The 69601-nt window shown below is 31.9% G+C and overlaps 8 protein-coding genes across 12 annotated transcripts in view; 6 read left to right on the top strand and 2 right to left on the bottom strand.

Moving 5' to 3' along the window:
- The first annotated feature begins 1550 nt into the window (after nt 1–1550).
- Nucleotides 1551–5502, top strand: LOC118060691 (protein TPX2). 3 transcript variants are annotated; one of them, XM_035073949.2, is made up of 14 exons: nt 1551–2254; nt 2371–2454; nt 2558–2720; nt 2838–2946; nt 3084–3134; nt 3293–3381; nt 3493–3574; nt 3664–3726; nt 3860–3934; nt 4063–4121; nt 4279–4390; nt 4595–4654; nt 4745–4810; nt 4913–5502. In XM_035073949.2, exons 1-14 carry the CDS (start codon nt 2050–2052, stop codon nt 4949–4951), a joined length of 1257 nt encoding a protein of 418 aa, XP_034929840.1. In that variant the 5' UTR covers nt 1551–2049; the 3' UTR covers nt 4952–5502. The 3 variants fall into 3 exon arrangements, with proteins under 3 accessions (XP_034929840.1, XP_034929841.1, XP_034929842.1); XM_035073950.2 differs by having other exon boundaries at nt 4315–4390; XM_035073951.2 differs by lacking the exon at nt 2371–2454.
- Nucleotides 5503–5583: 81 nt separating this feature from the next.
- LOC118060690 (LRR receptor-like serine/threonine-protein kinase ERL1) lies at nt 5584–12034 on the bottom strand. The gene is made up of 27 exons (XM_035073948.2): nt 11761–12034; nt 11256–11394; nt 11072–11143; nt 10887–10958; nt 10723–10794; nt 10565–10636; nt 10392–10463; nt 10153–10224; nt 9983–10054; nt 9835–9903; nt 9631–9702; nt 9477–9548; nt 9280–9351; nt 9113–9184; nt 8969–9040; nt 8797–8868; nt 8630–8701; nt 8455–8526; nt 8295–8366; nt 8118–8189; nt 7951–8022; nt 7806–7877; nt 7624–7697; nt 7368–7499; nt 6936–7274; nt 6408–6778; nt 5584–6246 (listed from the first exon to the last, which is right to left on the bottom strand). The coding sequence occupies exons 1-27, from the start codon at nt 11861–11863 to the stop codon at nt 5884–5886; spliced, it is 2958 nt and encodes a 985-aa protein (XP_034929839.1). The 5' UTR covers nt 11864–12034; the 3' UTR covers nt 5584–5883.
- Nucleotides 12035–23220: 11186 nt separating this feature from the next.
- On the bottom strand, nt 23221–31756 carry LOC118060689 (K(+) efflux antiporter 5). 3 transcript variants are annotated; one of them, XM_035073946.2, is made up of 20 exons: nt 31445–31756; nt 29440–29483; nt 28915–28982; nt 28700–28784; nt 28523–28584; nt 28251–28326; nt 28019–28093; nt 27557–27628; nt 27353–27436; nt 27191–27259; nt 27019–27096; nt 26807–26895; nt 26491–26587; nt 26316–26369; nt 25358–25453; nt 24873–25061; nt 24688–24765; nt 24391–24435; nt 24169–24297; nt 23221–23614 (listed from the first exon to the last, which is right to left on the bottom strand). In XM_035073946.2, exons 1-20 carry the CDS (start codon nt 31662–31664, stop codon nt 23573–23575), a joined length of 1752 nt encoding a protein of 583 aa, XP_034929837.1. In that variant the 5' UTR covers nt 31665–31756; the 3' UTR covers nt 23221–23572. The 3 variants fall into 3 exon arrangements, with proteins under 3 accessions (XP_034929837.1, XP_073268916.1, XP_073268915.1); XM_073412815.1 differs by having other exon boundaries at nt 24183–24297; nt 28903–28982; XM_073412814.1 differs by having other exon boundaries at nt 28903–28982.
- A 3410-nt stretch (nt 31757–35166) lies between these two features.
- Nucleotides 35167–36091, top strand: LOC118060688 (CDGSH iron-sulfur domain-containing protein NEET). The gene is made up of 2 exons (XM_035073945.2): nt 35167–35549; nt 35800–36091. The coding sequence occupies exons 1-2, from the start codon at nt 35335–35337 to the stop codon at nt 35906–35908; spliced, it is 324 nt and encodes a 107-aa protein (XP_034929836.1). The 5' UTR covers nt 35167–35334; the 3' UTR covers nt 35909–36091.
- Nucleotides 36092–43311: 7220 nt separating this feature from the next.
- Nucleotides 43312–45267, top strand: LOC118060686 (xyloglucan galactosyltransferase XLT2). Its single transcript, XM_035073944.2, has one exon. It carries the CDS (start codon nt 43531–43533, stop codon nt 45067–45069), a length of 1539 nt encoding a protein of 512 aa, XP_034929835.1. The 5' UTR covers nt 43312–43530; the 3' UTR covers nt 45070–45267.
- A 4210-nt stretch (nt 45268–49477) lies between these two features.
- Nucleotides 49478–50667, top strand: LOC118060685 (embryo-specific protein ATS3B-like). The gene is made up of 4 exons (XM_073403530.1): nt 49478–49523; nt 49693–49760; nt 49884–49991; nt 50486–50667. Exons 1-4 carry the CDS (start codon nt 49478–49480, stop codon nt 50651–50653), a joined length of 390 nt encoding a protein of 129 aa, XP_073259631.1. The 3' UTR covers nt 50654–50667.
- Nucleotides 50668–58121: 7454 nt separating this feature from the next.
- Nucleotides 58122–60113, top strand: LOC118060684 (embryo-specific protein ATS3B). The gene is made up of 3 exons (XM_035073943.2): nt 58122–58330; nt 58438–58545; nt 59433–60113. The coding sequence occupies exons 1-3, from the start codon at nt 58196–58198 to the stop codon at nt 59787–59789; spliced, it is 600 nt and encodes a 199-aa protein (XP_034929834.1). The 5' UTR covers nt 58122–58195; the 3' UTR covers nt 59790–60113.
- A 4003-nt stretch (nt 60114–64116) lies between these two features.
- LOC118060683 (DEAD-box ATP-dependent RNA helicase 7) overlaps nt 64117–69601 on the top strand; it is a 5517-nt gene continuing 32 nt past the window's right edge. Inside the window, exons 1-14 of the mRNA XM_035073942.2 lie at nt 64117–64670; nt 65334–65468; nt 65553–65693; nt 65806–65917; nt 66283–66353; nt 66427–66581; nt 66659–66770; nt 67221–67322; nt 67416–67476; nt 67555–67723; nt 67799–67895; nt 67988–68082; nt 68757–68890; nt 69039–69601. The exon at nt 69039–69601 is cut by the window's right edge and continues 32 nt beyond it. Of these exons, the coding sequence (XP_034929833.1) occupies nt 64233–64670; nt 65334–65468; nt 65553–65693; nt 65806–65917; nt 66283–66353; nt 66427–66581; nt 66659–66770; nt 67221–67322; nt 67416–67476; nt 67555–67723; nt 67799–67895; nt 67988–68082; nt 68757–68890; nt 69039–69283 (2067 nt within the window). The 5' untranslated portion in view covers nt 64117–64232 and the 3' untranslated portion in view covers nt 69284–69601. The remainder of the gene's footprint in view (nt 64671–65333; nt 65469–65552; nt 65694–65805; nt 65918–66282; nt 66354–66426; nt 66582–66658; nt 66771–67220; nt 67323–67415; nt 67477–67554; nt 67724–67798; nt 67896–67987; nt 68083–68756; nt 68891–69038) is intronic.

Consider the following 69601-nt stretch of genomic DNA (forward strand, 5'->3'; position numbering starts at 1 on the left):
ATATTCAGATTATATTTCACTTTTTTGGTTTTTTTTTTTCATGAAAAAATAAACCCCGCCCCTCCTCTAACATGGTTACAACTAATAAATTAGATGGTGTTTTGTATTGTGATACTAGTTGTTTTTCACAATGTTTTTTTTCTTATAAATGCATCAAAATAATATATTTTTTATTTTTTAAAAATTATTTTTAATATCAACATATTAAAACGATTCAAAAATATAAAAAAATAATTTTAAATAAAAATTAATTAATTTTTTTTTACGAGACAGTGTTCTCAAACCATCACTTAAACATCAATCAAATCCTTTCCTTTATTATAAATCAGCCTCTCCTCTTCTTCTTTTTTTTAACATAATTTCCTTGATGAAAGTAGATTTGCAATTGTGATGGGATATGATCTTGCCAACCAAAATGTCGTGGAGGCTCCTTCCACTCAATACTTGCAATCAATCAAAGTTTGAATTCTTACAAGGAATTACATTTGCTCTGTTCACATCAATGTTTTTTGGTAGCAAGCTTCACAAGTGCAAAAGAACAAGATGTTCTTCAACTTTACCATGGAAAAAGATTCTCTAAAGAATAGAGTTAAATAAATCTGAACAAGGAGCACTGAACTAACCAGGTACAAGGTAGCGTCCTCTTATGGGGAAGCTTCAATTCCAGACAAAAACATGGCCAAAATTGTAAGAAAAAAGACCAACACCTGCACTTTTTGCCTCGCCAAGATCACTTCCTTTTTCTTTGTATATAATATTCTTTCTTTATTTAAATTTCAAATTACTTTGTTTGTATTATTAATGCTTTTTTCTGTGTGTTGTCATTCAGCAACTAAGCAAGCAGCGACACAATTTGGTGTTGACAAATCATGTACGAGCAGATGTGTTTTCAACTCCTCAGGCCCCATAATTTAACTTAATCAGACAAAAAACCAGCTGGTGATGCTCTATAATGCTATCTATTGAATCTATGTTTTTATTTTTTTATTTCAAAATAATAATCAAACATCATATAAAAGCTATGGCTGGACTGGATTATTTAGGGTTCAATATATTTTTAAATACCAGAATTTAAACCAAAATAAAAATAAAAATACATTTATGATCTCATGCATTATATATTGTAATATGATAAAAATTAATCAAGCATGAATGACTGATCATATAAACCTCATCTATTTCCCCCAATAAAACTGAATTAATATTATGGTGATTTCATAACAATTTCTCCCTTTTTTTCAATATTTCTAAAATTTAAGATGAATTTCTCACATGATATTTGTCATTGTCGTCATACTAGAATTCGATGTTTAAATAGATTCTATCATTTATATATCATAATTAAGACTTTTTAAAAACAAATCTATAAAATTTATATTACTCGAACATAAATACGCTATTATCATTTACAACTCAGCGTATAACGTATACGGGTGTATTTACCAATGAGGGGGTAAAATCGTCATAATGGAAGGATTGGGGCCACATGTTCAAAATTTAGAATCCCTCCTCCTCTCTAAGTTGTGTCTTGCCTAGTTGCCTATCATGCGCCTGCCTTCCTTACATGTCTCATTACGTGATCACAGCATAATTATCGCCGTTTACTTCGATAAAATCATCTCCTTCACTCTGAAAAATAATTTCCTTTGCTTGAACTCTCTCTCATTTTCTCTCCTTAGTTCATTTTCCCGGAAAGTTTGAGATCATACCAAACAGAGAACAATACATAAATGAAATCTTGAACATGCCATTACACCTTTCTCTCTCATTTTCCGGGAAAAAATATGAAGGAAAGAGAGAGAAAGTGAGAGATGATCATACTACATTCACACCCATCTCGTGAGTTTACCATAAAAGAACAAAAAAATTAACCTCCCTTCTGTCATTCTTGAAAAACTCAGCAGAGCGAAGGAAGAAATTTTTTAAGCCATAAACATCATCAATGCTGTCCTGTTGCTCTGTCTTTTGAAGCCGTAAAACAAGAGTTTGAACGTGGAAACCTTTATGGGATCTCTTGTTTCTGTACGTGGAATGTGATTCTGAAGAGATATGGATATAGAAATGGAAACGGAAGAAGAATTCGTTGCTGTTGAACCCATCTGGGTCCGAGACGTTGATGGTGATGATGCTGATTTCGATATTGATTACGAGTTTGATGCTTCAAAATATTATGAATTTTCGAGGCAAGAAACAGAATTGGAGGCTCAAGAATCTGAATTTTGGTTTGAAATTGCACCAAGTTATCCTCCTTCACGTAAGTAATTGTCCTATATTTGTTTGCTAATTAATCAATAATTTTTAGTCAAATTTTATTTGATTATTATTGTTTTTTAAAAAAAAATTCTGTGGATTTTTTTTTTTTTTTTTTAGCTTTTGCTATAAAGGCTAAACGGAGACCAAGTTTTGCTTCCTTGGAACCTGCAGAAATTTCAACAGATCATAATAATTATATAGGTAGCGGAAAATAATATGAAATCCATGCTAATTATTATATTTTTTGTTCTTTTATGAAGGTTAATAATTTTGTAGGTTGTGAATAATTTTTTTTTCCAAGCAGGATTAGAATCTGATAATCAGATAGTTCAAGTTATTGCAAAAGCCGAAGCCAAGTCCCCAGTGAAGTCACCACGATCGAAAAATTCTTTTATGAATCCCACAGCAAGTCAGCTGGCCAAGAAAAATTGCTGGCCGGAAAATCATTGCGCTCGATTGATCAGAAGGTTCTAGCTATTTCTTAAGTAATGATGTTTTTGAAGTTGCCATGAGTACTTCTAATTTATGTTCTGGTGTATTTTCTCTACTTTCTGTTTCATGTTATTTGCTTTAATTTGCTGCAGGTTTACCAAGTTCTCAGTGGAAAATGAAGAGAAAAATTCAAAGGGCTCTTCTGTTATTGGAAACCAAGCTACCAAAAGGCAAAAGCTCGAGTCTGGTTACTTGCGCAAGGTGCAGAAATGTCATCGTTTTTCGGAATCATTCTGGCTTTGATTTGCTTATTGTACTCGCTTTTCGAATTGCAGTTGGGCACACAACTTGTGAGTGTTCGATGTTTCATAAGATTACTTCTTTAATTTTCTATGCAGGTTGCTTGTTTGAAGCATCAAGCACTCTTTCAGCACAAGGAACCGAAAAAGGTTAGCCATAGATTCAAACTGAATTGTTAATTTTGGCTCATGATCGCTTAAGAATATCCACTGGATTTGGATTTGAGATTGTTTTTGCTGCATTATAGTCTAATTTTAGTTTCCTGTTCATCTACTGATTTTTTAGACAATTATGGATTGTGTTACAGGTTGATGAAAGACCCACATTTGGCAGAACAAAAGCCACAATTCCCAGAGAACCTATACTTAGAACATCTTATAGGGCAGAAAGACACAGGTATCAATCACTTCTGTGGCATCTTGTTTGATAATTTTTATTTAGGATCCTCATAACATGGAGCTTTGCCTGATTTCTTCCATCTTTTTATTACTTGTTCTGAATTTTCAGGTCTAAGCTTAATTTAGAGTCTGATGAAAATGCGAAACCAAATGCTTCTTGTGCTTTTAAAGCAAGGCCATTGAACAGAAAAGTAGGTTCTTTCAGTAACTGTCTTGTGTTTTTTCTTGTCTTCCATTTCACAAGTTTTCATCTTTGTACTTATGTTCTGTGTGTTTGAAGATTTTCAGGGCTCCTACATTCCCTCTTCCTAGAAAAAGCACTCCACAACGGCCAGACTTTCAAGTAATCAGTAAAACTGGTGTTAATTTGCTTTATTAGCTCTTGCTCTTTCCCTGGAGTTTCTGGAGACATTGATTTGAATGATTATGATGATCACATAATTTTTCTTTTAATATGCCTTTTCCATGGTCTTCAGGTTTTTCACCTGAGGACGTTGGAGAGAGCAAGGACATCGGAGAGGGCTGCTACGCAACGTTCATCTATTAATAATGTAGGTGATCAATAATCATATTGATGCTAAATTTCATTTTGCCTCTTATACTTCTTGACTGGTAGAGATTTCTGCGTTGATTTTCTACATGTTCTGCATTGCTCAAGGAAATGATTTTCTCATTTCAGGCAGCAAATGTATCTAATTCTAACCCTATTTCACAAAATGGAACCACAGACCCCAGAAGGTAACATTGTCAGCAATGACAACTTTCTCATTTTTTTAAGACAGGCATCCCTTTTCACTTTTCCTCTCTGCATTCATTCGTCCTAAATAGGACTTAATTTCAGTATGTTCCGTTGTGTAATCTCTCCACGTATTCTTGTCAAACCCTTGTGTTTCAGTATGATACTTGTTAAGAAGCTACATCCCTCTCACAGAGAAAAGTCCAATTCTACCTTGAAGGAGAAATCAGAAGCCATTGATAAATTTAAACCGCGCTGCCTTAATAGAAAGGTTAGGTGCATTTCTTACTTTTCCATTTGTAATTTGTAATGCAAATGATTCTCTTGCTTATTAAGCCATATCTGTCTCCTAAGGATATTTCAAGAGATTATTGGCTAATGGTAGTATACAGTCGTAAGTCCTGCCCTGCTATTCTGCCTTTATGTTTGATTGTTTAGTGCTTACAGCAGTCCTGTGTTTTTTACTTCTATGTAGGAACCAAATTCTCCGACTAAGAGGTTTCGGATGAACCTCACGATAGAATCATTTAGTAAGGTTTGTTTCGTTTGAATGATGTCTTGTGTGGTCTCTTTATAACCAGTCATCAGGATGGATTCTTATGTTTTCTCTTGGCATGGTATTCAGCTCTCCCTGGCATCTGAAGTCCATTCTAATGCAAATGCTCAGACAAAATTGCTATTGCAGTATAGGGTTGGTTCCTTAAAACTCTCCATTTGTGATTTTATTTGTTCTTTATACTTGCAATGCAACGCATTCTTATTATATATGAAAACTTCCATTGTTTGAATGTAGGGCTCAAAAGAGAATGCACCAGGCTGTTTGAACCTATAAAATGAGGATCTATATATTATCTTCCCTTCTACGTGTATTGACATGGCATTCACATGGTTTCTCAGTTGATGAAGGCCTCTCTTTTTTTTTCTTTCAAAAACCTTACATATCATAGACGATGAGCGTGATCAAATTAACTAAGCTAGGAGGGAGTAATAACCGGTGTCCAGGGGTTTGTTGCGTTGTCTCGAACCAGACTTAACATTAGCAGATAGCTTGGATGCTAACCTGGAGTTTGCAAGTTTATTGCCCATCACTTGATGGTTAATTTCTACAGGAGTTTGTGGATATATGCAGAGAGCCGCAGTGTTTTTTCGTGGATTAAATCCTTGAAATGGCATGATGTTGGTTAAGGTTTCAGCACATCTACATAAAGGCTTTGGTATCTAGAATCCCATATATGTAGGGAAAGGGAAATGCCCGTCAGCGGGGGCTTCCAAAGGGAAAATATGTTCGATTTATGAGAAAGAATGCTTACCAAGCAAAGTTTTGAGATTACAAATGTACAGTTTCCAGGTCGAGTAGTTTCAAGCTTTTCCCTTTTTCCCTTTGTTTTTGAGTTCTGCCAACTCTTATCAAGCAAAGCAGCAAGAGCAAGAGACAGTAGATGCATTCAAAGACCGCATTTTCCATTCATGAAAAGCATCAAGGTGATCACAGAACCACAGAGTTGCTAAAAACCCAATTCTTACATCGAAAGGTCTTGAATGATATACCAAAATAAATTACGAGATAATAGAAATACTTGTATAAGAAGTTTGACAACAGCAGCTATCCGAAGGGGATTTAACCCCCCGTGTTCTGTAAAAGCAGTTAAGCTTAATATGTGCAAAAACATGATGAAACATATTACCAGATGTGCTTTAAACAACCCATTTGGAGCAAAAATTTGGGATTTTCTATCACTGAATTTTTCTGGGGTGCAAGGCAAATTAAAGAGTGTTCTTTGATACAACTTCCTTGAACCTCACGAACCACTGTGCATCAGAAGAGTTGTTTTCCTGCGAAGGTTGCTGCTGGTTACCTATTGGCTGCTGCTGCTGTCCTTTGTCGATGACAAATTTGGCATAGTCAATAGGCTTTGGAAGCAGAGAAGCTTTTGTAGGAAGAGCTGGAAGAAATGAAACCAAGACCCTGGACACATCCTGCATGGTTGGTCTCTCTGAAGGATGGCGCTTGGTGCACAGTAATGCAAGTTGGAAACTCTTTTTTACATGCGTCAAATCCATGCATGTAACGGAAACCTCTGGGTCAACAGCCTCCATTACAGTGTTGTCATCAGCCCTGGATAAAATCTGATAGAAACAATGGGCAAAGGATAGAGTTGACGTCAGCAAAAATAACAAGTCAGAACGTTTAAAACAACTAAATTGGACATTATGTAGCCACCTATCCATGTTGAGAACTACCATTAGCAATCATATGTGTTTATGAGCACATTTATTGAGATACATACCAGTTGCTGCAAATTAGACTCATTATCCACAGCCTTTTTCCCAGTTAGAAGCTCCAAGAGAACAATGCCAAAACTATAAACATCTGATTTTTCAGTTAGCCGCGATGTCCGGGCATACTCTGGATCAATGTAGCCAATGGTCCCCAGGACAAAAGTTGAGGCATGAGTTTTTGTAGTTGGGATGCATTTAGCTATTCCAAAATCAGACAAGTGAGCTTCAAAATCCTCATCCAGCAAGATATTTGAGGACTTCACATCCCTGTGGATAATCCTAGGGTTGCAATCATGATGAAGATAAGCAAGTCCTTGAGCAGCACCAACTGCTACTTTCAATCTTGTTTCCCAGTCAAGCTTAACCTTTTTGGATGATCCTTCCATTGATAGCAACAGAGAAGCATTAGCAAAATAACATAACATACAACTACCAGTTTTGACAAAGGGAGAAATAAGAATATACAAGAAACTAAATTGAACAAGTGAACCAGAGGGAAGACTAACAGAACAGAAGGGAAAGTTTAGTTCACTGACCATGAAGAAGATCCCACAGAGAACCATTCTTCATATAGTCATAGAAGAGAAGGTTCCCACGAGGAGATAGTGCATAACCATGTAAGCTGACTATATTCCGGTGTCTGATGCTTCCAATGGTCTCAAGTTCAGTTTCAAACTCATGCAAGTTGTATGGGTACTGATTGTAGAGTCGCTTAATTGCAAGTGGTCGGGAATTTTTCAACACACACTTGTATACTGTGCTAGAAGCACCATAACCTATAATATACTTCTCACTTAAATTCTCAGTGTTCCTCATTATGTCATCGAAGGTGTGAATAGCCATGTCCATGTGAAGGACTACAAGCTTGGGAGGACCTGGCAAGATATTAACCAACCATGAGGATTTGGGAAAGTGAAGCAAAACCATAAACATAACAAGAACAAACAAATATCAAGAAAAACACATGCCTTGAAGGGTTTTGTCAGATCCCATTGTCAATTGTTTCCGTTGATTGGATTTGTAAATCACAACAACAATCATGGACAATAATGTTACGAATCCCAACGTGATACAGACAACTGCAGCTCTAGAGAAGATCACTGAACAGCATAAAATAGATTGATAAGTTCCCGATAAAACTCCAAAGCCTTCTTCAATTAGAGTGGACTATGCCAAAAACGAAATCAAGCATTCAAAAAGAAAACATATTGGACAAGGTGTTACCTTTAGACTTCAGGACATAAGGGCCACATACTGATCCCAACCAGTTGCCACACAACAAAGGATTTCCAATAAAACTGGTGAGGGAATACAAATAATCAATACATGGGAGTTTCTACAGGAAACTAATTCTGCAATTTTCATTTTTAGTGCTTTCAAAGAAAAAAGTGTAAACCACTCCATACCTGTCTGGCGGAAACCTTGTCAGGTTTCTAATAGGTGGCACAATTCCTGACAAATTGTTGTATGAGAAATTCCTAACACAAAAAGTCATTTTCAGCAGGCAGCATTAAAAATGAACTTTGAAGAGAAACAAGTAAAATAGCTTACAAATTGGCAAGGCTGAAACAATTGGTAAGTTGATTGGGGATTTCTCCTTGTAAGTCATTGTTGTTCAGGATCCTGCCATCCATCAGCAAATTAGAACTACATTGTAGAAATGCATCACAATTAAAAAAGAACTTACAGTAGTGACCTCATCCGAGCCTTGAACTTACAGAGTAACAATGTTTTGCAACTGCCCCAATTCCACTGGAATGCTACCAGTCACATTGTTGAAAGACACGTCTCTGGGGCAAAAAAACCACAATTTGTATTACACTCAGGAAAGGGGAAATTGCATACCCTAATAAAGTTCATCCAAGAATTAATAGTAGCGTTTGTAAGACTCTTACATAGCTTGTATGCTTCTTAGGTTCCCAAATTCAGCTGGCAACCTTCCATGAAGATGATTCCTGCTCAAATTCCTGGAGAAGTGAACATCAGAAATTAGATCAGCAAGTTCCAACAAAGAACTAAAATTTAAACAAACATTGCACTCCAGAGAAGACATACAACATGAGAAGGTGCTCCAGATCACCAATAGAAGCTGGAATGGGCCCCGAAAAGTTATTGCTGGAGAGATCCCTGAAAAAATTGATTCATGAGACCAGTGAATTGCAGTTTGAATGAGCTCCAAAGCCAAGTGTTAACAATTAATCAAAAAAGTCTGCAGTATTAGGGAACTTACAATGTATCCAAATTGATAATGTGTCCCAGCTCAATAGGAATACTGCCTTTGAAATCGTTTGAAGAAAGATTTCTGAAAATTCAAGACAAATCAGTTAATTGACAGGAAATAGTGCAAGTGCAACTACAAATATGATAAAACTTCCAAGTATGGTATCGAGAACTCACAGGTAAGTCAGACTTTCAAGACCCTTGAAACCTGAAGCTATGATTCCACTCAAGTGATTACCATATACATTTCTACATATGGAAGTCATACCAATTAGTTGCTGTCAAGCTCACATCATAAACACAAGACACTACAAATAGTTGCAAACAGCTAGGATATTAAAATTCCTACAATTGGTTCAAAGCCCTGCAGGAACTGATATTGTTCGGAATGGGGCCTTCAAGATGGTTGTTAGCAAGATTCCTGTTCCACAAAAAAAATAATAAGTAAAGGATAGAGGAGAAAGCAGAAAGCTTTTAATCACAGGAGACTCACAATTCAAACAACTGTTCAAGCATCCCAAGTTCAGGAGGAATTGTTCCAACCAGCTGGTTGTCATTCAATTGCCTAAAATAATTTTGTTCAGTCACTAAATAAAATAAAGTATGTGTTGATATACATCAATGCATCTGGAAACCTCCAAATCAGGAGAGGAATCTTACAAGTAGCTTAGCTTTGACATGTTTCCAAGCTCGGGTGGAATTGGTCCTGTAAGCTTGTTGCCATGAAGATACCTGGTGCGCATTAAAGAAAAAAAATCACATAACCATTGGAAGAGCCAGTAGCAATTTTATATGTTACCAAATAGAACTCACAGTTTCCATCGTTAAAAACAGTGATTGTAACAAAATGAACTCACAGTTTCCCGGTGTAGGACAAATTGCCAAGTATAGGGGGAATTGGTCCAACTAGCTCATTGTCACTCAAATCCCTTTAAAAAGAAAAGAAATAAGTACACACTACAGATCACCATGCTGTAAATAAAAACATTGATGATTTTAAATCATACTTACAGAACAGCCAAGGCCTGCATTAAACCAATCACTTCTGGAATCTTCCCGGTGAGACTATTACCTTGAAGGGACCTAAAAAAGAGGAACAGCAATTACTTGTGGTATGTCATATACATGGTAGGACACTCTATCATCTTGCTTTATGATAACTTAAAATAGCATGCTCCATATGGCAAAGAATAATGTAGAAAATAGAAGACGTACAGAGTAGCAACTTGCAAGAAGCCAATGTTGTATGGTATCTCCCCACTGATCTGATTGTATGATATATCCCTGTAATTATCAAACTAAAAGTAAACACATCAAGAAATCTCATAAACAACTCAAAATCAGTCTGTAGCAGAAAACATACAGTATCTCAAAACTGGTACAGTTGCCGATGCTACTAGGAATTGTGCCAGATAGGTTATTTCCTCTCACATCACTGGCAAAAAAAAAAAAAAAATCAAGTCCAGGAAAATTAGAAATTAAAAGCGAAAACAACTCAACAGGAATACATAAGCAGGCAGGTTGACTACTTACAAATACCACAAGCCAGTCAACTGACACATATCTTCTGACAGTGTTCCAGTCAACAAATTGCCACGTAATCCGCTGGGGGCACAAATGAAACATGTTAACGAAAATAATCAGACTCCAGGTTAAAAAATGCTTTGGCTTACAACACCGAATCCAGAAAATCCTATAAAGGTTCAATCAACGGGTCAAAAGAATAAATAATCTTACAAGTGCTTAACTATGCCAAAAACTGAAATACTCACAGGTACTGTAAGACTTCATTCCAGTAGATCAGTCTTGGTATCTCACCGGTCAGCTGGTTTTTAGCAAGGTCACTAAAAAGGATCACAAGCAACATTTCAATAATATCAGTACCAATTGGAAGAATCTGGTGATTCATAAACACCATATCAAAACGTTAATCACTAGGACTCACAGTGTCTTCAGATTTGGAATTTGGGTTAAAGTTGAAGGAATAGGACCAGTAAGCTGGTTGTTCTTCAGATTTCTACATTGGAGGACAAATTACTCCATTAAACTAGAAAACCCAAGCTGAAACATAGACTGAAAGAAACTCAAAAAAAGGATTCTTACAGGGTATCAAGTTGCTTCAACTTGGAAATAGAAAAGGGAATGTCACCATAAAGCAAGTTATCAGAAAGATCCCTAGATTCCACAATGCAAACCACGAGTTAACCAGAAATCACTAAAAACCAGCAGATAATCAAATTTTTATCACACAGACTGCAGAATATTACAGATTGAATAATGAAGCACAATTGCCGATCTCTTCTGGGATTTGACCAGTCAACTTATTCCCTTGAAAGTCTCTGCCATTTTCAAAAAATCAGAAAAAAGTACTATCAAGAAGACCAAACAGGAAGAAACAAGGACAGATTCCAAACAACTACTCGTATGCTTGATGAAAAGAGACGCAGCTCACATGGATTGCAAGTTCCTCAAGTCTCCAATGGCAGGAGAAATTTCACCACCAAGGTTCAAATTGGAAAGGTTACTACACAGAACACACAACGGCAAGATTTTAAAACCCAAATTTGCAAAACAATGCGAAAGGCCGAAATAAAATAAAAGGAGTGAAAGAAAGTGACCATCTTTCAAGGGCTTACAGAGAAACAACGGAGAAGCTGACATTTTCACAAAACACACCACGCCAAGAACAAAAATCTTCATTGTGCACATCATCCCAGTCAAGAAGCACATTCACCACATTGCTAAATGATTCCTTAATAGACATCAATGCTTTCCCTGCATCAAGACAATATCTTAATTAAAAATACAAGAATCCAAAAGGCTATACATAAAAAAACTATAACTTTCCAAGCTCTTCTATCAAGCGGTTTGATTTATTAAACAAAAGTCAAACAAAACAAATCTTTTAAACCCCACCACTTTTGGGAGTCTCTCACTAAATTCCTCCTCTCTCACAGTCACAAACACAAAAGGAAATAGAATCCTTGATCCATTTTACAGCTAAAATCACCATCTTTAAGGAGCCCGCGTCAAGAAAAGGGAAATAAAGATGCTGCAACATTTCAAAAACTGATAGCAAACACAAGGAAAAACCTGATGAAGCTAACAAACAAGAAAAGGTACACAAGGAGAGAGCAGTACCCTCGTCGTTAAGTGGGGAAACAAGAGGAGACATGAGAAGCAGAACCAGCACCGCCATTGCTAAACAGTGCTTGAAAACCACTACTAGCTTCATTTTTTTCATTTTTTTTCATACACGAACAGGAAAACAAGACACGAGTGAATGTATAAGACGAAGAACAGGAGGAAGAAACGTAAATTATGAGGTCTTGAGGTTATCTGCAGTCATTGGTAGAGAGAGAACGCGGAGCATTCGTTTGGCGTGAACTGTAAGGTAGAGAGTTATAACATGGCACAGAATTTATTTATGAAGTGAGAGAGAGAATGAGAGGACAGAAACATAGTACAGTAGAGAGAGAAGGAGAGGGGCAGTGTAATAAACGGCGGTGAAGAGACGTTTGTGGCTGACTTGCTTTGTTTGCTAGTTAAAGCAGTCAAATAGTAATTCAAATAAAATTTTTACAGTACTTTGATTCTTGTAGGGAGCCAATTTTGGTTATTCGCATAGTTACTAAATTCTCAAGTTAAGTTGGGTTTTATTTTAAATCAGTTTTGTTATTGAGGTTATCGGATTTAGACCTGGTTTAGAAACGCTATATAAATTATATTTTAAAAAAATAAATTACTGTAAATTTATTTATATATATATATATAGTTATATATTTTTTTAATGTTTTTATATTAAAAATAATATTATTCTGATTTATTTTTAATAAAAAATAACTATCATCATACTCTCAAACATCCTTTTAAATAATTTCATGAGTTGATTTATAATTTGATCATGACTATATTAAAATCAAAAAATATTTATAAAAAAAAAATATTATTTTGATAAAAAAATTATTTACCACAATTGATCAAATTATATATGAGTTTATCTACTGATTTAGTAATTCAAATCCATTAAATATTGATTATTTAGAAGTGTGTTAGTTTTTGCTTATAAGTACATTTTAAAAGTGTTTTTAACTTTTAAAAAATATAAAATTGATGGTTTTTTAGTAGTTTTTAATAATTTTAATATGTTTGTATCAAAAATAAAAAGAAATTATTAAAATTTTAATATATTTCCAATCAAGAATTATTTTTAAAAAACATAATATAAATTATAGTGCACCCATAGTTGTAAAATAATTAGATAAATTAGAGTTATTATAATTCAGAATTCTCTTTGCTAAAAATAGAAAGTTTATTAAGATAAGATTATTTGATTTTGATTAGACTATATTTGCTAAGATTTTGATTATTTGATTTAAATGGTAATTTTTATCCACAAATTAGGAGGTGGTGTTGAGAAAAAAGATTCAACTTAATTGCTGGGTTCAAGCTGTCCATTCTCTTAAACCAAATGCATGCACATGCTTGTGCATAAATTTATGAAATTGATTTTTTATATTTTTTTTAAATTATTTTAAAATAAAAAAAATTAAAAAAATTACAAAAAATATTTTAAAAATATAAATTTATGATTATATTCTCATTATAATCATATGAGAATATTTTATTAAAACTACTTAAAAGTATAAATTTATTCAGGAGAGTTGCAGCTTTTGCTTTTAGATATTTTTTAAAAATAAACTTGAATTGAAAAAATATTAATTTTATAATTTTAACATGTTAATATTAAAAATAACAAAGATATATAAATATATATATATATATTTCAAAAAAAAATTATTTTTAAAAATATTTATACCACATTACTACTAAACGCTAACTTAGTTTAGTTGTTTACAGGACGATTATTAGTATCGAAACTCTTAAAATAGATATATCCATGATAAATCTCAGAAAAGGCTGTGAAATGCTAGAGGCAAATATCATTGAATATTATAATATTAAATTTGAATTTGAATTTTTTAGCTATATTACAATTCTTTCTTCTTTTTTTGGCAATCATTGCAAATCAAATTCAATGAGTGAAAGAGAGAGCAGTAGTCAACATATTTTTTTATTTGACACTTCATATTCAGAGTAGTGATTATATTTTTAACCGTTTTTTATTTAAAATTATTATAATAGGTTAATATTAAAAATAATTTTTTTAAACCGAGCCTTACTTCCCTTCAGGAAAGGAGAAAAATTATTATTATTATTGATTTAATGTATTTTTTACATTTTTAGTACCAAAAATGTTGTTTTGATTTGATATTTGACAGTGGGTGGAAGAGAGCAGCCGTCATTCGTACAATAGCTGCCGTTTTCCAATGTCGTTACGATTTTTGACGGCCACTTCTACTGTTTTTTTCTTTTCCACGCGCGTTGAGGACGAGTTGGGAGAGGAGGTGTTGCTAACGGTCGTGAACTAACGGGGATTGATGGCTCCTTTTTTTTCTTCTTGTTATTAATTTATGAGCACATGGCTGCCTTGTTAAATAAATAATACATTATTTGTACCTTTTTTTTTTCGTTTTAATTTTTAAACGGGTCAAATCATATTATTGAGATAATCTAAGACAAGTTAATATATTAAGATAGTTATAAATGTAAATAATATATTAAAGTATATAATCTTGTAAATTAATGTCATCCCGTTATGTAAATTGCAAATTAAACAATAATTCCAGGCAATTTATGGTATATTTTTATAATTAGTTCTATAATTTTTTTAATAAATTTAGGTCAACACTCCTTTAATTTTAATTTCATAATCAAAATGTTATGTGGAATTTTAAATTTAAAGATGAGTGGTGTTCAGAAAATTACAATGAAAAAAAAAATAAAGTAATTACATTTTAGGAAAATAAGTAGGCATTGGCTTGTTTTTTTCTTAAAAAGCGCGGACTAGATATCGTTTGGAATTACAGTGCAAATCATATTTTATAAAAGAATAAAAAATAACTTTAGTATATTTTAAAATAAAAAATATTAAAATAAAAACTGTACATCGTAATAATAAATACATGTATTGTTGAGTTGGTTAATGTCTTGACTTTGAGCATTAGTTATTGTTAGTATCATCCGATAAATTAATACTCGATTAATTAATAGTTTTAATTGAATAATATTTTTTATTTAAACTCAGAGTTTAAATAATATCATAATTGAATAATATTTCGATTCACTAATAAATTCTAATGATCTGATAATATTAATTTACAGAGGTTTATCTATATAATCTCAATAATATTAATTAATCCACTCATGGGATTAACTTTTCTTGTAATATTCCCCTAGTTGTTAAGAAAAATGAATTTTTTATTTAACAAGCTTTACGACACAATACATTATCAGCTGCTTTTGATGGTGTCATGGCCTTTCCCACCACCTCATACACAAGTCATGAAGAAATCACTTTATGCTGAACTTTCTCAACAATTATTCAGCCATGATTCAAGATTTCTCCCCCCGCGCCAAAAAAATAATAATAATAATAAAATAATAATAATAATAATAATAATAATAAAATATATATATATATATATATATATATATTTATATATAATTCAAAACTGTACATACATGTAAAGACTAAACAATTTACTATTACTCTAAAAGGAGTAGGTTTTTTTACTATTACTCCAAAAAGGAGTAGGTTTTAATTTGTACTATGCAAGCCTTCATCATTTATCTTTTCATACATTACTGTGGGTAGTTTGTGGTTTTTTTTTTGTTTAATTTAACCCTTAAATATTTTTTCTCGCAATTTAGTCCTAATTTAAGACCAGTTAATTTTTATTTCTTATAAGATAACAGGATTAAAAGAAGAGGAACCAAAATAATAAAAAAAACATCAAATATAGATGACATACTATAAGTTTTTTAAAAGATACATTTTGATCTTAAACTTTAAAAATCACATAAATTATTTATTCTCAATATTTTTCTAGTTTAATTTTGGTATAAAAATTTATTTTTGTTATTTTTAGTTCCTAGTAAAGAGAGGAGACATGAAGGTCATCTGAGTCCAGTGATAGAGAGAGAAAAGTATTGGTAACACAGATTTAAATCACAAAAAATAATGATATTCATGTCAAATAATTTTATTTGATAATGAAAGTACATATTAAGTGTTTTTTTTTTTTTTATCTTTAAAGTTTATGAAAAAAACATATTCAAGCTTGGGATAATCTCTATGGTTTTCGTAAGTGTTTTAGATCAAAATTATATTTAAAAATGTATTTTTGGGTTTAAAAAAATTAAACCCTGTTTTTAAAAAACAATTGGGCAGATTACATGTTGCAAACAAGAAAATTTAAGTGTCCCAGTGGCATGAGTTTACCAAGATTTGACTTTTTTCTCGAACTTTTTTTTATTTAAAATTAATGTACCTTAATTAAAAAACACCTTGAGATAATATTTTTATAAATTTATCGAGATTAATTCATCTATCCTGCATGACTATACTTTTATTAAGCTAAGTTTAACAACTATAAATAGAACGGTACGTTCCATATTACAAGTCCTTGTTTATCTAATAATCTAACTAGGCAGCACTAGTTCTGGACATGATAAGCGATTTAAAACAATTGCACGTTAGATGTATTTTCTTAGATATGGCAAAATCGTCTCTCACTAAGTATATTACTTAAATAAATAATTAGGTTTTGATTTTATTTTTTAATTATTAATTTGAGTGCCATATATTTTATAAAATACTATAATGTGAATTTCGATGTATATGCATCTAGCTTTTCAAACTCTTTTATTCTATAAAAAGAACTGTACAAGATTGTCGTGGGAAAACAATAAACACAAAGGGCTGGAAAAGGCAGGAGCCTGCAGTGTCTGCAAGCTGCGAGTGTCAGCACTTTTGCAATAAGTAGGTTGCCATGTATAAAGCTGGCTCGTGCTTCTACTTTCTCAAACTTTGCTCTCTTTTTTTTCTCTACTGTGCAGGAGTATTTATTTCTAATCTGTATACACAATATCAAGACGTGGCTGGCTTGTTTCTATCATGCAAAACAAGAACTCGGGTCCCCTTGCAGATCATGATTGCCCCACTTCTGACTTAGGGTTCTAAGCCCTAATTATCTGGGATCTTGCAAATTTGGTTTCCAATTTCCATAGACGTGCCTGGAATCCTTGCCTTTTCGAGTTGGACAGGATAACAACTTTGTTCTTTGCTGGAGATTTGGAGTTTCCCTGAGACTGCCTGTTGCCCCTCTTTAGTATAGGTGCATGAGAGCATCTCCGTCGCAATATGATATCTAGAAGAGTAAAATTAGTAGTATGGTTTTGTGAATAGTTTAAATATGACCTTTTTATGTGTATTTTAGTGGTAAAATATCATTTATTACAAGTTTATATTCTTTATATGTATTAATTTTAACAACTTGACCCGGTTCGACTTGAAAGTAAACCAAAAAATCATAAATTTAAATAAAAAATTCAAAGAAAGAAAAACTAGTGAAAAAATCATTATTGCATTGAAGTGTTTTGTAAGGTTTTGATATTTTTGCAAGATAAGTAGGAATAATATTTTTACGAGAGAAATGATATTTTAGCAATTTATTTAGCATTTTACTTGAAGCATGTAAAACAAACATTGAAAACCAAATTAAATCTTTTTATTTATTTTTAACTTTCCACTTAGCACATCCCCTTTGAAATGCCCCAAATTAGATTAAACTTATGCAGCCACATTAATTATAAGATATGATTCAGGATAGATCAGGCTCAAGACTTAGATAAGGTATCATATGAGAATTGACTTGGATTAACAAAAAATAATTAAATATTTTTAAAAGCTATTAGAAGTACATTGTTATATATATATATATATTTTTATCAAAACAGCCCAAATTCATAGATCATCAGAATAACATGCGAGGCCGAGTCAACACTGCTCACAACAAAACACTACAAAGAACAAAATATTTCAAAATTTAGAAAGAAAAGCACAAGATAATAAGGCGTATGAGAAAAGAAGGAAGGTGACTATGCTACAGTATAAACACCAGGTATATTTCTTAAATCATCCAAGGAGTTGACCTAGTCAAGATCTCTCAAACCGGTTAATTATGTTGACCTAACCTAGCCTGGTCTGAGCCCTTTATCGAGTTAAACCCTGAGCTAGTCACAGCAATTATAATATCAAGCACACCTTCAAGTCACAACTCACAACTCACAACCATTACATTTGCGAGATCTTACTTAATTATCTATCTAGATTTCAAATTTTAAGAGATATCATAAGGAAAAAAAAATAATATATATATAATATATATATATTATTAAAAAATATAATCTTGATACACTCAATCTGCTATAAATAAAATATTTATAACGCTGGAAAGAATTATGTACACGCATGATTTCTCAGAACGACGATAAGTGCACTCCGTACATGACTCGGGTCAATTATTATTATAGAAATAGAAATTGTATTTAACAATTCTCTAGGCCAAACAATAAATTGTTCCAACCCCCCTCTAGCAGGGTGTTCTTCATTAAAATCCCTGTACAATAATGAAAAAATATTAATTTAATATTTTTAAAAAAGCTTTGATCCCTTCCAATGATTTAGTTACCATCATTTCATTTTAAAAAATCTTAATACACGTGGTGGATTTAAGAAATCCGAGACAGGCTATTACCCTCAAGAAAAAGACAACAAACTGACCTATAGAAGCAGCAGCAGCTACATTAGGGCATAGCAGTGGCCTAGCTAGGTGTTCTGAAAAGCAGTAACCAGCACCCCTAGCGTCTGCTCCGCCGGTTTCAGCCGTCTGCTAGCATTGCTGCCGTGACACCAATCCATGCAAACGTTGGTGGGACCTCATGCATGCACGGTTGTGTATTTAATATCTGGTCTCGGAAGAGTTGTGACTGATGTGATTTTACCACAAGTGTGAAATGTACTTTCTAGGGTTCAAGGAGATGTCTGCGATTAATTGTTCTTTAAAATGTTTTTTAATTAGGGATATATTAAAGTATTTTTTTTATTTTTTATAAATTATGTTTTATCAGTAAACTAAAACAATTTTTTTTAAAAAAAAAAAGATTAAGAAACGCGCGTCACACCCTTGGAAGATTAACGTGTGTGATAATCGATGCAGGAAGAACTTGTTTTGTTTTTCCCAGAGGGTAATGCAGATTGTAATCATTGAAGGAGATTCCAGGTCCCTTTCTCTCCAGTAACAATTTGCCATCTGGGCTAGCCAGAGAGTTCAAGTTCCAACACCATTTGAAAAAAATATATTATTAGTTAATATAAATTATTATTAATTAACAAAAACTAATTTATGCCGTGAAATCACTGTTTTTATAGAATCAGTATATACTGTAGATTGTAATAATGCACCGACAATTTTATCCTCCTCGTAAACCGTCTTTTCATTGATTATTATAAAAATAATCGGGCCAGCTGGAGACTTTTACACAGTGATATGATTTTTTTTTAATAACATGAATATTTAAATTAATCTTATAAAATTTAAAATTAATAATGTAAATTTTTAATGACTATTATATTATATTAATAGAAAAATAACATTATTTGATCGACTTGTTTTTATTATATTTTTTAATTTACTTTTTAAAAATATAATAGAATAACTGAATTGTTTTTAAAAGAAAATTTATTGAACTTTACTCTAAAGTTATTTCAATCTTTCATCTTCTGTTTTTATTATTGTCATCAGATAAAAATAAGAATAATTTGACATTTTAATAAATATAAAAAATAATAAAATAATAAAGTGGTCAATGAAGTAAGCTATTCCACTATATTTAGTGGCGTGTTTAGCTTGACTCTCTTTGGGTTAAGGAGGTTGACTTTTTTTTTCTTTTTTCTTTTTTAATTTTTATGCTTAACCTTTTATTTTTTTATAATAACCTTTTAATTTATTTTTTCTTTATATCTAGTCCCTTTTACTTTTAATTATAAATTTTTTTAATTTATAAAATTAAAACTTATTTTTAATTTTATAATCCTTTAATATTTTTATTTGTCAAATATGATTCACATTCTTTTGATAATTATTTATTTTATTTTTGATAATTTTTTAAAAATTTTTTTAATGATTTCATCCTTTATTTTTTTGTATTGGATTTTATCATAATTCTTTTTATTACTATTTTTTTATATTATTTTTCTTCTAATTTTATCATTCAACGTTAAATTGATTGAGAATTGAATTTAGGTATGAGATTTCACGAGTTATAAATTTGAGAGATTCGTCCGGAATTGCACGATTTTTTAATCTTATATTTTTTTAGTTTTATATTTTAGCATTTATTTTAATTGGAGATTGGACTTGTTGTTTTTTTATTATTATTTTCTATAGGATTTTTCAATAATTCAAGAGATGACCTCGATTTTCTCAGTTTTTTTATTTGTTAAAACAAATCTTATTTTTAAATTAAGTTAAAACAATTTATTAGATATAAATATGAACTCACTTTATAATTTCTTATCTAGTTTGCTTTATGAACGGTTACTCTTGAATGCATGCACCCCTTTCAATGCTCCTTTCAATCTTGTTGAGCAACCTGAAGTTAAAATTACATTAAAATTGATTAAAAGTTGCATACGAGAGAAATAAAAACCATCCATTTTTAGCTCTGTTTTCAAGCCCAGGCGTATTTATATATCAGCTATATTTATTTTTGATATTCTGAAATAATATCGAAACATTAATAATATGGAAAAAGGAAGATCCGGAGGAGATATGGAAAGAGGAGGCAAACAGTAGACAAAGGAATAAAGACCAGTGTGGAAGTAACCTGTGCGTGTTCCCTGCAGCTCCCAGCCTTCTGCTGTGCCATATGTTTATATTTACATGCCTGATGACAAAGGCAATAGTCGGTGGGACCCAAACCGAAGCGGGACCCAAACCGAAGTTGTGTGGGTAGGGAAATAAAGATGGAGTATTGATTGCACCCATCAGACGACCCGTGATTCCTATCCATATAGTATCTACTGATTTTTACGCTGTTCTGCCTTATTAGATTGAATAATCATAAAAAAATCTTTCCTATTTATTTTCCTTTCCTTTCAATTCGATCTCAAAGTGTCCCTTCCATAGTTTAGTTTTTAAAAGAAGGTATAACTCATCTTATTTTTTAGATATATTTTTTTAAATAATTAATTATGTAATGTTTTTGGTATAGTTTTTAAACTCGATCTAATATTAATTTAAGACAAGTCTCATGTCTTCGGTCTCAATTTAGGGTGGTTGAGTTGGGTTTGTCCCTTTGTTAATGTAATGAAAAAGTAAAAATGATTTTATTTTAAGAGAAAAAATTAGAAAAAAAAAAGTTAATTGGTTTCAGTTGAGTTTTCATCGGGATAACCATGTCACACTGGAAGCCAATCCTCCCTTGATTTTTGCTAAAACATGGCATGGCCTAGACATGGGTCACTCAGGTCATGATCAGCCTGCTGGATTGAGTTTTAAAATAATGGTTTCTAGACAAAAAAAAAAAAAAAAAAAAAACTACTAATCTTATTAACTTCATGGTTCATAATGATAAATTTTTATTAGATGTCTTGGTGTTAAGTCTAACTTCTAAAAACTCTAGTTACAAGTTAGCAAGTACCCAGACTTAGATTAATTCAGGTTAATAAAAAATTAAAAAAATAAAAACATGGTTATTTTATTGAGTTAATCCAAGTCAATTATGCCTTGAGCCTTACCTAATATCACTCCTTTATAACTTGATGAAAACTTGAAATCACTGTTGTTTCTTCTCTTGGTTAGATCTAAAGAGAAGATTGCAAATATATAAATTAATTTGGAAAAAAATGATTTCAATTAGGAAGATCTTAATGTCATGGTATCTTCATTACACATACTTTAAAAATCCTGGGGGAAATATTGTTTTCCACACCACTGTTCAACGAAAGATATAAGAATGATTTTTTCTCTCTTTTCTTTTTTCCCCCTTCTAATTGCACCTTTATTTGCTAAAATACATGGCCAATTAAATCATATTTATTATGAAAGGGTAAGATTCAAAGATAGAGGACTAGATTGAAAAAGACAACAAAAAAATACTTTTTTAAAAAAAAATTTGGGGCTAAACATTCACTCTGATCCTCAAACTTTTTAAATTATAAACTTTTAGTCCTTAAAAATTCATGAAATTCAATTTTTTTTTTTTTTTTTAATGTAAACTCATAAAAGGCTATGTATACAATTTTTATGTAAACAAGTACCGAATCATGATAAGAACAGGAACCGTCAGGATTGTTGTCTTCAGAGAAAGTTGCGTTGCTTTCATTTCGCTGGCAACGAAGCTTAGGCGCCTCTGTTTGCTTCATCAGAGAGTGAATGAATGAATTCTCGCTTTCGTGTTCTCCTTTTTCTTCCAAGGCTTGTTGGTGTTGTTTCTAAAAGACAAAGAGTTGCAGAAGGAAGAAGGCAAGAAAGAGTCGAGTTGAGAAGAAGATAAAATAAAAAATACTGAGCGGTGTAATTTAACTGATTTAGTTTTGGATTTGCTTTTTAAAAATTACTAATTAGAGTATTATAAATTTAAAATTACTAAAAGTTTATTTAATCATTAAATTTATAACTTTAAAAAATTAATTAAGATATACATAAATTATTTTAAATACACATAGTTGTGATAAAAAAATAATAATAATAAGTAGAAGAGGAATCTGGTTCGTCTTTGGAAATACAATGTTAGTAGTCGGTCCCACTCATCGATTTTTTATTTTCAACTCTTCTTTAAACTTGGAATATATACTGGGATAATTAAAAATTCTTGCAATGATCTAAATTTTATTTTCTTTAATTATAATTTTATGAATTATATTTTACATCCTAAATTAAATAAAAAACTTAAAATAAAATATATTTTCATGTTAATTGTTATTGAATATATAAATTATATAATACAAAATGTAATTTATAAAAATATATTGGAGAGTTTTTGTAATTATTCGTTATATATTTTACCATGTGATCTTAAAATAATTATTGGTGCTAAACTCGTCAAACCCAACTCAATTTGATTCGAGTTGAATATATTGTATTTTTAGTGATTTGTTTGACTTTACTATATCCTGTTAGGTCAAACTAAAGAAAGAAACTAAATAATAATGTTTTGATAAAAAAAGGTGATTAGATGATCCGATGGCAGTTTTAAATTAGATAAATTAATATAATTTTAAGAGATTGGCCAATGGCAGTTTATTAGATTGGCCAATCCTAATACAAGTAAATTATATCTCATAATTTTTTTTTTGAGATTATCACATCTAAATCATAAAATAATCAAGTTAATTTTTTTTTTTATAATTAATTTTTTTAGGTTTTTTTTATTTAATTTGCTAGGAAATTAACCTCCATTATTTTATTCAATTTGAAGTCACGCTAATCTAATTATTGGGCAAAAAATTTAACATAATAACTCAAATCAAGTTTATCTTTTTCTAAAAATTAATTTTTTTAGTTCATGTTTTAACATTTGATTTACAAATAATTAATCTTCATATTTTTTCCCCGCACAATAAAAAATGAATTGAAAAAAAAAAACAATTTTCTACAGAAAATTTCTATTTCTATAGGGACTAACGGTGGATTTTGAGGTTCCAGCAGGCGAAGAATGTATTTGTTTCCGTGGGGTGCGGCACATCTCTTGAAAAATATGAAAAAAAAAAAAAAATCACGATTTTCAAGAGGTGCGCTGCTATTAAATAAACATGCTCAAAATGGATCAACATCAATGACTGACGGGCAAAAATAAAAATAAAAATTATATATACATACAAATGCAAGAACCAATGAACGTGGAACGTAATATGTGCATGAGAGTTCTTGATTGTTTGGCTGGTCACTTGGAAAGCTCAACTGTGGAATCGGCAGAGGGATGAAATCCTTGTATTCACAAATTCCCAAGAAAATTAGGTTACGAGACGACAAAATGTGGAAGATCACAACAATCTGCTACGTACTTCAATCATAGAAACTCTTTCCTGTAAAAACATGGTAAGTTAGTTGTCTTCGAAATGTTTAAAAGCAGTGAAAAATAAATAAATCAGAAGCGAAGACGAGAGAGGCAAGCAGATATTCAACTTTCAAGTGGTGTTCTACGTCACAGTCCAATGATAGGCAAAGACCAAATTGCCTGCCAATGACTTTGCGGTTCTAGGATATGAATTCTCTAATTCATGGTGGATACATTGCCAGAATTTTGATAAAAAAAACCCTAGATTCCTACATAATATCCTCCCAAATAGATTCACGAGCTAAAAACAACAGTAAATACACTCACAAAGAGCTGTAAGACATGGGGGCACCTACAGGAGAACAGAGATGGCATACCCTATCCAAGATATGCTATGGATCAGAAAAACACAGGATGTGTCAGCATGTCAAGTTTTACATGGGATTTAATATGCTTCAATGAGTACCAAAAACAATCTCAGAATGCAGTCTTCCGACGAAATAAATTACAACGTAGTCCATGCACAGGCGCTTGGATGCACATTCACACACACAAACACACAAACAAGGAGGGCGGGAGAACCTCATTTGGAGTACCATTCTCCGATGGAAACCATTTATTTGGAGTGCTGCTCTCTGATGGAAACCATTGCAAAAGGATGCCCAAATTCATGACGTTAGGTATCAACTTGAACAGGAGAGGAGTTGTTACCTGAATGACCATCGATCAAGTAAATGTTTATTGCAAGAGACAACACATAGTTAAAAAGCTATCATTCCATTTGGAAGGATCAAAGAAACAAACCAGACTAAGAGCTGTTGTTCCAAGAAGAAGAAGATACATCTTTCCCTGCATTATAACACCAACATGATTAAATTAATGAAGGATGAGTAAGTGTGCGTATAGGTGCAAGCAATACTAAAACACAGATGTCTTGTCGTCACATCAAACCTGAAACCATCTATAGGTTCAAGAACTACTAAATCCTAGTCCCAAACAATCTTGTGATTTTCTGATGATAAAAAAAATATGCATCTGCATCTTTAATGGCATCCTAACCTCCACACACGCCTGAGAGAGAGAGAGAGAGAGAGAGTTCACCTCAATGAGATGAAGATTGGAGGCACGACTCAGAAGAACAAAAGCAAATTCTCCAATTTGAGCAAGCAATACTCCAACCTGCATCACGGCACATTGATTTATGTCCAGGAAAAAAAAAAGGAAAGAGGGAAGTTTCATCTTCAATTTGTCTCTCTTTTGCCAACAAGCATAGCAAGCTAACTCACGTGGAATGATGTCCTGATGCTATATCCGAAGGCTTTAGTAACTGCAGCAGCAATGGTTGTCTTGACAACAATAACCAGAATCACAGACGCTAGCAATATATCCACATGGTTCCACAGAAAATGTACATGTATGAGCATTCCAATACTAGAAAGAAAGAGAGCTGCGAACAGGTTCCTGATTGGTTCCACCTACAAAGTACAGAGTCATTCAAAACATATCAATCTCATTATAACATAACATAACATAACCACGTGGAGAATAGTTCCAACGCAGGAAAGAGTAGCACAGTGATGTCCATCAACTACAGCTGATAGTCGCGTGATTAGTAGAGAAGTACAGCAACTCAAACAAGTTGCAAAGATCCAGAGTCAACTAAGAAATTTAAATCAGTGCCATATTATCTGAGAATATAACTTGCATAATACTTTAAGATACTAACATGACTAGCAAAACTTGGCACACAATCCCTTGCACAGACGAATACCTGTTCTAAAGTATGTTGTGCAAAGTCGGTGGTAGATATCATGACTCCAGCCATGAATGAACCCAACTCAAGACTAAGGCCCAGCTTGTCACTGCACTGAAATAGTAGAAGGAAATCCAAAAAATAAAGTGAACATGATGACACAAAACATTCAAAGCAGCACTGTGCTGCACCGAGTCATGATACACTGCAGCTCAGCATCATAACCTCTACAGTTAACAAAAGATGAAAACTCTTGATTTAACCATATGAATTTCCTTAGCATAGTCAAGGAACCAAACTAATAATATGACAAACCATATGTCAAGCAGAAAAAAGGTGATGTTTATAAATTTGAAAATTTGCAATATTAGGCTTGCTTAAATTCTCTGCCTTAAAACTATGTTGTTCCACTCTGCAAGTTTGTATTATTAGAATTTTGGATCAAATACACAAAATGACATCTTTCAGATGCAGAAAACTTCTTAAAGCAAGCATTTTCCCTGGTCAGAATAAAGGCGCTGATGGCTATCAAATCCTTAGAGAAAACATAAAAAACTGAAGAACTGCTGAGAAATTGAATTAAACTTTTGAGCATCTAACTGATGGACAGAAAACCTTACAACCTTGAAGTCAGAGTTTCAACCACCTATCAAACTTAGACTGGTAATATAGATTCAGTTCAAATGAAGCAGCAGTCTCTCATCCATTCAAAATTAGCATACAAGTTAAAATAACAAATCGTTAAGAAAGCAAAAACATGTGATGTAGATATGCTATTGCCAATTTAGATGTTATTGTTTGCAAATATCTCTGTGATATTGGAATCCATGTCATTACACAAATGACCAAAAATTATGTTAAACAAGTTAAAAGTTGAAATCTACCGTGTTATGGAAAGGTAATATTCAGTAGCAAGATCTGTTGCATGCAAAACTATTTCTACTAGACAAGAAAGGTACATATCTTTTTCACTTACCCAAGCAGACAACAAGCAGAAAGCAACAGCAGCAAGCTGATAAAGTTCATTTGTCTGAAACACAAGTGGAACATAAGGAGAGTGCTTAGACAGAGGCCCTACTCAACCCGGCAAGTACTCAAACAAAGCCATGTAAATAAAATATGAGACAAAAAGAAGACCATCAAACACTCACTTGAGATGATAGCTGTATCATTAGCTTAAGAAAGCGAGGAACGAACGACCAGGACATAAAAGATGCAGCTGTGAGGAATACGGACAAGAACAATAACCTGAAGTTAATGAGCAATAGATATTAGATTCGTTAAAGATTATTTACATGGGGTCATTCTCATGGTAAATAAAAAGTCGGGGAGGAGAAAAGTTACAAAATATCAAAAAAAAAGGAGGGATGTGGCAATCAACCAATAACGATAATTAGCTTCCATTATCAAAAGAAAAAGGACAAATTTAAACAGCAACAAGAAGAAGGGTGACAAAAATCAACTTACAACTTCCCCATTGAAATCATTCCTTGCAGAGCGCCACTGTTGCCACCCAAAACTGGAAGCAAGGCAAATAATAAACCAATAGCACAATCCTGAAACAATTCAAAAGATCAGACAAGTGGATGTGCATCAGAAAACCAATTTCAAAAAAGCTCAACATATCATCAATGACGTGCTTATATATAAATATAAACAAAGTAAGAAATAAAGAAAACCTGAAAAATCAGGGTCCCGATGGTAACTTGACCATGAAGAGAATTACTACTATTCCGTTCCATCAAAAATTTCACCACCTGATAAAAAATGAATGGATCATATGTTGCAACTGATAAGGAGTGATCAAACAGAAAAGAGATATAATAGTTAGAAACAAGTCTATAACAGTACCACTGCTGTTGATGACATTGACAGGAACGAACCCACAAATACACCCTCAGACAACTTTGCTCCACACAACTGCAAAGTTAAAGATGGTGCAAGCTTAGTATCCAATTTGGCAAATCACACAAATTTCTAGCATAACCAAGTTACACACATTAAGCATCATACCGCAGCAATTATGCCACACAAGCACATAAAAATTACAATTTGAAGCATCCCTCCAAGAACAGCTACAGGGCCCACAACTTTTAACTGCATTGATGATGAATTAGAATGGCTTTTCTAAATCAAGAAAAAAAAAGTTGTTTTTTAAAACAAATAAATTAAGAAAATCTTATGACAAATAACTTCCCTAGATCAAATACAATTTACCTTAGTCAAAGAAAACTCCAGTCCTAACGCAAAAAGAAGAAACACAACACCAAACTGTGCAACAGTTTCGACCTGTGATAAGAACAAGAGAAAATGTCACCACTGTTATTGTGAATATGATGCCAAATTCTTTATGTGTGGGTTTCCCAGATAATAGGCACCTAATGAGGGATTTTTGGAGCATATGGATATAATTATTAGTTGCTAAGATATGAGTACCTACAAAGTCAATGTTGATTTGGAAACAACTTGACTGACAACCATTTTTGTCCTACCAGCTTTATTACCATCTGGAATTTTGTTTGAAAAACCTCACATAAAATGACCCTAAGAGGTAGCAGAACTTCATTTGATAGCTCATAAAACTTGCATTCCCCATCCAGTGTGTCAATGATGCTATAATAAATGAAGCAAGCAAAATGAAAAAGTAAACATTTGGGGAAAAAATAAAAAATCACATACCTGTACCATCTCACTGATGAAATTCAGACCCCCTGGTCCGATGATGGAACCTGCTAGAAGATAGCCAACAATAACCTGCCATACATATCACATGTCAAAATAAAAAATTACCTTAAATATTGCACCCTTACATAAATCATATGATATAGCTGAGCATCAACAGCAAGATGAGTAAAGGCAAACATATACTAGAAATTAAAGACAAATATAACCACAATATACAGATACTAACCGGTTGACCCAAACAAGAAAAGATAATTCCACCAATGGCAGCAGAAACTATGGCAACCACTAGATCAGAAATTAATCTGTAGGTATGTGAAAAAATAATGATAAATTAACAGTACATAAAATCAAAACTCGGAACCTTAGCAGTTAAGTTAGGTAATACTATAGATGCAAGAACTGCACGGAAAAGGAAAATCAGCAGCTAATCATACAGCAATTTCTCAAGAGTAGTATCTGCTCTTGTATACAGTCCAACAAAATCTGAAAGTCATTCACCTCAAATCTACTTGAAGAATTGGATACTTGGATTTCTTGTTCGACATTACAAATACATTGTCCTACAATTAGCAAGATGAGAAAGTTAGAAGGAAGGTCCATAGAAACCAAAAACTGGATCCAAGAATCTGTCTAAACAATTTCACACAGAGGACTGGATACCAAATTTCAGCACACCTTTTTGTCAATCAGGGTTGCCATATCCTCAGATTCCTCATTTTCCAGTGAAAATACATCTTGAAGCTGAAAAGGTCTAGATCCACTGACAACAAGAGGAAAGGAAGATATATGTGATATCAGAATCTCACTTATGTACAGAAAGAGAGGGAAAGGAAATATACGGTAAAAAATGGAATAATTTCCATGAGAAAATATTTTACACGCTTCCATACTTAGCCACTTGTGTATCGTTTTTCTTGCCCTTCTCATGAGTGATTTTAGCAACAGTCTCCAAAACAGCCTGTGAAAACATAACCAGAAGTCCTCTTTTAACAACAACACAAAGCAACAAACAGTAGCAACGAACAATCGACTTGACTAGGTAAAACTGAAGATAACAATACCTAGGCAGTATTAATGTTAAATAGTACTGGCATATGAAAGAGAAGATATTGGTCCTACCATATTTTTGTGGTGAAAATAAAATATTATATGCTAAAAAGATATAATTTCTCCTCAGTATAGAAGATGGGGGTTGCAGCCACATTGTAGGTTAACAGAGTATGAATCTTGCATAAGCTAAGATCCCTAGCAACCTGATTTTCTTTTCCTTACTATTTATCTAATATTTTTAGCAAGAAACTCAAGTAAGGCCAAAGCTTCCAAATTCGTTTTGTAGGGCACTTATTCAGCAAAGCAAAACTACAGCTCAAGCCACAACCAGTAAATGCAAATAATTAAAAGAAAAATAAACCTACTTGCTGGTCAGCTACACTGTTGTTGAAGCTGCTTCCATCAGAACCTAGTAAAGTAAAAATAAGAGCCAAATTAAATATCGTTCTGACAACATTGAAACCAGAAAATTTCCAAAAGATAGAATGCCACAGGTAATTATCATTCCACTTTCATAACAGAAACTCCTATGACCCACAGGGCATGTCAAGAGATCATTAAACTTGAGTCAAACCAAATGACATAGAGACATAATGAATCGTCAAATTTCAAGTGTCAAAAAAACAGACACAAACATGATAATGAGTTGTCAACTTTCAAGTGCGGGACTTGCTAGATTTACTAAACTCTCCATCATAGCACATGTCATAGCATAGCACTAGTAAAGCAACTCTATTCAAGTGGAAAACCTTCAATCTCTTCAAATTCAAAGGGAAGACCGAAACCATTGAGATCAATATCATCTCAATGCAGTTGTCAAAGGACCTACTGTTCAATTTGCTATATGTTTCTCCCGTTGCAGACTTAACTTCTTATACATTTCAGTGAATTCCTTGAACTGACAATAAATGTTTTCAGTTACCTGTTAAGTCATTCTTATTCAGCTATAAGCTTACTGAAAAGTATTATTTATATCATTGTTAACTGACAACTAATTTCCTTTTGCCTTCAATCTTTCAAAACTATAATTCAGCTTCACATTCTCTTCTTAACAACATCATTTAACATGTTCATCAATATCGACTTGAACTCATCTTCACCCACTTATTCAGTTACATTACTAAAGTTTCAGACTTGCCTCAAGAAAGCTTCACATTACTTTGTTTCTTTATCAGTTTACTGTAACCGATCAAGTCTTTTCACCGGTCATAAAAACTGAACCCAGATTAATATTTCCTGATAATACCCAAATTGAAAGGAAAAAAATTCTAGCTGGCTGGAATTTTTAGCCCGACACCAACACCGATCCTGTCTCCTAAATCTTGCCTCTGCACATCCTTCTATGTATTTTTTTTTGGGTTCCCAGGAGCCACACACAAACTTTTCATGCATATAATTTTTTCTATGCACACAACTTTTTCCATGTACAACAGGCACCATGCGCCAATGACATTGTCTGTCTCAAACATTTTCATCAATGACCCATGTAGCACAACAGCCATAGTATGACACAATAACTAATATAGCCACCATGGCTAGCCAATGACAACACACCAATTTATCCACCAATGATATCTCCTTCTCCATGAAAAATGTTCAGGACCCACCCAACAAAATACATATCCAATCCTTGGCCACACAGAGATAGCCACCATAAGCCATATTAAGTCAAGCCATAAGTTAACCATGCACAGGTGCAAACCACACAAGTTCTAGCCACACAAACGCCAAAGCATTCATAGCCAGAGCCAGGCCAGACTATACAATTTCTAGCCAACACATACACGGGCTATATCCAGACACGCATTCCCCACAACTTTATTTTATTTTTCTTTTTTTATATATTATTCTTTCCTCGTGCACTTATTTACTTAAGCATCATTGTATCCCATGTTTCCAAGGGAGACTGGTTTGGTTTTTCAGGAACAACCAGGCCAGAAAAGGTCTATATTCAAGCCATCACTTCACCATCCTAGGATGCAGCCAAGGAAACCCATATTTTATCTTAAGTTGTTTCACTACTTATCATTTCTCTGACAACCTTTTAATAGCTAAAAAAACAGGCTCCTTTAATTGAAAAAAAACAAAAAAAAACTTATACGAAACTAAAACAACAAAGGGTCTCTCTTAAGATCAAACTCTATCTTCTCTTACTCAACACAACCAAATATATTACTAAATCCCACAATTTTTCTTTTTTAAAAAAGCACTTTAAAGCAAAACCCTTTTGCATAAACATCTTACATTACTAAAAATATGCTTCACTCTAACATTTCGAGTCCTTCATTCACATTAACCACCAAAAACAGGCCTAAAAACCTTCAGAGAACATAAAATAACTAAAATTAAAGCAAAAAAAAGGTTCTTTACCTTCAGGCTGATCATTGTCAGAGAACTCTTTTTCAAGAACACGATCAAACATTTTAGCAATACTTCCTTCTCCATTATCAGGTGCTGATGAATTCACCAAATTCCCATAAAACCTCTCCCTTACTTCCTTATCGGATCTCCCATTTACACAGACCAAAATCAAGAGCAAACAACAGCACCTGCTGAATCCAAATCCACATGCAAACCCTCCTCTTTTCATTGGTTATGGAAAATGAAGTGCAGAGAGAGAGAGAGAGAGAGAGAGGGAATTTTGTATTTGAAGGAACAAATGTTCCTTTAATTAGAGATCGTCATCATGTAGCTTATTTTGTTTCGGTGTCAGAGATGGAGGTTATTTAACTGTTGCAGAAACATCCAAACTAGTCCTTGAATTAGTTACATAGTTTCAAATAGATTCCCAAGCTAAACTTAATTATAAATAGATCCATTATTTTTCAGAATTTCTCTCTTTTGCATGTGTTCATTAATGTTTTTATTTGGATTTTACGTTATATAATGATATTAATGTGATCAGATTTTTTTATTTATTAAATATTTGTGATAATTTAGATGAAAGGAATCTTTCCTTTTTTGTGGTTGATTAAAGATAACTTAAGGCCAACTTTCATTTAAGGGTGAGAAAAAAATAAAAAAACTGATTAAATTGAGAAAACAAAAAAATAACCAAAAAAATCAAACCGTGAAAAAACCCGATTAAACCGATTAAAAATTTTAAAAAAATTGACCAAATCGATTTCGGTTTTATAAGTTTGAAACCAAAAAAACTAAACTAGACTCAAATAAAAAAAACTCGAATCAAACCAAAAAAAACCCGATCGATTTGAACAAGTCTTGATTTAAAAAAAATCAGTTTGATTACTTTTCTTGATAACAATCGAACCGAATAAAAAATAATCACCCCTACTTTTATGCACGAGACTTATGTTTTTTTATCCAATCAAAGGTAAGCTATCAAAAAAAAAAACATTAAGGTTGATACATGTGAGAAATTTTAATAGATAGGGGACTTAATTTTATTTTGGGACTATATTGAATAAAAGTGTCTTGTTGAAGGATTAATTTGAATTTACCTTAAATATCTTTTGTGCTGTTAATGATTGGGGTTAAGTTACTGGAATGATCATTTGGAGAGGGATGGTAATGTGGATTGATTTGATTGGTGGATAAATTAAATTGTCATGGCTAGTATAGAATAGTATTTGAAAGGGTGGTAAAAATTATTTTTTTAATGTATTAAAATAATATATTTTTTATATTTTTAAAAATTTATTTTGATATTAGTAAAAAGTTCAAAAGTATATAAAAAATTAATTTACAATAAAAAAAATTACAATTTAACGAAACAGTAATTACATTGTTGTGCTAAACTAAACCTAAAAGTTAATAATTCTGAGAAAATATTAATATATTTTTAAAATTTATTTTAATATTTGTGAAAAAAATTCAAAAGGATGTAAGAAATTAATTTATAATAAAATAAATAAAATTTAACAAAACAATAATTATATTACTACACTAAACTAAACCTAAGAATTAATAATTACGTGACAAAAGTCTTATTAAACTTTGTATAGCATAGCGGCTCGATTTGGTGATGCACCAATACAAAATCTAGCTGGTCTATATTTTAAAATAAATAAGGTAAAAATTAACAGTTAAAACTTGATAGAATTTTTGTTGTTATTATTTTTTTATGTTTTAAACAAAACAACATTGTTTTAGATTTATTTAGATTAACTTAACTAATTCATGTAGCCTATAACTCAAGATTTGAAGTAAGTTATGAAATTTATTGAGTTTAATAATTTTATATAAAAATAATATTCATTAAAAAAAGAAATTAAGTGAAAGGAGTGGAAGATGCACTTTCTAAAGATGTTAATTTGGTATAAATAAACAAAAAAGGATCAAGGTGAAGCAATCAATCAAGATAGCAACATTGTAACTAACTTATTTTGTATCTACAAACAAAAACATTGTAAGAAGATTAAGAGGTTTTTGATGAAATTATGATTACCATGTTTTTTTTTTAACAGAAAATGATTGTCATTTGTTTTAGGAAAGCAGTAGATGGATGGATAGTAAAATCATAGCAACCTTGAAAATGGAAGATGTATGTCAATGGAGAGTGGGCATAAACTTGAGTAGGCTTTTCTTTTTTAAAAAAATATTTTTAAACTAATTAACACATATTTTTGTTAAGATGATTTTAAAAGTGTATCACCCATGCTAGTAAAAGAAATTTAATTATTTTAGCTGTTGTTCTCAAGATTTAAATATATAGACTAAGACAATTCTATGATTTTTCAAGTTGGAACATTTTAAATTAAATCCATTTATTTAATATAGATGGAGAATATTTAAATTTAAATTGTGTGTGCAACTTAACTTCTGATATTATTTAAGAATTAAAAGAGACATGGCTGGGGGGGTAACAATTTATAGAAATATTATCATCAGCAGCTCTTTATACCAATTTAAAGAGTTTTAATATTAAGTATTACTTTAAAAGACATAAGTTTTTCATCGTGTAAGACTTTTCATCCTCTCATATATTGTTGTGGATGGATTGTGTAAAATTTTATTTTTATCAATTTGATCTTCAAACTTCTTCTTTTTTTCTAGCGATTTAGTTGTAATTGAAGATCAATTGATTTTGATGTCTTATGAAAATGTGGGATTGAAAGAAGAGGAACCGAAATAACAAAGGCGTCAAACATGTGTGGCATGCCATAAGTTTCATAAAAGATGCACTTGGATAATTGAACTTTAAAAATCAAATAAATTATATAATTTCAGTACCTCAATGTTTTCCAATTCAATATTGGTATAAAAATCCATTTTTGTTAAATTTTAGTATTTGGTTGAGAGAGGAGATAGAGAGGTTGACGAATTATGACAGTAGAAAAAAAAAGTGTCATTAACAACGATTTAGACCATAAAAACGAATGATACTTGTATCAAATGGTTTTATTTGATGAGTAAAGTTAATATTATGTGTTTTTTTACTTTTAAATTTCATGAATAACAAATATGAGCTAAGGTTGATTTTTAAATTTGGGTTGATTTTGGTTTTTGGAGCGTTTCTTTAGGGTATTTTTGAAGCTATGAAGTGTTTTGGGTTCCTACGATGTTTTGGGTCAAAAATAGGTTGAAAAACAAGTTTTTGAGTAAAAAAATTCAAGTTTTGATTTTTTATCTACCATGTGGACCAAAATCTAGACAAATCAGACGACACATTATTTAGTTTTTTTTTTTTTAAATTAAGGCTCAATTGCGCGGGCCTTCCAGGGTACGTCTGCACATAAACCCCGACAAAGTTAAATTACTAGTGAATATTGACTTGGACCATAGAGGTTCATCATATTTATTAAATTTAATTTGGTTTGATTGTTCAATACTTATTTCTTAAAAAATTAATTTAGTCAAATCCGAGTAAACCACGAGGTAACCATGTTCAAAACACGGATGAAAATTGGATAGCGATTTTCTTTTCTTAAAATTTCTTGTTTAAAATAACTTTATTTTATTTATTTTAATTTTATTTTAAATGACTGTCTTTTTATTAAAAAAAACCTAATAAACCCATGTCAACTCAACTTCTCTCACCCACAACCCTCACCGACGAAAGTACTGTGCTCCGAATAGTTATCCGAGTGAAAAAAAAATATCCATATAAAAAATGCCCACGAACCATCAGCATCCACACATTTCACCATATCGTGTGTTCTCCACAAGTTCAACACACAGTTCTCAAACTCTGCACATAAAGTTCACCACCAACCCCCCTTCCGTCGCAAACTAAAAATTTGAGCCAGAGAATTCTCAAGAAAAGTTTGTGGGGAAGAAAGGCTACACATTTATTAACCATGTCAATGGCATCCGTATCTAGCGCTAGTTTTTGTTACAGCAAATCAAGAATCGGAGGGGTCAAGCCAAATATTGCCGCTGCGAGGCCGAGGAGTTTGGTGGCGGTGAGAGCAGAAGCTCAAGCTATAAACCCTGAAATTAGAAAGACTGAAGAGAAGGTGGTGGACTCTGTTATGGTTGCTGAACTCTCCAAGCCACTCACTGCTTATTGCAGGTATACATCTGTCTCTGTTTATCAAAAAAAAACCTGTCTCTGTTGTGGATCATTCTTGCTTGTTTTTCTATATTTTGATTATTGTCTATGTGTTAGTCACTTGGCTTAAATACATTGGCAATCAATTTTTCTGTAACGAGAGCACAACCAAGATTAATTAATTAAATTTGGAGCCAAGAAATAATATATACTCATAAAAATCATTTGCTTGCCAAATTCTTGATATAACTTGCATTGGTTAATCTCTTAGATGCTGGAGGTCAGGGACTTTCCCTCTGTGTGATGGAAGCCATGTAAAGCACAACAAAGCTACTGGAGACAATGTTGGACCTTTGCTCTTGAAAAAGCAGAAAGAGTAACTCTGTAATTTCTCTTCATTTAGATTTTGTGTTTGTCATGTTGAAGATTTCTTGCTTTTCTATGAAATGGTGTTTTCGAGTTCCCTTTGGATTGAGTTGAGCTCTCCAGTTCGAGTTGCATAAAAATTAAGTTGATAACAATTTCTTACATGTTATGTTAAATGGCCTTGTTCGCTTGTGGCATGCCTAACTAGGCTTTGATTGTTGCTTCTACATTTTTTTTTAATGTTGGTCTCAAAATCTAAACTCGGAAAATAAGAAAAAGAACATATTTTCTTATCCACTGCACCAACTCCTTGAAACTCTTCTAATTTTATTTCCTTGTCAATAGATTTGCTTCTACTGATCAATGAAATCCTGCAAGTAGAAAATTGAGTAAAAAAACCAGGTTTTATCTCCTTTTTTCAGTTGTAAAACGTTTTAGTATATCCCTCATCAGTGGTCCTGTTAATGGCTTTTCAGCCTCAATTTTAGGCTTCTAGGCCTCAAGTTTTGGTTACAAATGAGAGATTTTTATTCAAATGTTTTTGAGTAGAAGACATTAATGGCAATTGAGGTTGGCAGCTAAATAATGGTGATAATTTGTGCATGATTTTACTAAAAATACTGTAATTGAGGGAACAAATTGCGTCTCATTGAACCTCTAAACGATAGTGTTTAGAGTTTTAAACGTTAATTAGAACCCCCCACCACGCATTGTTTCAATGCTCGAGTGGTGGGCTTCGAATTATTAGAATCAAAGACTCCACATTTGATAAATGATGAGTGTAAAAACAGAGTCTCGGATTAAACCTACAAAAATTAACATTTTAAGAGGATTGTTTTATGAATACAAGGAGAGCAAGGCTCCAGAAAGAGTTAAATACCACACAATACAGGTCTTGCAAGGCCACAAATATCCTCGAGCAAGATCTTCGAGCTCCCCAATTGTGCTTCCTCGTGATAGACAATGCCTATGTCAGAAGAATAAGCAATGGATGCTAAACAGTCCGCTGCCCTGACCGATTTGCTTCCCGGAAAATGTGAGTGAGAGAGATCAACCTGTGAAGGATGGCGAAGCATGGCTCGAATAGCCGGAATCAGGTGAGCATAATCTCCGTGCAACGAGTTCTGCTGGAGTAATATGTCCACAGCTAACTTCGAATCCACCTCCAGCTGCACTCTCCTTTCGCAGGAGCTGCGCCCTTGCTTTGTTTAAGATTAACCCATCCTCTGGGAGGAAAGGACCAGCCAACGAGACATCCCTGCTAGATGGGTCCGCGGCTGCTGCAGATTATTCACCATCATCAAGAGAATTTTTATTTTTTTTGAATAGTATGCAAGATGGAATACGAAGTAGCCATTCATAAATTATATCTCTAATAAAATATTTATAACGGGGCCAGTATCCCAGTTCATCAAACTGTTTGTATAATTGGGACACCATTTATATTCGATCAAGTTCTCCTCCAAATAAAATTCATTATTCGTGCATTGCAATAATAAATACTTCACGTATAATTTTAAGATCTTTCATTAATTCCTCCTAAAATATAAGCTTGACATGTGCAAGTTAATTCTGAAGACACTATATTATAAGTTTTTATTGTATTGTGTTTTGCCGACTCATGCTCAGATACAAAACTCAACAACTTATCTTTGTTTTTAAGAATTATCTCAATCCAATAACTTAAAATATTATATGAAGTTTCAAAACATGATTTATATTATTTTTCTAACATTAACACACTCCATCAAATGAAAAAATTTTGGATTTGAAATTTGTACAGTTCATCATACCTTATACTTAATTTTTTATCAAATAAATAGAAATTATGAAATTCAAACTCGTAATCGTATAATTATTAAAATTATGGTATAATATTAAAGAATTATTTTAACATAATAATTTATATTATTATATAAAATTTTAAAATATAATTTATATTATTCTCTGAAATGCTCAATAATTATCTAAATCCAAGAAGCAATCAATTTTACTAGATGGATTGAAAACTATAGTCCACAACAATGAAGGAGGAGGAATGCCTCGACTCGACTCAACTCCCAAATCTCTGTAATTGCCTCACATTTCTCTCTCTGCTGCTACTGCAACTGCTGCCAAAACAGCTGCTCTACTACACGTTTTGCTGCTTCTTGCTGCTTGGTTAATTAGCTCTCTCTAAATTAACCTCTCTATTTATAGCTGGAAAAGAGGGAGCACACATCTCAATTTCAGCCATGATTTTTCCCAACAAACCACCAATTAAAGCTCGTCCCTTGATTAGTAGCATTGGATCCTTCCCTTCTGATATACAACTTGATGTGTGCCTTTATATATTATCTCCACACTCAACACCAAAATCTAGATGGTTACTGTTTGAGATTTGATTTTTGAATCTTGAAAAAAAAAGGGTGAGAATTTAAAGATCTTAGAAGACTATTCTTATCGTGTAAATATAGCATTTGGCAAAGACGAGTTTGAATTTGAATCACATGATGGCACAAGTTTTGCTGTTTTAGAGTTCTTGAAGTATTCTTTGATCCCAGCCAAGTTTTTCTAAGTCATCATATGTCGTGTGCACATAAAGTTGAGGTCTTGAAGGAAAGTGACTCCGACTTCAACTTTTCTCTCGTGTAAAGATGCCACTATATCAAATTGGAGTCGAATAGCTGCTAAAGATCTAAAATATCTACAACTATATTCTTTAAGTTTTTTTTTTTCCAGAAGATAGATATTTTTCTTTGTTAATTTTATTTTTTATTCTTTGTTATAGTGTTTTTTCTAGTTTTTTTTTTTTTTTATGTAGAGGGAATATTTTTTCTAATTTATTTTTTCCATTCAATATTATTAGGATTTTCTAGTTTTTATATATATATATATAAAGGGTTATGATTATATGTATTTTCTAGAAATTTAATAAAACTCCGATCATAAATCGCAGCATTTTAAGAAGAATTCTCTAAACAAAAAAAAGGAACTATAAAACAAAATCCAAGATGGAAATAATACGTAAGAAATTATATGTATTTTCTTGGGATTTTTTTTTTAAAAAATAATGTAGATAATGAGCTGGATATAGATCCATCGACCTCTCATGACCTATCTCTAAGCCTCGCAAAATTAATCGGTTTGAATTTTACTCATATCCATTTGTCTTTTATTAAACAAAATAAAAATCTGACTCGATTTTGCACTCTGTCCAGATGTTGAGTGACAATGACATTCCTAATCTTGTGCCTCCATCACTGCACTTGTCTTCTGTTTTCTTTCTTTCTATAGGAAGAAAGAGAGAATGTAAGATGACATGCTTGTGCATGACTTTATTCAAAAGAATGTAAAAGAGGTGTCGTCTTTGACCTATTATGGATGGTGTTTAGGGGTACTTAAGCCTTAATTAGAAGTTTAGAACCCCACCACACCACTGATTATTCCAAAGGTAGTTTGGTGGGCTTGGAATAATTAAATAGTTATTATTTTGTCGGTGTAAAAAACATAATGATGGAATTTAAAGGGTTTGATTCAATTAATCAAATTATAGGTTTAATTTTTAGAGGCTATTAAGTCAAATTTTATAAAATTTCAGAGCTATTAAAGACTTATATATGATTATTAATTTCATAATATGTGAGATTGATCAAAATACACATAAATTAATTCGAACACTCACATTAAACTAGGTTTATTTTTTAGAAATTATCAGATTAAATTCCATAAAATTTCAGAGTTATTAAAGACTTATATATGGTCATTAATTTTATAACATGTGGAATTAATCAAGATACACTCAAGATAGTTTGAACATTCATATTAAACTTAATGATAAACATAATGTACGAGCTAGCCGAATCTAAGCACAAGCAGGACTAATGTTTAAACACTTAAAAAGAATATTTAAAATTAATGTCAGGGATCCTTCATTTAGAGAAATCATGGATCTTCTTGATGAAAATTGGACTTGATCGATGGTGCTATTAATGTAGAGATTGGTTCAGGACTTGATCGATGGTGCTTTTAGAGTGCGTTTTCTTGCAGCTCATTTTAATAAAAATGCTTGGGACATCTTGTACGAGGATATGTGAATATTTTTTCAGTTGGACCACGCAGGTTTTACTCCATTTTTTTTGGTAAACTTTATGTCGACCTTATTTCTTTATATATTTTTATCAATATTAGGTTAAGAATGAAAAAAGTTTTAATCTAATTCCAAATTTATTAAATGATACCTTGACTTCCTTTTTAATTTCCTTTTTTTTGGGGTAAACTTTCATTTTTTTCAGTTTTTTTTCCTTCACGATTCATTTGTGTGTTTTCTTGGTAAACGTTATGTGTACCCCTATATATTTTTTTTTCCAATATTAAGTCAAGAGTGCAAAAAGTTTCCATATAATTTCAAATTCATTAAATTCACTTTTTAATTTTTTTTGTTTTGTTTTTAAGAATGTTTAATAATATTATGTTAACACGCAATTTGCTAAAAAAAAGAGGGTCTATAATTACTTAAAAAAATAAAAATAAAAAAGGTCTTGGACACCTTTTTTTGTCCTTTAATTTTTTTTGTTATTTTTTTTTATTTTTATTGAATTATTGATTTTTTTTATTTTATCTTTTAATCTGTGATTGATTTTAAATCACTCTTCATTTATTACTTTGGTTTATTTTCTATAAAATTATTATGATTTTAAATAAATATTTCATCATTTGGTTTTTTTTTTTTGTTAGATTTAGATTTATATTTAAATGCACCGTAAAAAAACTATTAATCAATTTTGAAATGTTTTTCAAATAATATTATAGTTTTTTATTGGAATTTTAACATTCCTATCCAATTATTATGTGCCTAAAATGAAAAAAAAAATCATGAATATTTTATTAATATAAAATTTATATTTTAAAAAAAAAATTAAATTTTTTAATATAATTTTATCACATTTATCATTATCTTTTTCTTCAATCATATATAAAATATTGAGAATTTGTATGAATGTTTCATTTTAAACTTACTTTCAGATCATAATGAGTTATTTTAGGAAAGATTGCTTTCAATTTACAAAATATCACGATATTTGGGTTGGTCATTGGTTTTGCAACTATGTTTTTTTTTATTATATTATTAAATAAAAAATAATTAAAAAAAATCAAACAACAAAAGACTAGACCACACATCAACAAATTATCAAACAAATTGCCTAGACGAGATTGGATAACTACACATACATGCAACTCATAACAAAAAAACAAAAAACATCACAACACGAACCTTCTAAACATGTGCAAAAACAATGTCAATAATTAACTTGTCGGTCCAAATTATAAATTTATTCACCATATTTGAGCTGCCACGTGTCCATTTATGCACTAAAGTTTCAAGATACAAAGGCACATACACGATACCTTACCCTCACAGATCACAACACTACAAAGTTACAAACGACTTTGTCGGCAGTAACGTTCATGCTACAAGTCGTTCAGTTCTTCGGAAGTAACCATTAAAAAAAACCGTAGCCTAGCTATAGCTTCCTCCATCAATTAACAGCGCGTCGTTTACTGTGGATACATTACACTGATAAACTATGACAATGTGCAGACGATTTTGACATTTTAAACAAATTTCCTTAAACTCTCCATTTTTTCTGTTTTTAATGTCAATACTAATCCCCTTTAATACCCATGATATTTTCTTCAATTATTTACTACAAGACATTATTTGTAACACAATTTACTCAATTAAAATTTTTTTTTAACAAAATAATATTTTTCTCAAATTACTCTTTAAAAACCCTAACTAAAAAAAATCCAATTTCATGTATAAAACTAGAGTTTATTCCATAAATCTTACATTATTGGATTTAACTTCTTATCAAGCATGAAAGTAAACTTCAAATGCTAACCAATCGATTCTCTTTCCAGAACCTCGAATTTTTCCTCTTAATTATTTCCCTTTGATTTATTATAAAACTCAATCAATTTCAAGAGAAAAAAATAAATAAATTTTGAAATCCTTTTCCTCTCTCTCTCTAGCAGCAACCGACCATCAATGGAGAGGAAGAATGACATTTTTTTTTTCTATTTTACCCTTTTTATAAATGCTTAACATCCTCATATTATTTATTATTTATTAATTAATTCTTTTAATCCATTAAAAGTTGCTACATTAATTTTCTTAATCTTTCTTATTCCCGGGGTAAAGTTTTTACATAAATTCCCTCTTTTTCTTTTTTTTTTTACCAGATCATGTAAAAAAAAAAATCTAACTGGAGTTCTTATAAGGCATATCATCAAATAACTATTCTAATAAATAATAATACGAGTCTTGGGCTACATGAGTTTCTCCGTCACCTTTAGTTTTTTTCTAATTATATTTTCACATGCTTTTGAACCACATATTTTCCGAAAAAAAAAAAAACAAGAAGAAGAAAAAGAACATATCAATTTGTTTTATATTTTTTATTATTTGGAAATAAAAATTTTAATACACCCTTTTAATACTCTATAAGTTCAAAAAAAAAAAATATTTTGTAATTTAAAAAATAAATTAAATATGCCCATGTAAAAAGTTGTTTGACTTAAAAAAAATAAAGCTAGTATATTTTTTAAAAAAAAATAAAAAAAAATTAAAATAATGATGTAGTGAATTAAATTTTATCAACCCAAGTTAACTAATTAAATTTATAATCTAAATTATAGACCTAATATGTTCAATAATAATTTTATTTTATTTTAATTATATAATAAACAAATAAATATCTATCCTATGTCATGGCTTAAAAAAAAAACCTTAATAAATATGCATCTAAAAAATGTAATTAAAAAAAAAAGGGCCTCCATTCAGTTGTTTGTCGATACGAAAGTCTACACGTTATCATGCTGGAGGAGCCGAAGTGTTTTTGAAACAAAATCATTTTTCTCAATGAAAACTAATCAAGTTTGGTCAACGGAGACAAATCCGAGGTGTCCCTGTTGACGATGAGGCCTCAGTCTTCCACGTACTCGTGCCTCTATTACGTCATTGGTTAATGGAGTTAAATTCATCTTGGAAATTAAAAGTTTAGTTGCTTTTCCAAGATAAAAATATATCTTGGAGAAACAGTAGACTAAATTAATATATTTTTAAATAAATTTTTAATATGATTTTATTATATTTATAATTTTTCTAGTTTTTATAAACATATTATTTTTTTTATTTTTTTAAACTATTTGACATTCATATAATATTTTAACGAGAATCCATAAACTAGTAAATGTAAAAAAAAAATGTAAATATGTTTTATTGCAAAGATAAAAATAAAATAATAAAAAGATAAAGAGATGTATATTTTTACTTATTTATAAACACTAAATAAACGCGTCCTAAATATTAAAATGATTAACATAATAACAATAATCAATTAACGGATTTTTTTTTCTAACAAAAACTATTTAAATCGTTAGATTCGTTTTTGCAAATAGTGAATTTACTCACCGTGCCATCCGTTACCTTCTTTAACCAGAGATCTTACCTTACTCGTGCCCATCACCACAACCCCCTCTCTCTTTAAGAGATATCACAAACGTCAAGAGCACAACTCCACTCGGCACGCTCTTTCATCTCTCATCACCACCACCATTCCTTCCGGCCAGCCGGGAAAGTAAAATTTTGAGGATGTTTCCACTCTCAAACCCTTCATCTTCACCTGAATCCCAAATCAAGAAACCAAAAACTCCACTTGATGTCCGAAGAAAAGACTCTTTCAGGTCACCTAAAGCGTTTCTTGCTGCTCATTACCCTTCCATAAACCAACCTCGGTTATGCCTTTTCCTTTCCATCTTCTTCATTCAAATCCTCCTCCTCCTCGCTCTGCGCTCCATTCCTCGTTCTTTCCATCATCGCCTCCACCACTTCCCGGCTCCCGTCAATGCCCACCACCACCTCACTCCAACCCTCACCACCACCACCGCCTCCATATCCGCCAGCACAGTGAAAGTGGAGACTACCTGCGAGTTTGGTGAAATCTTTGTCTACGATCTTCCGAGTGCTTTGAACCATGAATTGGTTAACAACTGTGATGAATTGAACCCCTGGAGTTCGAGCTGTGCTGCGTTGTCGAATGACGGATTTGGCCCTGTAGCCTCTGGAATTTCCAGCGTTGTACCGGAAAATCTTGCTGCTGCTTGGTACTGGACTGATCAGTTCGTCACTGAAGTTCTTTTCCACAACAGAATTTTGAATCATAAGTGTACAACTAAAGACCCCAACAATGCGACAGCCTTTTACATTCCATTCTACGTTGGACTCGCTGTCGGGAAATTTTTATGGCTCAAGAACTCATCCGCTAAAGAACGTGATTTTCACTGCGAGATGATGCTCAAGTGGGTTCAAGACCAGCCGTATTTTACAAGAAATGATGGATGGGATCATTTCTTGACGATGGGAAGGATATCCTGGGATTTTAGACGGTCCAAGGACGAGGATTGGGGTTCGAGTTGCATTCACAAGCTAGGTATGCGAAACGTTACTCGCCTTTTGATCGAGCGAAATCCCTGGGATTATTTTGATGTTGGTGTTCCTTATCCCACGGGATTCCACCCTCGATCGGACAAAGATGTTGTCGAATGGCAGGATTTTGTCCGAAATCGCAAAAGGAAGAGTCTTTTCTGTTTTGCTGGTGCTAAACGTAGCAAAATCAAGGATGATTTTCGAGGGCTGCTGTGGAATCATTGTAGGAACGAGTCTGATTCATGCCGAGTTGTGGATTGTGCTGGTTCTAAATGTTCTAATGGAACCTCGATAATTCTTGAAACGTTCTTGGATTCTGTGTTCTGTTTGCAGCCCAGGGGTGACAGCTTTACAAGAAGGTCGATTTTTGATTGTATGATTGCTGGTTCGATCCCGGTTTTGTTCTGGAAAAGAACCGCTTATGATCAGTATGAGTGGTTTTTGCCGGCTGAGCCAGAGAGCTATTCGGTGTTTATAGATCGAAATGAAGTGAAAAATGGGACTGCTTCTATTCGGAAAGTGCTTGAGAGGTACAGTGAGGATGAGATTAGGAGAATGAGGGAGAGAGTTATTGAATATATACCGAAGTTTTTGTATGCCAGACCCGATGAAGGTTTAGAGACTATAAAGGATGCTTTTGACGTTGCCATTGATGGGGTTTTGAGGAGGTTCAAAGAGCAAGAGCAACCTGGCTACAGGTGGTAGTTGGGAGGAAATTAAGAAATGATGGTGATTTGGGTACCTGGGATCCAATTTGGGAAGATGATCACGTACCCAAGTTTATCCAGGAGAGATTTGTTACAAGAAAATTTATAGGGAAACAATTACTACAAGTTAATTCATTCTTACAGTTCTTTTTTGTATGTATTCTTCAAAATAATGTTGCTTACTACATTTGTAATTCTTTGGAGTCTTGAGGACCAGGAATTTTCAGAAATAAATGCTGTGTGATTGGGCAGTAGAATTTATTATCTAGTGAAACTGAAGCCTTCATCGGATGGATTGGGCAGGACCACCACTAGGTGGTGGCAGTAAGGTGATCCTATGTTCTTTTTGTTGGCTGGACATGGCCAGCTATAAAGCTAGCTGGGTATACAAGAAGATTCATTGCATTGTATATTGCTACAGTATAGTAATGTTTTTCCAGGCCAATGAAATATAGATTGATGGGTAAAATAATTTTTTCAAAAGTTTTAATTGGCATTACTAAAGCAAAATAGTTTTTTTTTATATATATATATATATATATATTTTTGTTGCAAAGTAAAATTATAAATTTACTTTTGAAATAAAAAAAATTAATTAGGGGCAAGGTTTTTTGGCCTTCTATCTTTTTCTTTTTTTTACATGATATAATTACCACTACCTTTCTTTAAAATTTTATTTTCTTTAACTTGCGACCACTTAAGTGTTTTATAGCGTGTTTGACAGTGTGGTAGCGGTTGCTTTTTAAATAACTTTTCGTGCCGAAATGCATGCCAATGATATTTTTTTTATTTTTTAAAAATTATTTTTGACATCAGCACATCAAAACGATTTAGAAAATACAAATCACACTTAATTTTAACAAAAAAAAAACTTTCAAATTTTTTGGGAACGCAGGTTGAACTGCGTTCCCAAACACTACCTTAGTCATTTTATTATGATTTTTTGTAATTATTAAATAGATTTAAAGATAATTAAGTATTTTAACATATATAAAATATATGTGAAGGGAAAGGTGATTGGTGTGTGTAACGCCTGTACTAGCAAATGAGAGAAGCTTGTACTTCTTAGACGGCGTGTGTAGGCTTTTCCAGTAGCCAAACATAGCATTCCGGTGCGAATTTAGTAGCAGTGCACCAAGATCTCGGGGCGTGAGTCAGTGTCCAACTATGATATGACTTTGATTGGTTCTTCTCTTCTCCTCTTTTCTTTGTCTTCTCCCTGGTAAAATATGATTTTTTTTTTTATATTTGTGTTTTTGCATACAATTTAATCCCATTTCTTTTTATTGATATATTTTTTTATCTTTTACATATATATATATTTTATAATTTCACCCCATCATTTGATTTCATTTTATTTTTATATCAAATTTAATTTTTATTTATTCTTTTAATTGCTATTTATATATTTACTTTTATTATTTTTCTAATTGAATTTTATTTTGTTTTTCAATTCATTTTTATTTATCTAATTGAATGACACAATCATGCTAACTTGTGTTTGCATTTTTATGAACTCTTTTTGTCATTGTCCAAGGGGGTGTTTAGAGTTGTGTCAAGTAGCCTTTTTTTTTTAATTAATTTTATTTAAAAAGTAAATTTTTAATATTTCTAGATTGTTTTATATGTTGATATAAAAAATAATTTTAAAAAAATAAAAAAAATATTGTAACATATTAAAAAAATAATAATTAAAGAATAATTTTTACCACACTACACCCTATCCGATTCAAATTGTCCAAGGATAAGGTGTGATCTTGCATTAATAAATTAGGTGGGAAGTTACAGGATGAGTATGGTGAAACTTTATCACTGGGCAAGGCTCCTGTTGTCCAAACTTGGCATCATGCACGGAGAACATATCAATTATTTTACATTTGGATGTTTTATTCCATCTTTTATTGTTTTCATGCACTTTTATTTTTATTTATTTTTATTGTTTTCATGCACTTTTATTAAAGTATAGTATGGTGGGTGCTTTCCAATCTTTATGGTGGGCCTTCCAGGGATCAAAAGGAAAAAAAAAAAAAAAAATTCTTTAGGAATCTCTCTATATTTCTGTACTTTCCTCGAATTGAAATAGGCAACAAAAGGAAAATTGATCCTTTCTAGTTATTTACTAAGATTTTTATCTTAAAATATTAATTAAAAAAAACTATAGTTTATAGCTTATTCTTAAATATATTGCCTTCCCCAATAGAAGAAATTACAATTTGGTCCATTCATTGGTCATTGTAATGAATTTTTTAGTAAGTTGAAAAAAATAAAAAACTCATTGTTGGTGGATATGTGATTAAATGCATAGAAGAATCGAAAAAGACAACGTTTTGTATGGTTAAATGAATAGAGGATTCAGGTTCAAGGCACTAACTTTTTTATTGATTAATCATAAAATACTTACCTCCCTACCTCATACTTCTATATATACATAGATGCAGTCCACTTAATTTTTTTTAGTTAGTATTAGTATTTCAATTAATTTTTTAAAATCTTAAAATTAAAAATTATATAAATTTTCAATAACTCTAAAATTTATAACATTTCAAATTAATAATTTCTAAATGGTAAATACAAAACCCGACCAAATACTCAACTTAATTTGTATACAAACAATGGGGTACTACTTTTGTTAGTTGTGTTATTTAAAGGGTTATTCCAAGTCCTCCTATGGCAGCATCCCAATCTTAGTTTTGAGCACAGACCATGGCCAGAGAAAATTGAATTATTTCCTTTCATATATTAAATTTAAATCCGAGATTATAATTATAGCTACAAAACCAAACTTGATTTTGATCTCATTAGAGATCTGTTATGATTTACGAATTGTGGGATTAACTCAAGTTATAATAATTAATTTAAAGAAATTAAAATGAAATTATTTTGGTAAAATAAAAATAAAAATATCCAGAGCAAAACCCAATTCAGGTCGGCAAGCCACTAAGCTAACATGCCGACGGGGTTTTACACGTGGGAAGTCAATTTACTCTTCATCCATTCCACATCCCAGGGATGAGTTTGAAATAATGATTAAAGATTTTGAATTTCCACATGCCTGGCTGGAGCTCTTCAATACGACGAAACGAAATTGTTAATAAGAGTGCAAAATCAAGGAAGCAGGAGCAATCTAGGTATTTATAGCATGGATAAAGAGGTAAATCCCCATTAGGAAAGGAGTGATTAGGGGGCTTCCCTTTGACAATTCAGCACAAAATGTCTCCTGTTGTTGATTGAATTTGATTCGGTCTAAACGGAACATGTTTCCGGCGACAATCGTGGTGATTGTCAAGGAGATGTCATGTGATTGTGATTATCATTTGGTAAGATATTTTGCTCTCTTTCGGTAATAATTATTTTTAAAATATTTTTTTTTAAAAAATAATGTAAAAATATTAAAAAGATCTAATTTGAATTTTTTTTTAAAAAAAAAAAATAGAAATTTTACTTTGGAAAAAACAAAGGCTGAGTTTGTTTGAGATTGTTTGGGATTGTGATAATGGTTATGGTGATTAAAGTATTTTTTCATTTAAAAATATATTAAGTAATAGTTTTTTTATTTTTAAAAATAATTTTTGATATTAAAGTATCAAAATAATAAAAATATTTAAATATTTTAAAAATATGAGTTGGGTTGTGCTTCCAAATATATTGCAGTCTTATCAGTCAACAGTAAAATCTTATTGAATTGCGGTAGAGTTCCAACTTCCAACATAGGACCTCTTGCAATGTTCGAAGCCAACCTAATGAAGAAAAAAAGACTTAATTTTATTGACCCGAGATCTCTTATTAAATTGCTGGAGCATTCCCAATACCATGCCTTGAAGAAAACCCTTCCTTTTCTCCCTTTCAAAAGAAAATGAGAATTGTGATAAAATCGATAAAACTAAAGAATTTTATTTATTTATTTTTTCTCGGTAGTGATCTAAAATTGGCAAGTCTGTCTTTCATTTCCTTTTTTTATACAAATAATATAAATAAATTAATTTCCAAATATATTATAAAGAAATGATTCGATTTTTTTTTAAAATTTAGCAATTAATCAATAGCCATGTTTTTTTTTTTTATGTCCCAAAGGGACATTCAATAGCATGATTTTGATGTTGAAATGTGTTAACAATATTTGTATAAATTTTTTTAATAAAAAAAACTTCTAATCCGATGATTTTTTATTGGAGCCCTTACAAATGCAATATTTTTTCTTGAAAGAGATCTCCGTCTTGACATGTAGCAGAATCTATACCTCGGAGAACAAAAAAAATATACGAATATAAACAAACACATTTGCCTTCGAAGGAAAATTTAATAATAATAATTATTTGTTCCTTCAAGAACAAGACAAATTCCAGACCAACACTTCGTGTGCAAGAAAATCTTAGAAAATTCTTACATCGGACAAAAGATTATCTACGATGGCAGACAAGAGGACATCGGACCTGCTATCATCTTGTCTTTTATGTACTCACCAAAAAAAGTCCTACAGATAAATTACAGGCAACGTTTTCTTCCTCCCCCCCTCCCTTCCCTCTCCCTCTCTTTCTTCGCTCTTTCTTAAAGGAAATGAGAAGATCCCATCATTTTCTCCTCCTTTTCTCTGCTTTCATTTTTGTTGTTGGCCTATGAAAAGCTGATCAATCAATAATCAGCCACCTCCAGCCTCAACCTCTTGAGTCTTTTAATCTCAGTTTAATCCAGGTAATTAATCTGTATATCCCACTATTTAATCCTCCATACGATCACTATTGCACGAAACAATATCTGCTTCTTTCAAATGTTGTAAAATTAAATTCCTCTAATTTTTTTTTTTTGGTTTTAAAGAATGTAGGGAGTTGTTATTACACAGTGGTTATTACAACAAGCTGTTCCTCTCCAAGATATACTCGTGATCATATTAGTATTGCTTTCGGTGATGCTTATGGCAATCAGGTTTGGTCTTCAACTGATTTTTTTTTGGTTCATAATGTGGATTTTTTTTTTAAAGGTATGGAATGAGGAGGTGAATGTTGGATATGTGTATGCGAGGGCAGAGGAGAGTGAGAAGGAAGGTTTAATTACAATTGGAGGGTGTTCGAAAAAAAGAGGGAGAATTTAGGCATGATTGTGTTTGTTCATATTGCTAATATTGGAAAATTAAGTCAAAATTGCATTCAGTTCTTCCTCTTTAACGATCCAATTTGGGTTTTTGGAAATCCTTTTCGATGTAGGTGGAATAGAGTAATTAAGGGTCGTTCTTATTTTTCTTTCTTTCCCCTTGAAACTCTCTTATTTGTGGCGTAAGTGGTGTGTTTCATCTTGTTTTACCTTGTGTGCATTGAACTTTTGACATATTTTTGGTGAAAAACTGTTGCTCGTAGCAAGAAGTTAACGAAAAGTTCCAAGTCATTTGATTTATGGGCTTGCCCTTTTAATTTATTGTTCAGATCTATGCACAAAGGTTGGATGATCCATCGAGAAGAACATTTGAACGGTGTTCCTCCGATTCATTTCAGATATCTGGACCATGTGGATATCAGATATGTTCTGTCTATCTCTACAGAAGCGGACCAGATGGTTGGAAGCCTGCCACCGTGAGGATTTCTGGTTATTAATTGTTGTGTGTGGTCTCCACTTCATCATTTTAACAACATCATATTCTTAGATTGTTCTTGATGATATGTATATTGTATTAGTTAAATCTGAGGAAGAACTTAGATGAATGCTTAGTGTTGATTTTGGTTCATTATTTGATTATATTTTTTATTGCATACACAATTGTATTCTATTAAATTAATCCAGGTTTCTAGTTGTTACTTTTACCTACATCCCCAGATATACGGATTTAATTTGTGCCACAAACTTCAGATGTGGCGAACCATTTCCATATTTCTTCCTGCGAAGTTGGAACTAGCTACTATCGTTCTGAGTGGATTAATAGCCTGTGGAGGTTGGACTGGTGTCAAGGGAGAGAAAGAAAGATAGGGGGTTCTGAAAGTTCTGAAAGGTGTTTGTTATTTTATTTCTTACTTGATTGATGAATGCTCAATACGCCTTGGTTATATGTATAGACTTGTATCCTAGCCTAACAATGATTCTACCTGCTGCAAAATTGCCAATAAGGATGATGCTAATTACCAGAAAAAACCAATCTACTCTACGGTAAAATGTGTCTTCGGTTATAGTAGAATTATTTTTGTGCCTTTGGTTAAAAAAAATTAAGCTTCTTAAGTGGGGTGTTGATGTTTTTTTTTTTATATTATTATTATTTTTTTAAAAGTAAAAATATTTTGAATTATTGATCAAGAGCTTTTTTGATTTTGCATAATGTTTTTAGTACTTACCTCCAAAGTAAAAAAAAATTAATATTGTGTTAATGGATAAGAGTATTTTAAAGTTTTTAATTTTTAATAATATAATACAATTACATTTTTAACCTTAAAAAGAATCAAAACATAAGCTTATTATTTAAGAGAATTTTTGTACTTTATATGAGTATTTTGTGTAGTTACTAAGGAGTGTTAGTATTTTTATTTTTATTTTTTTTTTGATTTTTTCAATTTTAAAACTGTTGAAGTGTGCTTAACACGCCCTAAGCTGCGGATGATGTCATTGTCATTTAGGTGGTGTTTGTGACATCACCTAGTGGACATAACTGACATTTCACCATCTTCCTATACATCATCATGTTCTCTTTATTTTTTTTTGGCTTGTGACAGCTTACGGTGGTCGAATTATCACTATTAAATCGTTTAATTTTTCTTTCCTTTTCCTTTCTTAGCAAGCAATGTAAACCATTATTCTTTTCATTTTTTACTTTTCAATTTTTGTCGTCATTTAATTAATTTCTTATTTTGTTTCTTTTTATTTATAATTTTTTTTTAAATTTATTTATTCAATTATAATTTCTTATATGTTTGGTTTTTCATTTCAATCTTTACTTTTTAATTTTTTTTATTTTATCCTTGATACTTTTGTTGATTTTTTTTTAATTTTATTATTCAATTAAATATAAAATTGAAACCTTATATTCTTATTCTTATTATTACTTATTTTTAATTTAAACCTTATTCTTTTAATTTTTTTTCTCTTTTATTAAAATTAATTTTCAATTCAAATTAAACCATGAAACCAATAATTGAAATTTTTTTTTGGCCTTTTCTCACGCTCATTTTTGACGCCCGATTCGACAAACACAGAATTGGGGACTCTATTGTCACCTCGAAACTTGGGTTCTTGACAGGTCAAATCTTCCTAGGGAAATTCGAACCTGGGAGTCCCTTGTCGGCCTCCGGGGAGCCCTGCCAGTGCCAGCCCACCCAAAGGTGGATTGGTCAGACAGGTTTAGCTACTATCATAATAAATAATATTGATATCAAATATATTATTTTTTTTTTAGGTTCTGCAAAAGGGGAATCTTGGCATTGCATACATCACTGTGCGATTCCCAGTAAATACTGTGTTTGTTATAACTGGATTTTTGAGTTCTTTCATCGGAATAGTTTTTTTGATGTGGTCAAAGGTTTTTTTAGACTTATCTTTATCCTCCTGCGAGTCCATTAGCAAGTCTGCTAGACTTTTTACTTCCAACATGATGCAGTTACTGTAAATCTAAGTCTGCTAGTCCATTTATAAGTCTCTTGGGCTCATAGGACTTAACGGGAGAGCTAGTTAGTTCGAAACAGTCGATGTTTAGCGCTGTCTCAAAAACATCAGAAGATATTCCTTACAAATTATAAATATCTAATAAAAATACGAGTGCGTATGCTTACTGGTTTCTGGCTTGTTTCAAAGAATCTAGACGTAGAGATCAAGCTAAGAGAAGAGCTGACAGCAACTCTATCCCAAGTTTTATCGAATTTGTTTTACTAAAAATAAAAACCTTTTCTATTGAATTTATGTTTTTGTTTTTGTTAATTTCAATTCAGTTCATTTTTTTCCTTGCTTTTTAATGGATATTGGGATATTATATAAGGATGAAATTGAAATTTACACACTTTTTGTTACTATTCCTTGTGAAAATGAACAGAGGGGCATTTGGAATAGAAATTGAAGATATTGGGGCTGATTGAAATAAAAATAAAAGATGTGAGAGTTGATTGAAACAAATCAAAAGTTTCATGTTAAGCAAAGACAACACAGCAACACATAAATCTCAAAGTTTTATTTAATTTTAAATAAAATAAGCCATTCCTAATTAGCCCCCATAAGCAACGGTCCTTCCCTATTTTGATTTTGTGATTCACTTCTATGGATTTAGGTTCGGTTTTTTAATTTTACATTAAAAAAATATCAATTCAATATTTTTTTAAAAAAACAAATATATTTTTAAATAGTACTTGAAAATAAAAACTACTTATTTTCAAACAGTAACCAAAGCAATGAAAAATCAAACCAAAGTATGGTTTAGTTTTCCACTTTTGACTCAATTCTCACTTTTTCAAGGCAGCGGGGGACGCTTTCCAAGCTAGTTCATCAAAAGCGAGTATACACCCACCAGGCGGTGATCTTTCTGAGAGTGGATGCGCAGCTCTAATCCAGTCTCCGACAGGCCAGCTTTTTTCTTCATCTCCTTTGCCTATAGTCTAAAACCTTGCCGTAACGGAGTTTTTCTACAGTGAGAACAGAAAGGGTTTTTGGGCAAGGCTAGAAAGCAACCCACCCTTCGACACCAAGAGATAAGAGCTGAATATTGTTTAAACCCATCTCCTCCATCTTTGTGGTTGTTGCCTGTGCTTGGAGTCAGAGAGACAGTGAGAGCCCGAAGAACAATAATTACTCTATCAAAATCCAAGATAAAGTGACGCCTAAAACATTTATTCGCATCATGGGCTGGTTAGATCCTTCATTAGGGTTCTTTAGGTTGCCCAAGGATCGATCAGGCCATGGATGAGTGGAATTTACTAATCCATTCAATTTTATGGTTGTTGGTTTGTCATGATCTAGCTATTATGAGAAGAAGACTCAGTGATGTATACTTTTGCAGACTTGTAAGTTTTTGTATCTGTTTCCAAACATTTTGATGCTTGAGAATATAGGTGTGATTATTGCAGCCGCGTCTACGTTTGGGAAGGAGCACTAATCATAATTATGTGGGATAATAGCTCCTAATGGCTGGTAGTTACCCCATAAAGAGTGACAGATGATCTATGCTCTGCCAGGAACATAGAAGGGGCAGATATGAATAAAGAAAGTATGGATCTAATATGAAAGAGAGAATAATTGAAGTGCTTAGACATGAAATTCAAGAAGGAGAAAAGAAAAAAGAAAAGATTATTGACGCCTCATAATGAAGGGTCCGTCTAGAAGGTACGCCAAGATAATTTCCACCTCGTTATGAAACACGGTATTTAATGACAGGACAACCATCCATGTGCTACTACGTACAATGATATGGAGAGCATCCACTAGTTTCACATTATTTTTAATAATTTTTTTATTTGTCAAATTACCAAATGTATCTGAATATTAAAAAAAAAATGAAAAAGCCCAAGTTTTTTTTATTTCAAGAGTAAATTAATTATTTGATGTAAAAAATTAATTATTTGATGTAAACTACATATATTTTTCTTGCTGCTTTCAAGGGTAAGAATGTTATTTTATTTTCACCTAAAGTTCCACCACTAGTACTGAATATGGTATCTGTTGCTTTAAAATACGTGGCATTTTCCCTTCATTCTACTGCTAAAACTCACAGACCCAACCGTCATTCTTTACCAGTCTAGTCTGGCTTTCGGATACACACAGAATTTTTGGAAAAACCTAGAAGATTTATTAATTAATTAACTTGATTCTTCGCCGAGCTGGACATATGGCTTCAGTTTTTAGTTTTATGGATGGAACTCATGCATAGGTTAGATGCTTTATTGCAAGAGTTTTTCGCTTCAAAATTGAGTAAAATATCAATGATCATTCTGCTAACAATACGCATATTGCCCATGTAAAGATTCGTGATCTTGTGAAATAATCATTTTAATTTAATAATTTAAGTTATTAAATGAGATACTATAATATAATTTATATTATTTTTTAATATATTTATTCAAATAAAAACTTCTTGGATTTGAAACTTGCATAGATTTATTTTATCTTGTGTTTAATTTTTATTAAATAAATAGAGATCGATGATAAGATTCAAACTTGTGATCACTTGATCACCAAGACTCTGATATCATGTCAAAGAACCATCTCAACCTAATAATTTAAATTGTTATGTAAGATATCAGGATATAATTTATATTATTTTCTAATAGTTTCTTTTAAAATAATTTTTTCTCTGTTTTTTTTATTCTTTTTTAATCTTCGATGGTTTTAAACTAATGGTAGAGAAAATAAAGATTACATCTAATCATGGAATCAATAGTTTTGAGCTATTGAATATTGTAATTTATATCTATCAATTGAGTTATAATCGAAAATATACAAACTATCTTGTTTTGTTTTCTCAACAGGATCAATTTATGGCCCCGACTAGGCATGGTGTCATTTAAGGAAGCAACTGAAAATGATGCTCTGTATATATATATATATATATATATATATCAGGTAGGAGTATTGCTTTCTGAACTTTTATCAAGTTAGACTGGTAGCCTTTGGTAGGTGATGCGTTTCAAAGGAGGGAGGCTTGAGATCTTGATGGCGGGAAACTCGAGCAGGCCATGGTTTTGTATTTTTGTACGGGCGAACAGGAGGAGGAAAATTGGCCCTTAAGGCCAGGCGAATCAAAGTGGGAAAATTACGTAGAGATGTCAATTTCTAGGGTGTGATTGGATAAAAAAAGTCACCCTTGCTGTTGACTTGCAAGTGAAGGCAGGGCTAGCCAAAACCTGTGCCTAAAGCTCATTGCCTGGCCGGCTAGACTAGCTAGAAAGTAAAAATGTTTTGAGATTGTTGTGGCAGATATTTTTTTTATATTAAAATATCTGTTTTTATATTTTTGAAGGGTATATGTGCTTGACTTAATGCCACGTTTGGATAAGTTAATTTGTGATTTATATGCACGCATGTTCAAATAACAGAGAGCAAGAGAATATTGGAGCAGCATTTTCTGTGAAAAAATCTAAGGAGTCATCTTTACCAAACATTTCCCAATTAAATTCATACACTAAATTGTTTTCTCAATTAGATCCCCAAGGTATCGGGCATTCATTCCTCAATAAAAATCCTTCCATGCATGTTTAACAACGTTCATATATGTTTTTTGAAGCAATAATTGAAGAGATTTTTATATTTTCGTTGTGAAATTGTGAAAGGACCAATTGGAAAATATTTAACATGCTAGGGTGCATGAAGAGTATTATTTCGAGACTAGATTGAAAATCAAGTGATACATTAAGGACTACGTAAATATACTTTCATATAAAAATAAAAATAAAAATTTCTATTTAGCTAGATGTTAATTAAATAATTGTGTGTCTGCGTGGTGAAGCATATATATTGTGGTCATAAAGCGGTTTAACCAACTAGTCAACGTGAAAAATTCTAAAATCATGGTAGCTATGTTGAAAAAGACCCTAGATAAAACAGGGAATTATTATTATTATTCCTCAATTTGTTTGATTTAAAAGAAGAAGAAGAGGAACTGTAGCTAGAGGCCTAGAGCTGATGGTCCAGCCATGTTTCTTGAAGCTTGAGGCATACAGGAGGTTATGCAAACATTTGGGAAATTTAAGCTATTGTTTTTTTTCTTTTTCTTTTTTCCTCTACTATAGAGCTTAAGTTCCAGTTCGACTTAGAGAGGTTTTGAGTTCTTTCTTTTTTGGGTTTTTAGACTTTTAAAGAAAATATATTTTTTAAAAAAATATAGTTGTTGAAATTTTAAAAGACTGATTGTATCATTTTATTTATACCACAAAAATAAAAATAAAATTTTAAAAACAAATAATTGATTTTTAACAACACCATATTGCTAACTTACTTTGGTTCTAAGCTTCTCTTCAATAAGTAATGGAAAAAAGAAATCATATATATATATATATATATATATATATATATATATATAAGGGAAATAAGAAAAGGAGTAGGTAAAAGCATGCTGTAAAATTATTGATAGATCAGTCGAACATCAGGTACTTCTCCATTTTCATCACTTCTATGGAAAGGAATAACACCACTCCAAGATTCAATTTCCTTCTAAAGAGAATTTTAATTACACTAGAACAAGCATCTTGTTCTTTCTGTGGCAATGACATTGAAACTGCATCTCATGTTTTTCTTCATCGATCGCTATGAATCTTGTGGGGAATTCCGAATGCCAGAAACAAACACATTTTTCAAGAAAAAGAGCATAGTTTTTGTTGGTTTGTGTATAGTTTTTGCTATACACTCTGGTCTAATTAATGTTGGTTTGTTTATAGTTTTTGCTCTTGTTTTCCTGCCTTTTATTTTGCTATCTTTCTTTCTCCCTTGTTCAGAACTTTTTTTCCTCTACCACCTAGATTGCCAATAACTTATTAGTAATATGATTCTCTTTTGATAAAATCTAGGATACTATAAAAAAGAAAAGAGAAAAAAAAGGAGGAGGATGAGGTAGGGGGGCAAACAAAAGTAAGAAAGACGATCATATCATATCAGAATGGGCTAGAAAGCTTTGCAGAATTAAAGTTCCATCCATTCATATGTCAAAACTTTGTTTCGCTCATTCATGGCCTGCCTTGACCAGGCTATAGCTAACTAAGAATGAATATATATAAAACAATTAATTAATTGCCACAAGCTCAACTAAATTATAACTAGGTTGAAGTCTTGACCAAATTAAATCCATGGAGGGTTATTACTTGACAATTTCTTTTTGTGAAAAAAGAGAGTCTCTGTTTGCTTTAGAAATTTATATTTACAAGTATTTCTTTTTAAATTTTATTATAAAGGGAGGGTTCAAAACCAAAACTTTTCACTGCTCCATGCCTGTGGGAACCTGACAGTCCATGCATGTTCAACATTAATATTCATGTGCAAGAGAATATTGAGTATAATATTTCTATGATCTAAAAGCTAAAAATATGTCCATGTTGCAATGTCAATTTGTCACTTACGCAACTACCATTCCACCCATAAAACCCCTATAATCTCTTTATAAATACCAGGCTAGGGTTTTCTGTGCAACCTCCATTAACCACCATCGATCTGTCCTCTTGTCTTTCTTGGTTTAGAGGGAAAAAATGAGGACAGCCCATTACTCTCTTCTTCTTTGTTTTGCCTTCATTTTTGTTGTTCTATCAAAAGCTGATCGTCCAAGCAATCGGGTTCAACCTCATGCTCTTGATCAGTCTTTCAGTCCCGGTTTAATCCAGCAGGCACATACTAATTCATTATTTTCCTGTATTTATTTATAATATCTTTATTACATTTATTTCCATGTATGATCTTGTAAAGTAAAGTTTCTTTTTTCTTTTTCCTAAAGACTGTAGGGACCTGTGCTTACACTCTGATCATTTCAACAAGCTGTTTATCACCCAAATATACAACTGATCAGATCAGTGTTATTTTTGGTGATGCTTTTGGCAATCAGGTTTGGCTTTAAACTTATCTTTATTAAGTACTTTTTTTTTAATTATTTTATGTTTGTTTTCAAGAAAATGTTTTTAATGATAAGATTCATATGTTTTGAACTGTAATTGAAGAACACTAATGATCAAAGAAAATTGTTTTCCTGTGAGGAGAAACTTCTCTTCGCCTCTTAAGGGAGGAAGATTTAAAAAAAAAGAATTAAAAAGCACATCTAAAGTTTTTTTAAGGTTTATTTCAGGTGTGTGTGTGTGTGTATTTTGTAACAATTCATGATGCATGGTAAGTAATATTTATAATAATTCCGACAACCTAAGAACATGTTTAATTACTTTTCAAATATCCAATCACAACAAAATGTATACAAGCTGATTATCTATGATACAAGTAAACATAAAACAAAAATATTATTATTGAGAAAATATTAGTAACCTGTTTTTTCAGAAAAATATATTTTCATTTTCTCAAAAGAAATAATTCAATAATTGCTAATCATCAGTTGTAGATTAATGATCTATATATATAAGTTGCTACGAAAAAAACATACTGAGATAGAATTAAATATTTAATGGTTGGATGGCTGTGCATGGCCACAAAAAAAAAAAAAATCTTGATTTTACTTGTCAAGAACACTCCTTAGTTTAGCTAAATATTTTTTTATTTTTTTAAGATAGATCAAGAATACTATTGCTAAATATGTGATTTTAAAAAATAATTATATATAGAGAGGTTTATTATTTATACCATACTCTAATAAATATTTGTGCTGAGAGTTTTAAATTTATAACCATTTAATCATTAAATATTTAATATCATGTTAAAAAATTAGTTCAACAAAACTCTAAATAATTTGATTCTTTTACTTTCTTTGATGTGTTGATCGATCATCAGGTTTTTGATCCAAAGCTGGTCAACCCATTTACAGCCTCGTTCGAACAATGTTCGACAAATACATTTCAGGTAACTGGATCATGTTCACTTCAGATATGTTATATCTATTTCTACAGAAATGGAACAGATGGCTGGATTCCAGAGAGTGTGAAGATTTACGGTTCATTTTCAAGTCCTGCCTTCTTTTTCTTCAATTCAACTAATGTTCCTGAGGGTCAATGGTATGGAATTGACAAGTGCCAGCATTTTCCCACCGCCCCTCCTCCTCCCTCTTCTGCTCCCGGGCGACAACTTCCCGGCTGGCTTGTGTACTTGATTCTGGGGATTATTGCTACTTCCACATTTTCATTCGATTAACAAGGTTACAAAGCCAGGCAGAAGCACACCCGAGTCTGCTCCTAGCTAGTTTGTTGCTGCTATTTGCTAATTCCGGACTGCAGAAAACCAAACTGCCATATTGTACTGGTACTTGAAATAATACATGTAGGGGGAGCCAGTTTTCTTGTGTGAGATGTTTTTTTTTTTTAATTTGAATTATGTGTTATGTTGTAACTAGTTAATTAACTCTTGTATGTTTCGTCATGGACGAATTTGTGATGATTTAATAGAATTTAGCAGTGTGATGTTGTAAGAGAAATGCCTGGGATATATACTTATAATTGATGGTTGGTGATTTGCCTAGACTTTGTTATTAAATTATGGGGCAGCTTGTTCTGGTGAAATATTGTTTCATATATTCTATAATCATTAAATATGATGAATTTTACTTTTTATAATAATTTCTAAGATTTTCCATCCATTGAAATGTCAAATCACTGAATGAGAGATATTTATTGAATTATTTAAATATGCCTAAGGATTTTAAAAAGAATAAGCACATTTTTTTTAAAAAATTTTTATTTAAAAATTAAAAAATTAAGAAGAAAAAAAAAAAGAAAAATAGTTTTTCATTACCGAACACATGCACCTATAGATGAAGGTTATATTTTGTCTTACAGATATGTTAGTAGTATGGCAAATCAATGGCAACAACCATACAATGGATTTGGACGTTGAAGAGAAAATTGGTCGAGTAATTACAACTTTTCATACTGCAACACTTTTCTAAGCATTTGTCACTGTATTTAAAAAAAAATTAAATTTATTTTATTTTTAATTAATATATTTTAAATATTTTAAATTATTTTGATGTGCTGATCTTCAAAAATAATTTTTAAATAATAAAAAAAATATTATTGACATACTTTTCTGAAGTAAAAAATACTTTGAAAAGCAACAATTACAACTACACTTTTAAACAAGCTCTAAAAGACAATTTAAATTTATTATTACATTCATTTATTTATTTTTCAAAAATAATTTTTAAAAAATAAAAAAAATATTACTTTAACATATTTATTTTTAAAAAAACATTTAAAAAACAAACACTATAATACAATCAACAACCTTAAAATTTAAAACAGTACATGCACTCATCTCATAAATTAAAAGAAGACAAACCAACAACCATAGAATTGGATGGATTAGCAAATTCCACTCATCATCCAAGGCGTAATCGATCGATCCTTGGGCGACATAAAGATCCCTCAAGAAGAACTTAATCAGGGCATGATGGGAATAAATGTAAAGGGCATCCTTTTATCTTGATTTTTGCAAGTGTTATTGTTGTTTTTCGAGTTCCTAGCTGCTGCTCTCTCCGATTCCAAGCACAGGGATTTTGTCTCGAGAGAACTTACCAGCAACTCGGCAGCCACATAAATGTAGAGGATGGGTTTAAAAAAGAAAAAAAAAAAATAAAAAGTAAGCCTCAACAACCTCAAGAATCCAAGAAAGAAGGAAGGGTAAAGAAAATCATTTAGACCTCATTTGTTTGCTGGAAAATAATTTTTTTTTGGAAAGTGAATTTCCAAGAAAGTATTTTTCTGATATTTGGTAATGTAATGGAAAAATAAATTGGAAAACACTTTCCAGTGTTTGGTTATGTCATGGAAAATGAGCTGAAAAATAACTTATTAATATTTTATTTTTCTCAAGTTTATTAAAATAATGAGGAACAAATCTTACAAAGTAAAAAGTTGAATGAGAATGAAATTGAAAAAAAAATATAATTTCATAAATTATCTCAAATAAAATAAATAATAATCAAAATAATAGAAAGATCAAATCTAAAAAATTAAAAAAAAAATGAAAGATGAAGAAATTAAAATAATAATAATCAACATTTCATCAATTATTTCAAATAAAATAAGTAACAATCAAAAGAATGAGGACCAAATTTGATAGATAAAAAATTTCAATAAAAAAATGATAAGGAAAAAGCAAATAGCAATTATAAAAATAAGAACCAAAATTAATATAAAAAATAAAATTTTAAGAGATGAAATTGAAAAATAAATATTTAAAACAAAATATATATAGCAATCAAAAGTTTGAGGATCAAATTTGATATAATCAGCAAATAATGATATTTCTAAATTTTTCACAATTTCTGGAAAGTGTTTTCCCCTCAAAATTTTTCAGGAAAACACTTTCCTGAAAACCAAACCAAATTTTTCTTTTATTGGAAAGTGTTTTTCATTGATCAACTTTTCTAGTGGCAAACAAACACAAGAAAATTTGGGAAGTGATTTCCTGAAAATCACTTTCCAAAAAACAAATGCAACTAAAAGGAAAACACTTTCTTGAAAAATAAAATAAATTTTTTTTTTGACTGAAATTGATTGGAAAGTTTTTCATTGATCGGAAAGTGTTTTTCTGTTGATTAATTTTTTTAATGATAAACAAACACAAAAAAATTTAAAAAATAATTTTTTAAAAATAATTTTTTAGAAAATAAATCATGACGTTAATAATATTTAATAATTTCATAAAAGGCAGCCCCCGCTCTCAATGTGTGGGTGAAATTTCTTGATGTATTTTATTGGAGTGAGATTACAAGGGACCAAGAATATTTAATAGTTTCTTAACCTTACGAGTCATATGTGACAACTAAGTGATCGGTTAGGTTTCTTTTTTTGAAGCAGAGAAAAATCTTCACATAAAAATTAAGCTCTTCATGTGCTATGATTTGTCCCTATGCTAGAGAGGCCTAGGTGTTAGGCTTGATTGATGGTGAAAGTTTACCTACATGTATCTCGAAGAACAAGAGAATTCAATATTTAATTATAGGGAATATAGTTTACCTTGTTAGAATATAAGTTTGCTTTTTATAAATGAGTAATACAAATTTTAAGATTGTTGAGAGATTTATAAATGATTTATATTATCGTTAATTTTAGAAATTATAAAATTAATCATATATAAAATAGTCCGAACATCCTAATTAATAATAAAACAAATCTAATATTTTAAATTAATAAGTATATAAAAGAAAATATAGCTAAAATGAATTGTTGAATAGAGAATATTGTGTATGAGAATTTACAGGTTGTCCAATCCATACTTTAAAGCCTTTATATATTGAGATATTTAATTAAAATATGTGTAAATTGATCTGGAATATTTATGTTAATAATAATAAAAAAATTTAATATTTTGATTTGGTAAGTATATAAAAGAAAATATAATAAAATTAATTTTTTGAACAGAGAATGTTGTGTATGAAAACTTTCCAGGTTGCCCAATCCAGAATTTAAGGCCCTTATATGTGGGATATTTAGACTCACGCTTGATTTAGCCTATATTTTTTTATAAAAAACCTTTTAATATTAGATTTTTTATTATTTGTTTTAAAATTTAGACATTGAGAAATAAATATCTCTATTGCTCTATATATGAACATATACAAATATCCTAATTGATAAAAAAAAAAAACAAATACCAGGAAGTAATTTAATATTTTTTAAAACCAAACATGCACTCGAAAACTTTTTTCATACAAAATAAAGAAATTCACAAAAATAGGGCAGGCTGAATTTGTTTTTTTAAGAACAGATTTTTCGACTGGGCCGAGCTAAAACCTTGATGGATACTAGTGAAATTTATATTTTCTTTTAATTTTTTTTTTAAATTTTCATCGAGCTTCAATACAATATATATATATATATATATATATATATATATATATATATATATATATATTTTCTGAAGTTATAATATTCGATATAACTTATTGTAGTAGAAAATAATAAATGTTAGCTCACTGGCCACGTTAAAAAACCAAAGCCTTAGAAAAAAAAAAGACGACAAATAATTTATTTTTTTAATAAAACATTTTTTAAACTCAAATATTCTAGAAAAAAAGATTTGTATCCGTGAGCTCTTAGAAATACAAAAGTTAATTATCAAATACATTGTATGCTTATTTTCTCATTTAAATATTTTTTTATTTCAAAAACTCGTGAATTTTAGCATTATTATTTTTAATCAAACACTACACACACACACACACACTGTTTTTTATTTATTTCAAAAACTATATATTTTTTTGTTTTTTTTGGTATAAAATATAGATTTTTTTGTTAAGTGGACTTTTTCTAGCCTTTGTGCCTCCTCAATTGAGCCCTAGCCCAATTCAATTCAATCCATTCATATTTTTATACAAGAAATTCAAGCCCAACACTATAAAAGTACTAACACGTTTCTAATCCAACGGCAAAAAACCAAATTAATTAGGGCTTGACCATCCAACGGCCTAAAATATCTCCACTCTACCTCAATAAAACCACAAACCCTAACAATTCCTTTCTCCTCTTTCTCTCCTGCTTCTGCACCTCCACTTCCACATTCTTCCATAGCAGGAGAAAACAAGAAAACCCCACAAACCCTAAAGCCCCCTTCTAGAGGAAAAGAAAGGAAGACATGCCTTCTTTATCTCTTACTAGCAACAACAGCTCCGTGGATCCCAAGAAAGAAAAGAAGATGAAGAAGAAAATAGTCCTTGAGACCCAAGAAAATGATCCTTTGATGGTTTCTAGCAAGAAAGACAAGAAGAAAGAGAAGAGAAAAGCTGTAGAATTTGATGATGACGATGAGGAGCGGAGTGAAACCAGCTCAGAGCTTGGTGAGCCTGTGAATTTGAAGAAGAAAAGCAAGAAAGCTAAGGTTGTTGAAGGGGAGGAAGATGGAGAGGAGGTTAAAGCTGAGGATCCTAATGCAGTTACGAGGTTTAGGATATCTGAGCCGTTGAGGGAGGCGTTGAAGAAGAGAGGGATTGAGGCTTTGTTTCCTATTCAAGCTAGGACTTTTGAGGATATTCTTAATGGGTGTGATTTGGTTGGCCGAGCAAGGACCGGACAGGTTTGGTTTTCTGTGTTTGTTTATGAATGAATTTGTTGGAAAATTTGATTTGTTCTTTTGTCTGTGCTTAATGAGATGTTATGTTGCAATTACTCACAAATTGTGAAGCCTGATTTTCTGTGTCACACAGTTAAAACAGCTAGTTATGTTATGATTATTTAGAGTTAGTCAAGTATGATTGCAAATTGCATTTCATGGAATTAGTGGTTGATCATGGGCGAATTTGTAAAAAGAAAAATTATAAAATCTTGTATAATTAAGGGTTCGTGCGTTCAAAGGGAGCACAAACTGGTCATATAAGTTTTTTGGGTTGTGTTTCAATGATTTGTAGTGGTCATTGTAGCTAAAGATTGAGTTCTGTAATAAAATTTAAAGAGTTTATGCACTTGAGAGCTTGTGTCCTATAATTATGGAAGGACAGGGTTAACATGATATCTGGGGTTTTTAATGGCTCAGTTGTTTTGTGAAGGGATTTGAATTATTTGTTGAATGGGGGAAATAGCTACATATGAAATGGTTTGAAAATGAGTGTTTGTTAGCCTAACTAGATATTTCTGGTGCATGTGATTTTGTGTTTCTTAAGCATAATTATGTGCTCCATGTCAATTAGGAAATGCTTTTTGATAATTTAGAAACGGTCACTGACATGCTACAATTATGCAGGGTAAAACATTGGCTTTTGTTTTGCCAATTTTGGAGTCACTAGTAAATGGGCCTGCAAAAGCATCAAGGAAGACAGGCTATGGAAGGCCACCAAGTGTTTTGGTTCTCTTACCAACCAGGGAACTGGCCACTCAGGTATAATACAACATGGAGGATACATCTATGGATGCTGACTTTTGACATGGCTCTTTTATATTCAGTCATGTGTGTACTTTTCAGGTGTTTGATGATTTCAAAGTTTATGGTGGAGCAGTGGGCTTGAATTCTTGCTGTGTATATGGAGGAGCTTCATACCAGCCTCAAGAATTAGCCTTGAAGAGAGGGGTGGATATAGTTGTGGGAACACCTGGCCGCATAAAGGTGTCATTTTTTTCGGAACATTATTTTGATGTTTTGATAGTGGTAGAATGGTACATATATTTGAATATTCTTGGCTTTTAACATTTTTTCTATTCCATTAAACTTGGCATAGGATCACATAGAGAAGGGCAACATTGACTTAAGCTTATTAAAGTTTCGGGTCCTTGATGAGTCTGATGAAATGCTGAGGATGGGTTTTGTTGAAGATGTTGAACTTATTCTAGGTATGTATCTGCAAGTTGGAGACTTGAAACATTTTATTTTCACGATAAGGATGCTTGGAATCATGACTTGAAGTTCAACTATTGATTCTGTAACCTCTATTATGTCAATGTCTATAATCCGGATTTCTAAGTCCTTGTTTCCAGGTGTTAGTAGATGTTGGTAGCTAAACATGTTTGATGTTGCTAGTCAGATAACTTAAATTTAAATCCTAAAAACTTTTTATTGGAATGTATTAGACTATGTTATAGATGCTTGTCTCTGAACACATTCTGATTGTTGCTAGTCACCAAACTCTTCTGTTGTTGCTTAACTGATGCTAGATGTTAAGTTATTGTTTTATTTACAAGTGCATAGCATTTTGCAGGAAAGGTAGAGGATGTAAGAAAAGTTCAAACACTTCTATTCAGTGCCACCTTGCCAGATTGGGTGAAAAATGTATGCTCCTTACTCTATGAATTAGTGATTTAAATTTGCTGTGTTATCACTAATCTTTGCTTTACATTGCCAGATTTCTTCTAGGTTTCTCAAGCCAACTAAGAAAACTATTGATCTTGTTGGTAATGAGAAAATGAAAGCCAGCACCAATGTAAGGCATATTGTACTTCCCTGTTCTACTGCTGCCATGCCTCAGGTTATTCCTGATGTCATAAGTTGTTATGGCAGGTTAGTTTTTACTTCAGCTTTTTGTTTATAGTGATTTTTTTGGAATATGTTTTTCACTTGCTTTTTTTTTTATTCAGCGGAGGCCGTACAATTATTTTCACAGAGAAAAGGGAATCTGCAAATGAACTTGCTGGATTATTGCCTGGAGCACGGGCTTTACATGGGGAAATACAGCAGTCTAAACGTGAGGTGAACTTTTGCATACTCATGATTCCTTCTATTGTTTTGACGTTTGTCTATGAGCAGAATGTCTCAATTGTTTTTGTTTTTGGGTTCCTTAATTGTTTCGGAAGTTCTCTGGGGCCATGTTTTGTAAGTAAATATTTTAGCTTGGGGATGGGCTTAAATATGATTTCAGAACTCAGAAGATGATATCTCATCTCTCTTACCCTCCCTTTCAGTAGTTCCCTTGCTTTCTAAGATATTTGGTGAAACTGTTGGCGTATAGTCTTGGCAGATGATATTTGGTGGCATACAGAAAGTCTTGTGAAAAGAAAGCAACCTAATTTCCATATTTTTGCATTGACAGCCAAGAGGAAAACTTCATTTAACCTTGTGTGGAGACTATGCAGCTTAAAAAAGAAGACACCTACCTACTCTGTTAATCTCTTTCTTTCTTCTAATATATGATATCTGCAGGTGACCCTTTCTGGGTTCAGGTCTGGCAAATTCCTGACCTTGGTGGCTACAAATGTGGCTGCAAGGGGATTGGATATCAATGATGTGCAGTTAATCATCCAGGTGTGTGTCCGTTTCTGAGTTCTCATGTTTTCTGGTGCATGTTATGAAATTAAATTTTTTTTTTTGTCAAATAACATTATTTTTGCTTTTTAGTGTGAACCTCCAAATGATGTAGAAGCTTATATTCATCGGTCTGGACGTACTGGACGAGCAGGTAAATATGCGTATTTATGACTACTATCTTTTGAATGTCTGAGTGATGTTGATGCTTAGAGTTAACACTATTTTATAGGCAATAGTGGTGTTGCTGTGATGCTCTATGATCCAAGAAGGTCAAATATATCTAAGATTCAAAGAGAATCAGGTGTCAAATTTGAGCATATAACTGCTCCCCGGGCTGAGGATATTGCCAAAGCAGCTGGCGTGGGAGCTGCAGAAACAATAACTCAGGTTTCTGACAGGTATACTTCTATGATGGTGTTCATGTACTTTAAACACTTTTAGCTTCAGATATTAACATGCAGCAAATATTGCAGTGTAATTCCAGCTTTCAAATCTGCAGCAGAGAATCTGTTGAGCACCTCAGGTTTGTCAGCTGTAGAACTACTTGCAAAAGCACTTGCCAAGGCTACTGTAAGTTATGTTTGTTGATGCTTTTTTTTCAAATAGACGTTGATATTTGAACTCTTGACTTAGCACCTTGAACTGAAAACATGCAAATGCAGGGTTATACTGAGATCAAGAGTAGGTCACTGCTAACATCCATGGACAACCATGTCACTTTACTTCTTGAATCTGGCAAACCCATTTACACTCCATCGTAAGTCCTAAAAGCTTCATACTCTTGTTCTCTGTTTCTTAAATTCAACCCTAAAGAGTTTTTTATCCAATAAAATTGAAATAGAATAGCTGAGAGATTTTGATCATCTTTTAGAAAGGCTGTGACCCAATTGACATTGAGTCATTGTCAGCTAGCAGGACTTCAATGGACCTCAATGCATGTGTTGATGCCTGTTTTATTCTTGGTCTGTGTTTGAGATTAGAGAGAGGAAAATGGAGTTCCACCTACTTTAGGGTGGTAGCCCTATGATCTGACATTTGTAGTCCAAGGACAAAAACTCTGAATTTGAATAAAGCTTATAAAATTGCACATATACGCTGAAGGAATACAGGTTTTGGAAGCTAACTACTGGTAACAGGTTGATGGGTTGCTTATAATACAATAATTGTACAATCATCATGAGTGGGGTTCTCATGTATAGGTGTTGTAAAAGTGAAGGTTTTCTTTTCTTGAACTTTTTGTTGTTTTTTCTTTATGACTTGACTAATTATGGAAAGGTGAGTACTTGGTGAAGAGTCCAGAATATCTCTATGAAATACTGAGTAGTTTCCATGAAATTCAGTTAATTGAATTTCTTCTTATCTCAATTACCTCTCTCTTTTGAAGCTGTTATCTAAATTGGCAGCTCTTGCCCATTTCTTGAATTTTCCCAGATTCGCTTTTAGTGTCATGAGGAGAATCTTGCCTGAGGATAAGGTTGAGTCAGTGACGGGCATGAGCCTCACAGCTGATGGAAATGGTGCAGTTTTTGATGTGAAGAAAGAAGACGTTGATACTTTCCTAGCTGGTAATGTTAGTTATTGGTTCTTAGCTGGTTAATCATATGAAATTGGCTTCTTTTCAGCCTTCACTTTGATTTGTTTTTATCTTTTGTTTGCAATACCTTGAGCTGTGATGCTCGTTCTCATTATTCTTCTCTTCCTCTGCCACTGCAGCTCAGGAAAATGCTGCTGGTGTGAACATAGAGGTGGTTAAAGCATTGCCTTCTCTGCAAGAAAGAGACCGGCCAAGGGGTAGATTTGGTGGTGGTGGTGGTGGTGGTCGTGGTAGAGGTGGTTTTGGTGATAGGAGTGGTGGTAATAGGTTCTCAGGGGGAAGAGGTGGCAGGGGTGGTGGGTTCTCAGATAGAAGAAATGGCTCTGGTGGCTTTAAAGGTCGCAACAATGGGAACAAGTGGTGAGTTTTTGTCAATTTGCCCCAGAAGTCCATGGACATAGCAATCCTTACAGTTGTTACAGGCTGAAGAGTTTTCTGACAACGAAGAAAATTTGAAAACGCAACTGGCTTTCCTGGGGAATTTACAATCTATGTTGGCTAGATATAGATTTTTCCTGCAAGTGTATTATCCTAGGCTTGATAAAAAAAAATATGCCATATTTATTTCATTTCGAGGGGATTTTTGCTGTGTTCCCCATGTTTGAATTTCAATGAAAATCTAAGATCAGGTGACAAGATTTCTAATATTATTTGATTATTGAACAGTCCAAATCTATGAAAT

This window comes from Populus alba, chromosome 12 (genome assembly GCF_005239225.2).
Source record: "Populus alba chromosome 12, ASM523922v2, whole genome shotgun sequence".
Lineage (NCBI taxonomy): Eukaryota > Viridiplantae > Streptophyta > Magnoliopsida > Malpighiales > Salicaceae > Populus > Populus alba.

Bases quoted from the DNA above. Each gene is read 5' to 3' on its own strand.
- LOC118060685 (XM_073403530.1), top strand. From the start codon at position 49,478: ATGGCAGACAAGAGGACATCGGACCTGCTATCATCTTGTCTTTTAT. The intron at 49,761-49,883 runs GTAATTAATCTG...TTGGTTTTAAAG, and splicing joins TTAATCTCAGTTTAATCCAG to AATGTAGGGAGTTGTTATTA. The intron at 49,992-50,485 runs GTTTGGTCTTCA...TTTATTGTTCAG, and splicing joins GTGATGCTTATGGCAATCAG to ATCTATGCACAAAGGTTGGA.
- LOC118060686 (XM_035073944.2), top strand. From the start codon at position 43,531: ATGTTTCCACTCTCAAACCCTTCATCTTCACCTGAATCCCAAATCAAG.
- LOC118060688 (XM_035073945.2), top strand. From the start codon at position 35,335: ATGTCAATGGCATCCGTATCTAGCGCTAGTTTTTGTTACAGCAAATCA. The intron at 35,550-35,799 runs GTATACATCTGT...TTAATCTCTTAG, and splicing joins CCACTCACTGCTTATTGCAG to ATGCTGGAGGTCAGGGACTT.
- LOC118060690 (XM_035073948.2), bottom strand. From the start codon at position 11,863: ATGAAAAAAATGAAGCTAGTAGTGGTTTTCAAGCACTGTTTAGCAATG. The intron at 11,144-11,255 runs GTAAGCCCTTGA...TGTTCTGTGTAG, and splicing joins AGCTTCTCCGTTGTTTCTCT to TAACCTTTCCAATTTGAACC. The intron at 8,190-8,294 runs GTAAGAGTCTTA...TTTTTGCCCCAG, and splicing joins CTAAGAAGCATACAAGCTAT to AGACGTGTCTTTCAACAATG.
- LOC118060691 (XM_035073949.2), top strand. From the start codon at position 2,050: ATGGATATAGAAATGGAAACGGAAGAAGAATTCGTTGCTGTTGAACCC. The intron at 3,727-3,859 runs GTAATCAGTAAA...CATGGTCTTCAG, and splicing joins CACAACGGCCAGACTTTCAA to GTTTTTCACCTGAGGACGTT. The intron at 4,122-4,278 runs GTAACATTGTCA...CTTGTGTTTCAG, and splicing joins GGAACCACAGACCCCAGAAG to TATGATACTTGTTAAGAAGC.
- LOC118060689 (XM_073412814.1), bottom strand. From the start codon at position 31,664: ATGAAAAGAGGAGGGTTTGCATGTGGATTTGGATTCAGCAGGTGCTGT. The intron at 29,484-31,444 runs GTAAAGAACCTT...TTACTTTACTAG, and splicing joins TGACAATGATCAGCCTGAAG to GTTCTGATGGAAGCAGCTTC. The intron at 23,615-24,168 runs GTTCTCCCGCCC...ATGTTTTTACAG, and splicing joins AGAATGGTACTCCAAATGAG to GAAAGAGTTTCTATGATTGA.
- LOC118060684 (XM_035073943.2), top strand. From the start codon at position 58,196: ATGAGGACAGCCCATTACTCTCTTCTTCTTTGTTTTGCCTTCATTTTT. The intron at 58,331-58,437 runs GCACATACTAAT...TTTTTCCTAAAG, and splicing joins GTCCCGGTTTAATCCAGCAG to ACTGTAGGGACCTGTGCTTA. The intron at 58,546-59,432 runs GTTTGGCTTTAA...ATCGATCATCAG, and splicing joins GTGATGCTTTTGGCAATCAG to GTTTTTGATCCAAAGCTGGT.